This window comes from Alternaria infectoria (assembly GCF_024043175.1).
Source record: "Alternaria infectoria strain BMP 0036 chromosome Unknown scaffold_17, whole genome shotgun sequence".
NCBI classification, from domain to species: domain Eukaryota; kingdom Fungi; phylum Ascomycota; class Dothideomycetes; order Pleosporales; family Pleosporaceae; genus Alternaria; species Alternaria infectoria.
In genome coordinates, this window is record NW_026250706.1 from 138,159 (window position 1) to 196,259 (window position 58,101).

Consider the following 58,101-nt stretch of genomic DNA (forward strand, 5'->3'; position numbering starts at 1 on the left):
AGAAGTAAATCTATTAAGAAGCTTTCTAGGCATTATTTATAGATTACTTTAATCTACTTTTAGTAATAACTCTATAATTATAGAGGTCTACATACTATAATATATTTACTAGCTTAAACTAAGTAAAAGAGAAAATAGAGTATATATTATAAATAGTTTATTTTACTAAGCTAGAAATCTTAAAGTATTACTTATATAGTATCTAGGTAGAGAATAGACTTAGTATAGACTCTCTAGAGCTATAATAGAAATAACTAGTAGTTTTTTCTACCTTTTATATTAAATAGCCTATAGCTACGCTCTTTCTATTAACTCTAATAAAGCTCTACTTATATATCTAACCTATCTATAGCTATAATAGGTAATAACTCTACTTCTATACTCTAAAACTAAGGCACTAAAGTTAAAGGCGCTCTATTTACAGAGCTTAAGTATATTCTCTAGATTATTTATTTTATAGAGTTTGCGCGCGCTAATAGCGCGCTATTAGTAGATAAGTTTCTATATATCTATAAGTACGCTAATAGATTCTAGAAGTTAGAGAAGTAGATAAGATATAATATACCTAATAACTATCTATAGCTTATTCTTTTTAATATAAAGAGTAGAGATTTAAAAGAGGCTAATAAGTAGATTTATATAACTACGTTAAAATAGAGAGTATAGGTTTCTTTATTTATCTATACACGCGCTAGTAATATAAGTTTTATTAACTTAATCTCTAATTTATATATTAGATTACTATATAATAAAAAGAATAAAGACTATCTTATAGCTATAAATATCTTACGTAAATTACTTATTTTAAGTTTAGTATATAGTAATCTAAGCCTATATAATACTCTCTATATAATATCTATTATCTATCTTCTAGATATATTAACTTATATTTAGCTATATACCTATAATAGAACTAATTATATTAATCTCTAGTTAGACGTTTACTTTAGTAGTTAAAGACTATAGATAATTTAGAATAACTATAATTTAAAGCTATTAGAAACTACATCTTACTTTACAGTATATAAATATACTATAGAGATATTCTAATACGTACGTAACGCTAGAAGATAGAATTATTCTCTATCTATAAACTTTAACTTTATCTACTACTAACCTTAGCTAGCTAACTTTAAGCTTATTCTTAGAACTAAGTAAGAGAAGCTAAAGTGTTAAGTATTTATATAATATAAATATAATAGTTAGAATTACGCCTATAGAAGTAAGCTAACAAAAGTTAGTATTACTAGAACTAGAGATAATAGTAGAATTAGCTAGTATTTTAATCTCTTTAAGTAGTATATTATTTATATATATAAAACTCTTCTATATTAATTACTTTTAGGTTTAACTTTCTCTTTTACTAGTTTACCTACTAGAATTATAGTACTAGAATTTCTTTATCTAAGTTCTTTTTTATACTAGAAAAGAACATACCTACGCGCTTCTACACTATAATAAGTAAATATAACACTTTTAAAGATATTAATCTAAAATACTATCTTATAATAGATCTTTTTAGTTATTAGGTTAAAGAGGTCTTTAATATTATTATACAGAACTATTCTACTTAGAAGCTAGATTATTACTTTCTATAAGATAATTTATATTACTATAACCTACTAGTTATACTACCTAACTAAGTCTAGCTATTATACTAAAGGTAGACTTAGCTATAAGTGTAGAAGTAGATATATAGTAAATTCTTTAGAGCTATCTTATTATAGTGTACTTATACTATATCTAGACTTATTATTATACTATCTTAAGATTATTTTATAAGTAACTTTAGATTCTATTAGTATTATTAGACTAAAGATAAATAAGATATATTTTATACGTATAGATACGCGCTATACTTTCTATATAATCTACTATAAAATACGCTATTAGTACTACTCTATCTTTTTATATAAAACTAAGAAGATATATTTTATAGTCTAAGCTTTACTTTACCTAAATTCTAGTGCTTAAATACTTATTCTATTTAAAAGCTTCTCTTATTTAATATATTAGAAGATAAAAGCTATAACTTATATAGTTCTCTACTAGTAGTTCTATCTAATAATATTAGTCTAACGTATTATTAATGTAAATAGCACTAAAAGAACTTAGTAATTAATAAAAAGAAGGCGTATACTAGTAGAGTTAGCTTACTTACTAAATAACTCTATACTAGCTTTATTACGCTAGATTATACTATTCTAAGTAGTAGTTCTTCTATCTATAAGATAGGTAGTAGCTAAAACATAATATAGAAACTTCTTACTAATTTTATAAGTATAGAAGAGTTTACGTATCTACTTAATTAAAAGTATTAACTAGAGTGTTATTAGACTATAGTATAGAAGGTATACTAGGTACTTACTAATAAGTATATATATATAAACACTAAGAAATAATATATAGATAATAATAAATCTTAATCTCTACTCTTCTATATCTTATACCTATAAATAAGCGTTGTATAGATAGACTATAGTACTAAAGTAATTCTTAGCTAAGCTGTATAAGATAAGCTATAAACACTATATTCTTATTATCTTAGCTTTTATTACTTTTGTAAAGTATTTTAGCTAAGGCGTTTCTTTACTAGAGTATAGTATTCTTAAGAGCTAGAGAGAGCTATAGGCTTAATATTAATCTTACTTTATATGCCTAGTTATAGATATAGATAGCGTAGGTAATTAGGCATGTTCTAGTAAGATTATAAATAGAATACTCTTTCTATTACCTTAAAGGCAGGCTGTATCTACTAAAGAGCTTATATATCTTACTAATAAGCTTCTTAAAAGTAAGGCTAGAAGAGAGAATAATAGAAGGTCTTGCGCTAGTTGTATACGTAATAGAAATAATAGAAATAGAAGTAAAAGAAATAGGTATAATAAAGATAGGTATAATAGAAATATTAACAGGTTTAGCGTATAGCTCTAAAGTACTAGTAAAGTAGCTCTTTAGAGCGCTTATAATAGCTTTTAGTATAGTATAAATAAAGTAGTTTATAATAGCTTTTATAATAGCTTCTAGAATAATAATCTTAAGAGAACTTATAGAGGTAGTAACGCGTTTAAGAGAAAAGTAATTAATATAGTAATAATAAAGAGGCTTAATTAAGCTTTAGTAAGGTAGTAAAGTAATATAACTAGTAATAAGATTAGCTTTAGACTTACTAACGCTAGAAGAACTTATAAAGAAGTATAAGGTATAGAGAACGTAGTTAAGAGCTTATTTAGTTAGTATAGCTTTAGAGTTAGATTTAAGCTACTATTTACTTTAATAAGTCTTTAGATCTCTAATTTACTATAAGCTATAAAATAAGAATAGAAATAGAGATAGAGATAGAGAATAGAGAGTGTATATATAGTAGAAGCACAATTTTGCTAGCTAAAAATTTTAGTATTTTATTACTTTGTAATCTATAGCTTAGTTAGTTATAAGCTACTAAGAATATATAATTATATTATAATTCTCTCTACTATAGTATAGGTAAACGTTAGTGTTTATAGAATAGTTATCTTACTACTCTAAATTTTAAAAGCTTTAACTACTACGCTAAAGGCAGCAGCGCTAAGAACCTAAGTCTTAGTCTACTTAACGCCTACACCTTTAAACGTAGAATTTTAACTTTTTTAGAAATACGTCTTTTTATATACTAGTAACAGACCTTGCTCTTTTTAAACTAGCTTACTGTAGAATTGTTAGTTTACTAATAAATTCTTAGCTAAATATTATTATAACTTTTATTAGTAGTTACTTAGGTACTCTTATAAACGTTACGTAGTACTTACTATTAAAACTATACTACTATCTTAGTATTAATAGTAGAAAAGCGCGTAGAATAGAACACGTATTTTGCACTATATATGTTAAGATAAGAGGCACTTTGTACCGCTACCTTAATAACTAATTACGGAACGAGTGGAAGGTATAGAAGGATGCTACTTGAAGGCACCAGTGAATCGCAGACGCTTGACATCCAGCGCGCACATTGCGCAAATATTGTCAGCGAATGTATTCGCCGAGCGAACTTCGCCAGCTCTTTTCTCGCCAGATCCTCAAACAGCCTCTTCACACAACGATGCTACGCAGCCCTCGCTTCAATCTGAACGACGACACAGCACTGCTTCATCGTCAAGCATGCCTGTCGTCCCATCTGTGGGTCCACCACGCAAGTCAGCTCTGAAAACCCCATTCGCTGCCACTATGCCAATGAGCTGTTCCATCACCCGCAATGCGCCGTTCAGCACAGCTTGGCCAACATCTCGAACAGGTATCGGCGGAACTATGGCATCGACACCGATGACATCACCAGTCCCAGACATCGCTTCCACGTATTTGATCCCAGCTCGCACGCGTAGCCTCGCAGCTACGAGGCAGCAAGACCAGGCCACAAGTTCGCTCAGAACGCCTTCACACTCGCGCAACGTGAGTGGAAGCAGTATCCGTACCGTGATCCGTTCCTGAAAACCTGGCGAGGGGTAAGGGTAGATAGCTAGGTATGGATAACGTTTGGAGGGTGGGAGGTATTAGTATATGCAGAGCTAAAACATCGATATCTGGTCCTGGTGGTTACGCATGGTCTTGTTATGGCCCCTCAGTCTAGAGTTCATGGAGCCATCAGCTTCAAACTAGGTACTGCTGAACAATTATGGTAATTACGTTAAGAACGTGGATCTCGTTGCACATCACACACTGTATCGTGTATTCTCCATTGCCGGCGTGATGGCTGCTTCATTCGCCGCGCCGAGTGGAGCCATGTCGAATGAGGAAATGATCCGCGTGTCTCACGCGTTGCGCCTCAACGCGCTTGCGCTGCACATCTGCGCAACTGCATTCTCGAGTAAAGTCCATTCATATCCTCTTGCTCTTATTGAAATCACACGTCCGATGACGTTTTGCAGATGGAGGTACTACCTTGCCCCATGAGGAACAGCAAGGCCGATGAGCTTCACATGGGGTCGAGAGCCATGTGGAGTGTCACTAGTCATTGTGCAGAGCACCCATGGTGAACTATACATTTCTACTCAGGATCGTTGAGCTAATATAGATCAGATGATATTCTTAGGTTCTTCTCGGCTATATCACTCGTCAACGCTACCAGAGGATGTGGCCACCGGTTTTCCCTTCAACCCGACTTCAGCGATCGACCGGACACATCCAGGACGATAGGGGATACGTTCATGTCATGAAAAGTAGCGCAGTCCGCGCAGCAAGATGTGGAAATTGTTCTTGCTAAGAGCCCAGTTTGAGGGTGCTTTCCCCGACCACCGCGTCGTGCATGTAACGGGCGCCACGTTCCCAACTCACCACGGACTCAACAAATATTTTAAAGACTGACCATATGCACTTCCCGTTTCCATTACTTGGGTAAATTCTCCGCATTGTCGCACCGTGCGTCACCCTCGTTTCCTTATCCCGAGTCTGCTCAATATGACTTTGGTACCAAACGGCTGCGCCAACTTCCACGTTCACTTTCACTTTGACTACAACGCTCAATCTAGGACGTCTTAGCTCAGCTAGCGTGACGTGAAATTAATTGTGTATCCGCTCGCTAGGCTGCTCTACCTTTCGTTCCCTTCTGTGCTCCTACTCCACTGTTGCGACAATACCCAGCAACGCACGTCAGCACATCAGCTTCCCACTTTACCTAAACATCTCGGCATCTTTCAACATGGCTCGTGTCAAAGTAGCACCAAAGAAGGCGTATGAAGAGCCTCGTATCGACTCAGGCGCAGCGCTCTCAGACCCTGCCGTACCCTCCGATGGACCCGCGCCGAATGGGTAAGCGTGTGTTCACAAGATACCAGACAGACCAAGCTAAGAATATCAATAGCACTCTCGTAATGCCCATCCTCCTAAAGACGGATTGGGACCTCGGTACTCCCAAGGCTCGCCTCCGTAGAAATGATCTCCAGCTGCGCCAACCGAAGGGCTTTCCCATTAAACCACTCAAGATCACACTCGACCGCGCTCGCAAAGAGGCAGCAATGAAGGCTCTAGCTAAGGATTGTGTCGATTCAGACTTTGAAGCCTACGAGGAGTTTGAAAAGGTTGGCGAGGTCAAGAAACAAATCGAGGTTGAAGGGAAAGATGATGATGAGGAAGCGGAAGATACAGCAGATGAAGAATTAGAGGGTTCCGTGTACGACAGTGCGGACGGCAGCGCGAATGACAGCGACGATTCCTACGAGCTTCCAGCTACCAGAGTTGTCACCGAGAAGTCTGCTGCGCTTGTCGACAGTCGCGGACGGACTCGAGCAGCTACAAATCGACGCAAGGCTCAAGAGGTATCTGATGCCACCTGTCAGACGAGCGTCTAAAATGAGATGGGGAGAACGCGACAGTGGACGAGAAGGAGCGCATACGAAATGATAAGCGGGCGATGAAGAAGTCAATTTGAGGCTCGAAGTCGCGTCTTGGGAAGTTCGCTGCATTGCGCGGCAGAACACGCATGTAGGCGATGTGGCTCGGATGTATCTCGGCATGTAAGCACTGGCGGACATCTTGGATGGGCTCGGCATCTTAGTAACCAATGATGTTACAGCAGGAGCAATTACCATATCAATGTGTCTTTAGTATTGTGCGATCTGTCAAAGCATTCACTGGAATGCAATGATGAGTGTGCCTTGCAAACGCCCTGCTTGGCGCGAATAGGCCGAAATCCGGCATCAAACGCTAACCGAATGCGGATCTCAAGCTTCGCAACCACGTGTGAGCGCGTATGCGAAACCCTGGGAGAGTCCGCTGCAGCCCCTCCATTACCCACACAGCTGCCTCCCCCAACTACTTGACGAGTGCTTCGCACCCCTTCCCGCTGTTGTCTCTTACTCACTTTTAAGCCCAACCCCACCATTCCGCCAACAACCCGTGGACACTTCAAGACCATTGCGATAGGAGCGGACGGTAGCTGTATCAGCGCGCTATCTTCTGCTTCTGTCAAAATGACCGCCGAAGCCCAGAAACTGCTTCTAAAAGAATGGGCCAAGGACACCAATCATGTCGTTGATGACAACAATTCACCCAAGGCCGAGTTCGCGCGCCTGGCAAAGGTAAAGGGATGGACCGGCGGAGATTCCGAATGGTGTCATCACTGGGAAGCGTGTTTCGATGAGACATATACATGGGGAGTTCGTCGTAAGTTCAGCTCGCTCCGCATAATGCATGTTTGATGATGCTTCCTTGATGATGCGAGGAAGTCGGAAAGGCGGTGTCCAGCAAACCATTACTAATGCATGGCATCAGACAAGTCAACAACAACCGATAGCACTGCAGTCAAGAAAGTGACTGCTCAAACTGGTGGGATCGATCTCACAGACCGCATGCGAAGTCTCTCTATTGGTTCCGATACGTCGTCTTTCTCGGTCATCTCACGTACGTCGGCGAATTCTTTCGAAAGTGTGAGGTCGATCAACAGCGACCAGTCACACGAAGCCGAAGGTCTTTCCACCAGCCCACAACCTCCACCGAACCCAGAAGTCTCGGATAGCACCGACTTACAAAACAGCGTACTGTCTCTTGATACGGTCAAGTCCCTGGAGGAAATTTCTGGGGGCGTTGAGATCCCGGACACGGCTTCAGAACACAGCGATGCTGAGTCAGAGGCTTCATCGCTAGAGTTGGACGAAAACCCAGCGTGGAGTGAATACACCAACTTCGTGCACCGCCCAGATGCATCCTTTCAGTCAGAGTTCGAACGTCTAGCTCGCACCAAAGGTTGGGTGGGACGTATCAAACGCCAGCACCTAGTTGAGCTGCTCACTAGCGAGGTTGAGTTCTACTGGGGCGCGGACGACGTTGACAAGCTTGAATACTACCAGTTCCTATGTCAGGAGATGGGCGTCAAGCAGATCCCTTTGACTGTTACCCAGGCGAAGAACGTGAGCGCATCATCTACGAGCCCATACAAAAGTACGCCGCTGACAATACATAGGCGCTTCGGCCTCTCAAAGTCAACCTTTACAGCGTTATCGACCACATGCGCAATCCGGAGATCAAGGTCATCACATACAAGACTATCCGCGAGCTTCGTCAAAGCGTCCGCAAGAAGGGCACCTTTCCGAGGCAATGTGCCAAGGCTGGTGAAGGCTGCATGGCTGCTCTGCTGTCTAAATTGTAATTGCAATGATCTGTCTGGATCTGCAAGGGTAATCAGATATGCGTGTGGCTTCTTGGATCTGGGCATTTCATAATACCTCTGATTTTGGAATGGAATGCAACCTCCCGCTAGTTGGAGTGACGATCAACCGTCATGAAATCGGCACATGGTTGCCTTTCTTCTCTAACCAATCAGAATAATATCAAAACTTCATCGCGTTCTGGAGTGATAGAATGCTTTGTGTGGAAGCTTTTAGCGTTTCTATAATGCCAATTACGTGCTTTCACCATTCACCTCATCCTTCACCGCTCACACAACCTGTTGGTACGTTTTTGGTAGGTCGCTTATCCACTCTTGATAGTGTGCGACAAATTTGGCCTCTGCTACCTTACGACACAACCCGCACTCACCAACACTTGCCACTACGACAACGAATGACGCTCTTTGAAGTGTCCTGGTAAGTTCGCAGCATACCTTTATACGCAATACTAATAATCGTTAGCTATTGAAGCATTCACTGCTGTATCGCCTCCAATGTTGACTATGAGAACAATACCACTTCCGCTAGCTCCGCGGCTGATGTCGTCGCTGAGAGCGCAAGCGTTCCTGCCAGCGCCGTCTCTGACACCATCCACGAGATTGCAGCCACTCTTGCCAGTGCAGGTCCTTCTCCGTCAACTTCAAACGTTGGGCCCAAAACAAGCGACGACGCAAAAGCCTGTCTCCGTAAGGTCTTCTGTCTGGTCCCAGTTCCACGGTTTCGTGCCAAAGCCTACGGCGAGGTTCAACCACGAGTTCGAGCGCCTCTGCAAACACATGAAATGGACTCAGGAGGAACGTCGCAGCTATAGGACTGTTATCTTCAACGCCGACTGGGAGGCTCACATGGGGAGGGACTTGGAAAACCTAGCCAAGTGGCAGAAGTTTTGTCGCCTTTGCAGCATTGATCCGGTTCCTACTACGATTGCTGGCTGTATGGAAGTACGTTAGTTTCCTCTTTGTCGAGAAACTCAGATACTGACATGTATTCAGGTACTTGCTAAGGTCTTGGTCAACATCTACGATCTACTCGACTCGCAGCGGACGGGCGCCAACGTGTTGGTCTTCCAAGATTTCGAGGATTTCAGGAAGTACACCTTGAACAACCGTAGATATCCCCTTGACGAAGCGAAGGAAGACACGTTCTTGCCCATCTTTCTCAAGAAAGTACTCTGAAGGCGCAGGCATCAAGATGGATCGCTGCGGCCAAGCGAGAGTGCCTGTCTCATTACGCTGAAGTTTTAGTATGGTTTGAGCTGCCCTTGACTTCGTACAAGAGAGATCGGAAGTTTTGTTACTTCAAGCGGTATTCTGAAGGGTCTCATCTACCTATGGAAGATTGTGCTATGCCGGATAATGTTCTGGGATCTTTCTTCCTAGGTAAAAATCAGTACTGTTCACTTCAACTCGGCGCTTCTGTTTACTCTCTCTCCCTGCTATGCACATGCATACATGCGGCACAGTTGCTCCACCGTGCAGCAGGCACTCAATGCGATCGAGGCTCATTCGATGTTCAAACCCCAAAGCCACCACCCACATCATTGGAGTCTATGCAACTATGCCTGTAGAGAATACTGGCAGAATGTTCCAGCTCGTTGCCGACGTGGCGCCAGGGATCTCGGGTCTTCCACGTCCTCAATGGTCCGATTGTCTGCTCATCTCGGTTTGCTGCAGCTTCCCATATGCACCCACGTATCGATTTAAGGAGTCCTGGGTTATTTCCACCACCCTAGAACCTCACTTACCTTCCTAGACTATCCGCCATGTCCGGTCACCATACCGGCCGCGCCCGTGAGTAAAGTTTGTCGAAATCTTACGCTACACACTCTAACTGACCTGTTTAGACACCGCAGCCTCTGCTGCGAACCCAAACAGTTCAACTGCCCAGGACACAAATCAGGTCGCCGTATGGTTCCAGAAGTTTGCACCCTTCGTATACGACACAAGTGCCAGCACCAGGAGTAACTTTGATCGTCTCGCCTCACAGCGCAACTGGGGTGATAAGCTTCGAAGGAAGCAGTGGACCAGTTTGCAGGCGGTCTCAGCGGCGTCAAACCATGCTGACGCGGACGATGATGTTCATACCGACACCCCAAACCAGGGCGGCGCATGGTTCCAGCAGTTCGACAATTTCGTACACGATCCAACGGTCGGAATCAGGAGCAATTTCGAGCGTCTAGCAGCACAACGCAGCTGGGGCAACAGACTGAAACAGAGGCGTTGGGCTGAATGCCAGGAGGAGGAATTCGGCTATGCATATGGAACGAATACAACAAAGCTAGAGATCTGGCAGAGGCTATGCCGTGAGGTACACATCAGCGATCCACCAGACAGTATAACACAGTGTAGACAGGTAAGGAGAGTTGTAAGCGATGCAAAGTCTGCTGCTAACCGTGGGTAGGTGCTTGGCAGCCGAAACGTCCTGGTCAATCTGATGAACCTTATTGACCATCGTAACATCGGCGTGGAAGTGATCCGATTCAAGAACTACTCCAAGTTCCGAGCGTACACCACATTGCAGGGCAATGTGTTTCCGCTGAAGAAGGCGAAGGAAGATTGCTTCATCAGGGCGTTGTTAAGGAAGTTGTGATCGAGGCCGGAGGAATCCGCGTGGGCCGTAATTGCACTTGCAAACAGAAGCAATGTCAGGGGTTACAACACCAGATCCGTGCAACAGGGAAGGGACTAGAAGATAGTTGCTTATTTGTATGAGTCAGCAGCCGCTTGGCGACACGTAAACATTGTGTTTACACTTTCTAGCCGTTTCTTTTCTTCGTGTGCACAACAGTCCCAACGTCGCTGTTGGTTAGTGTCGCGCGAACTCCGGAAACCACCTGGGCACCATTGGCGACTGCCGCAGTTGCGCGCACTACTGACCCTGCCAGATGGTTCGCGGAAGCCGCGCTAGTGAGTAGCGTACATAAACAAGCAATAGCGATGTGCTCACATTGAACAGAGGGAGGCGTCTCCATTGTACCTGAAGCTGGGACAACTGCTTCTCCTTCCTCGAGCGACCGTAGCACTCCTCCTCCAAGCGACGACGGTTCCTCTGATGAAGTTCGTGACTATTTCTCGCAAGAAAAGTTTAATGGATTTGTCCCAGACCCTGAGGACGATCTCATAGCGAAACTCAGCAAGCTTTCGATCCACCAAGGTTGGTCCAAGAGCGAGGCGAAGCGTCGTCGCGCGGAGGTCGTTGAGTTCGAGGTGTCTCGACACTACGGCCCTGACAAGTCAAAGCTGGAAAATTGGCAGAAGCTGTGTCGTGATGTCAAGATCGAACCTGTACCGCCTTCTATAACACAGTGCAAAAAGGTTACGCTTCTTTTTCCACAGTCGCATAGCTCTGCTGACGTATCCTCGTAGGCTCTTTCACGCGTCTATGTCAACATCTTCAACATCCTGGACCACCTAGACAACCCCGAGCGCTACGATGTCATTGTCTTCAAGAACTACAAGCTCTTCCGTGCATATACGCTGAAGAGCCGCATCTTCCCTCTGGATCTGGCTAAGGAGGACGGCTTTGTCAAGGCTTTGCTTCGCCCGCTCTACATGAGGAGGAAGTAGTAGCAGCATTGGCGCTTCAGGGAACTTGGATGCATTAAGTATTTGGATTGTTGGGTGGAGTTCTTGGTGGCCTTGTAATGCTTCTTTCTTGACTCGTTTTCGTCTGCGTGGCGTGAGTGGGGATGTAAGCAAAGGCGCGGCTATCCGGCTGCGAGGGTGCAGGTGACCCGGACACCATCCTTGATGCGATTGCACGTCCACGCAGTAGTTAGAGTCGCTGATCTAAACGATGTTGGTGTAATATGTTTGGAGACGCATGTGAAGTCAGGACTAGTAGGCGAGATGTTCGGAGGCCTTGCCCGTCACAGCCGTAGTGCAGCTTAGCGAGGCCTAAACAAAGCTCACCCCGTGGTATCCCCCGCTCTGCACAACTCACCCGTATCGTCGATCTGCTGGTATATCCCTCAAGGCAAACAACCTTCACCATGCGCTGCCGGTCGCGCTTACCCCAGGCGGCGAAGGCAATGTGGCCTTGCGCGCCCCTCCATCCCCCGTAGAAGTTGCAACGAACAACTCAGCAACCCTCGCGACCAAACACGAAGCCCAACGCATACGATGCAGCAGGAGAATGAGCGCATCAAGCTCAAAGATGGCCGCACCCTCTCCTACGCCATCTACGGCAGCCCGATGCCACAGAAGACGATAGTCTTCATGCATGGCTGCCAATCGTCGCGCTACGAAGGCAAGCTATGGCACTCGGCCTGCGCCCTACACAACGTCCGCATCATCGCGCCCGACCGTCCTGGCAGCGGCCAGTCGACCTTCCAGATCAATCGTCGCATCCTCGACTGGCCTACCGACGTGCTCGCCCTGGCAGACCACCTCAAGATCCACAACTTCTACGTACTGGGCGTATCGGGAGGCGCGCCCTATGCACTGGCTTGTGTCAAGGAGGTGTCGAGGGACCGTCTACTAGGAGCCAGTATCGTCAGCGGCCTATACCCGGTTAAGTTCGGTACAGCTGGCATGTTGCTACCTTCGCGCATCGTCCTCTGGGCAGCGCCGTGGGTCAACGGGCTGACCACCACGCTGTTCGAGAGCACCATCGGTAAGCCAAGTCGCGATGACGACCCGAAAGTCCTCGAGGATATTATTGCCAAGGAAATCCGGAGCCGTCACCCCGCCGACCAAGAAGCTATCCACGATACCACCAACTGGCCCATCTATGTAGCCATGACCAGAGAATCGTTCCACCAGGGAAGTGAAGGCGCAAGCTGGGAAGCCAAATTGAGCGGCAGCGACTGGGGCTTTGAGCTTGGACATCTATACGTCGGAGAGAATGGAGTACCGCTTACCTTGTGGCATGGTCAGGACGACCAGAACTGTCCCGTCGCCATGGCTCACAAGGCCAGAGACCTGTTGCCCGGAAGCGTATTGCACTTGAAGGGTGGTGAAGGTCCCATGAGCTATATACACCGGAATGCTGACAACATCCTGGACGATCTCATGGACGAGGCGGAGAGCGAGGAGTACATGATGATCGGTGCTGCCTAACTGCGCTGGTAGATACGATGCTGGCTCTGGACTTGGTTTCTTCTTAAGTTCGTCCAACCAGGCTTTGGTCCACATGTCAGAACCACCATCAAACCCATAGTCAACAGATCACAACTTCGCATTTGATTTTCGATGACCAGCTCAAGCAATTGACGTTACGTGATAATCGTGCGTATGAAATTAATTTACTATGCGCCACGCGTGCAGCGCGGTCTAAGTGGTATCCAGCGAATGTAGTAAGAATGGTATCATGCAGTAAGAAAAAGATCCCAAAGCCATCAGTCGTAAGAAACAGCCCGCCCTTTTGCCGACGCCTATAATTTGCTGAAATTCCGCGTGATCATGACGACGACACCCGCAACAATCTTGAACGCAATCTTCAGTATGAACACCACGGCCTTGAACGCAAACGTCAACACAGTTATGACTGTACGTGCGACCAGCGGTAGTTTGCTTTCGTCATCAGCATTCGCTTTCTTCGCCTTCTTCTCCGATTTTGTGGCTTTCGCTTTCGTGTGCTTGTCTTGTCCGTACCACTCGCCCAACTCAATGTCCTTGTCGAAACTTCCCATCGCACTATCGCTACGAGTTGTTGTACTCTTCAGGCTAGAAGCAAACTTCTTCAGTCCTTTACCCGAGAGTGGCGGTCGCGACTTCCCGCCGATGCCCTGGAAGCCCTCGACAAAAGAGTCTTTGAAGGCTTTTGCTGTGTCTTCCTTCTGGTGGTTCAGGGTGAAGCTTGGTGGTGGTGGCTCGAAGTTTTCTTGGCTTCGATTGCGTGTTTTGCGGCCACGTGTAGCTTCCGCTACTGCGACTGCCAGAAGCGTTGATGTAAGAACATCAACCAAGAAGGGATTGCCAAAACGTGTCAGGGCACCAAGGTTGAGAATGAGAGCGTCGTTTGCGAAGTCAAGACGTGCGAGCATGGCATCATCGGCAGTAGCGTCGGTGGTCGTAGGAAGTTGGCCAACAGACATCTCAGAAGGTGTCATAGATACTGGTCTCGTGCCATCGAATCGCGGAGGTGGTGGTAGCGGAGAGAACGCGTTTGTCCGGGGGGTCGTTGGAGAGAGAACGTATGGGTTTAGCACAGTGATGCAGGCTGGCTTGCGTCCGGTACTTTGTGGTGTCATGGGCATGTTATGCCCGTAAAACGCCGTGATGGGTCTCGTCGAAGGAGCATTGATGACAGAACAGTCACCTTCCAGGGAGATGGGGAAGGTGCCCAATGTTGGATGATGGAGCTGATATGAACCCTCCGATGGCATATGTTGCGCCCAAGGATTTGCTTGTTGTTGAGGGTTGTCCCTCGTCCAGGCAAGAGCGCAGCACTCACGTTGCGCAGTACCAGCTAGAACATCTTCAGCCAGACGCTGTGCGGCGGGCGACTGAGCGCCCGGGTCTGAAAGCGCAATACGCGAGGCAGCAGGAGAGTTAGCAGCAGCATCAAGCGCCTGAAGAGCGGCCAGCTTTGGGTATATGCTAGTAAGAAGGGTGGTATCCTCTTGCTGTTGTGGGCTAAACGCTCCATTGTCTAGTGACGGAGGCGCGATAAGATCGAGATGAGCAATAGGTAAGACTCGCGGCTGGGTGGGGTGATGTCGTTGAATGAGCAGCTCGTTCATGATGCTGGGTACTTCGTGGTTACCTGCAAGGTTTGACTGTGCTACAGAGTAGAATGGTAACGATGGCGTTGTACCAAAGGTGACCGTCGGGTTTGAGGCTGTTGCTCGATGCATTCGCAGGGTATACATCTGCACACTGGGCTGTTCTTGTCCATTAGTGGCTAGCCAGAGATTGTCAAGAAGGTTGGATGGCGTGAAGAAGGGCTTTGGTGGTGGAGGAGCTGTCGAGCCGCTCGAGCGAACGTTGTTGTGAGGAATATACGACTCGGAAGAGTAGGTTGAACGACTGATCTGGGTTCGAGGTATCTGTGTGGGCGACGCTTGGGTTGGCTGATATGGTTGACGTCCAAGAGGGACTGTGGGATCATAAACTGGGAACATTGACCGCATCGGAATCTCTTCTTGCGGTGACATGCATCTTGTAGCAGAGCTATTTGCTCGGACCAGAGTCTGAGCCTCGGAGAAAGCTGGTGAAATCGCGCGAGCAGGATCTGGGCTGGCGGTGCGTTGCTGGTCGTCGATTTGATCATGGCCATGACGTTCTTGTACACGGTAAAAGCTTTCTTGCCGTCCAAGTTGTGGGGACGCAGTTTGCTGAGGCGGTGGTTCAAAGTATGGCCGACTCGTTGTATTTGACATTGGCGTTGTCGTAGCCTGTGGACTGGGGATATGTGCTCTTGGCGGGGCCGCGATGGCCGGCGGGGGCGCCATTGGGTTGGAAGGTGATACTGGCACAGAGTTGACTTGGATGAGAAGTCCGTGGAGATCAACAGGTGTTTTGGCGCTTACGGCACTCTCTGTTGCTAATGGTTCTTGACTGGCTGGCTTTGGGTGAGGAGATGGTCGCGGACTGGGACTCGTCTGTCTTGGAGCACGAGGAGGAGGAAATAATTGGAATGCTGGTCCAGCCATAATGAGTGCTTGCTATCCTACTCTTTTGATAAATGGTACCCCGAAATAACTGGCGGGACCAAACAACAGATACCGGCTGTGTAGAGAAGAGAACAAAGACTGAGAACAGCAACACCGGGAGTACGACGTCTCGGGTAATCTGGGGATAACGACTATAAGACGAGCATTCTGCGAGGCACTCCGAGCCATCGGAAGAGCCGTGGCATGCAGCCAGGGCAATAGCGGTACAAAGACGACTTCCCATGCAGGAAAACCCTCTTCTCAGCCAGGTGGTGGTCAGATGGGCCCAATCAAGATGTGTGTAAGGCTCGGCGCTACTCAGAATTGATGAGCGGCGGTTATATTTTGGGTGGTTGGCTGCTGGTTGCTGTAAGCGCCAACGCTGTTCACTCGCTACACTCCCCGCCGCACTAGCTTGAGATGTGAGAATGCCTGCATCTGGCGATGATTGGTAGACGGTATGTGCCTGCCCTGCGTCGGGGTAGCATATGCATGTGACAAGTGGCCAGTCCGGCGGCCCGCTGCGAGTCGTCGATCTATTTCGAGCGCTCAAAACCTTTGCCAACATGCCACTTTCGGTGTGCATCATGAATGCTGTGGGAGGGATGTCTGTTATCGTACCTGCCCTGCGACAGCACGAAGGTCAGGGCGTGGTTCTTCATTATTCCTGTAGCCGGAATTGAACTCATGAATGTGTTTCCATAGTTCCACGGGCTTTGATCATGCAGCGCTGGTGGATGAAGGTCTGTTCTGGCGTAACAGCGTTTGGTGGGGCTGGGGCTTGAAGCCACCAAGCTTTCGGCGGTAAGAGGGCTCGCACGCTGCAGAGTCGCGGTGCACGCAGCCGCCCTAGCACCAAGACAACTCTGGCTCAGGCATCGCACTGGCAGCTTATCGCACAATTTACCAGGACGCAAACTGTGCAAGATGGCCTGATTACAAGACTTGGTCGCTGGGTAATGTGCTGAGTTACCCGAACTAAGGCCGAGCTTCCAACGGAGCTGTGGCTGCCCAGCTGTGGTGGTAAGCGTCCAAGGGCTTGGTGGTCGAAAGACGATGACGGGGTCAGGTCATTCTTGTTAAGAATAGGCAGGGCAATATGCATTAGATGAAGCAATCAGCGGGTATCACGTCGCTGCAGTGGCCGGGCATGCAGCTCGCGACAACGCGCAGCGAAGATGCGGGACGCGCGCTAGGCTTATCGATAAGCGAGATGTGCAGCCGAGAAAAAGTTGGGCCTTCGTCATGGCGCACGACAGTCACGCGAAGCCAGCCATAGCCACGATGCCGTCAGAATTAGAAGAGGTAAGAAGCCAAGTACTCGAGCCTTTGGGGTTCATCGTCAGCTAATACTTCGCTTCCAGCTTGTGGAATTTCTGCACCACGGCAACACGCAGATCAGGCAGACTGGTCAGACGAGCCCCTCCACCCCACCACCGAACACAGCTCACACTATGCAGCGGCCGACCACCTTGTCGGATACTCACAGGCGAACGTCTCCCTGTGGAAGCGCAACCAACTAGAGCCTATTAGGGACCTGAAGCTACTCGTCAAGGACTATGCGCCCATAGCGAAGAACGCCCTGACCATCCTCATCAATGTCTCCGCCGACGCCGAGGTCCAGAAGGCGCTGGCAAAGGACGACGACTTCCTCGAAACGCTCTTATCGCGGATAACCGTATGTCAGTTCCCCCTGTATACAGCCAAGGACTGTCAAGGGCTGACTTGCTGCAGAACTCAAAAGAGCCCAACGCCAACGAGATCGCAATGCTCCTCGCCAACATGGCAAAGGACGACTCGCTACAGCGCGTTTTAGAGTTGAAGCGCGACATACCAAAAGAACTGTCCAAGTCAACGTGGGCTATGGATCAGCTCATGGACTGCTTCGTCAAGGGCGCAGAGGGCGCGTATAACAAGAACGCAGATTTTGACTACCTTTCGTACTTCTTCGCCGATCTAGCCAAGTTTCCCAAGGGTCGCGAATACCTCACCACACCGCAAGAGCACGACGATAACGTAATCCCCATCACCAAGATCCAGGTCTTCACAGACCACGCCTCGCACATCCGCCGCCTTGGCGTAGCTTCGGCGATTAAGAACGTCGCTTTCCACGTCCCTTCGCATCCCGTGCTACTATCGAATCTATCGCCCGACCCGAATCTCCCACCTCCATCTATCGGTGCAAACCTACTTCCATACATCCTTCTACCCCTCATGGGCCCAGAAGAGTACGCAGATGACGACACAGAGGGCATGCTGGATGAGCTACAACTCCTTGAGCCGGACAAGGAGCGCGAGAAGGATCACGAAATCATCAAGACTCATCTTGAGACGCTGCTTTTACTGAGTACAACGCAAGAAAGCAGAGAGGTGCTGAGGCGCGTCAAAGTCTACCCGATTGTCAGAGAGTGCCACATGCATGTCGATGACGAATCAGTCCAAGAAGCATGTGACCGTGTGGTCCAGGTCATCATGCGCAAAGAAGAAGGCGAAGAGGAGGATATACCAGACATGGCTAGTGCAGGTGGTAGCGGGAAGCTGATGGAATTGGAAAATGCCGAAGACGATGAAGACGAGAAGATTGTTGACATTGTCTAGACGGGAGATGCACATGCGACGCAATACCAACAATATTCTCAAGTCGCAAAACCGTAGTCATGCCCTACATCCAGATAGCGTGGTAGATCTGATTGGCGGTGATACCGGGGATAACAGCCTCGCTCAAAACTGTTCTCGGCTCCTCAATTATGGATCTTTGCCAAACTTGGTCGAAATAGGAAGGATCCCGTCATCGATTCTCAGTACCTCGATTCTTCTGCATCTTATCTGCTTTACTTCTACATCCTTATTTCTGTACTACGCTTCGCGCCGCTACTCTTTGTATCGTCATTTCTTGTTGGATAGCTTATTGGAAGTATATTATGTGTGTGACGTAAGCCGAATTATGTCAACGGTCGACTTAAAAGATGGTGGGGGCCGAGGTATGGTACCAGCCACCGACGAAAGTGCAGTGCAGACAGCAGCCTCATCACCAACGGGTCGTCCACCACGAAAAGGAATAGAGCGGAATACAGGCATAATAGAGCAGGAAGAAGAGAAGCAGTCAATATGGAGAAGAATTTACACAATCTTGACGTGGACGCCGCCGAACTGTCGCTGGGATCCGGATAAACCACCGCAATTCTCTATGAGCAGTACGTCTTTATGCGAAATTTCATGTCATAGTTCGGTTTGAACAAAGCCTACCTCACGATGCAGCTCCTCAGAGCTCTCCTCAATGAACACCATGCAGGATTCCAGCTGATTACCATCATCCCAGTGAACGTTCTATTCGCCTTTGCCGCGGGCTTTACAGTCGCAAACCTTTACTACAACCACCCCATCCTCAATCTACTAGCTGCAGACTTCGGCGTGCGCTATGAGCAAGTCGCACAGATTCCTACTGTGATGCAAGCTGGCTATGCCGCTGGACTACTCTTTCTGTGTCCGTTGGGAGACTTGTTGCCTCGACGACCTTTCGTATGTGGTTTAGTAGGATTCACTGCGACATTGTGGTATGTCACGTTGAAATCCGAGGCATGCTGAAAGAAGATTGCTGACAATGGAACAGGCTAGGACTATGTCTGACATCCGACCTCGGCACGTTCACGGCCGTATCCTTCATCGTGGCGGTAACAACAGTGACGCCACAACTCATGCTCCCGCTCGTGGGCGACCTAGCTCCTCCATCACGCCGCGCAGCAGCCCTGTCCATCGTCGTCTCCGGCCTCATGCTCGGCGTGCTCGTTGCCCGCGTCCTCTCTGGAACGATCTCAAACTTTGTTACCTGGCGCGCAGTATACTGGATGGCGTTTGCCCTCCAGTACATCATTTTCGTCCTGCTCTGGCTCTTCATGCCAGATTACCCAGCGACCAACCCCGGCATGAATTACTTCAGAATCCTACTCGACATTGTCAAAATGCTGTTCCGCCACCCTGTTCTCGTCCAGGCATGTCTAGCAGGTCTCTTCTGCTCAGCGCCATTTACATCGTTTTGGACAACGCTGACATTCCTCCTCGCCGGCGACCCATACAACTACTCATCCCTGACAATCGGTCTCTTCGGTCTGATAGGTATAGCAGGCATGCTCATCTCCCCCATCTACGCGCGTACAGTTACCGACCGCTTCGTACCACATTTCTCCGTGCTTTTTGGCCTCACATGCTCTCTCATTGGTATATGTCTCGGCACCTATACTGGAACCTTTACGGTCGCAGGTCCCGTCCTTCAAGCCCTATTGATGGATTTCGGCAACCAGACTGCGCAGATCGCGAATCGTTCTAGCATCTACTCCGTCGAGCCTAAGCGGCGCAACGGAGTGAACACTGCTTTCATGGTTGCTACGTTTTGCGGTCAACTCATCGGTACGGCGGCCGGGAACCATATTTATGCTGCTGCGGGTTGGATTGGGAGCGGGAGTGCTAGCGTAGGTTTTATCTCCGCAGCGCTTCTTGTCATCATTGCTAGGGGTCCATGGGAAGAGAGGTGGGTTGGGTGGAGGGGTGGCTGGAGCATGATCAAGAAGGACAAGGATAGTGCTGATGGCAAGACGGCGGATAAAGAAATGCATGGAAGAAATGTCGCGAGGGATGAAGAAATGGGCGTTGATGCTAATGAGAAGGTATTGGAGGAAGTTGCTGCGGAAGAGGGGCACGAGAGTCCGTTGAGAGACGGCGATGGCAATGAGAAGAGTATTGAAGAAGGTGGGGGCAGAGAGCCAAACGCATGAGTGTTGGTAGAGGATTTGAGTATATGCAGAATGATGGTAAAGCCTCAACCGCGTTTCACAAAACGCTATATGCATAGAGTAATCCATGTTCTGCGATTCATGTATTATGTACTGATAGACCCGAGCAAGTAGTGCCCGTACATCTCCCCATTACCAGCCTTTGCCCTCGTCCCCTACGCTAATGCAATTTACCAAGGGACCGACTGGACATCGCATTCACTCTCGCGCTAACCAAATGCAGTCTCAGACTACGCAGGTTTCGGTGCGTTCGACGCATTCATAAATGCGTTAATGTGCTCCTCGGAGGGCATCTTCTCCAGAGGGGTAAGCCAGCTCTTGGCCTTGTCGAAGCTAGACACCGCCTTGACGAGCTTGATGAAGACCTGCGTGTTGGTCTTGTCAACACGACCCTTGAACTTGACAATGAGATTCTGAATGTTCATGCCTTGGGGTGGCAACGATTCGTAAATCTCCTTGGCAGATGGTAGGGAAGGCCGTGATGAGGCTGCAGAGGGACTACCTGCGCGGCTGCCGCTGGCCGTAGGACTGCCTGCACGGCTAGCACCAGGAGTGCCGCTCGGAGAAGCGCCAATCATGATGCGGTTTTTGTCCTTCTTGTCCTTCCTCCGCTTCTTGCCGGCGTCAGTCATCTCGCTGTCGCTACCAGACCCTGCGCCCTTGAGATTAGCAAGGGACGACTTCCGGGATCCATCAGCCAGCTTGTCATGCTTCTTCTTGTGCTTCTTGCGCGAGGACTCGTTGCCGCTAGCTTCTGAAAGGTTGGGTGAGCCTGGCCTCTTCTTGCTCTTGCTCTCGCCAGACTTGTGGTTCCCCGAGGGGGTATTGGTGCCCTTGGTAGATGCACCAGAGGGGACGTTACCAGCTTCCGGTGCCTTGCCATTCTGCTCGGCTGCCTTCTTCTCTGCCTCTTCCTTGGCCTGTTGACGCTCCGTCTCGGAGTCGGTGTCGGACTCACTTTCGGTGATGTACGGGTTCTCTGGATCGCTGTCGAGGTAGTCATATTGCTTTTCGCGTTTGACTAGGGCTTTTCGGGTGCCCTTTTCCTGGATCCTCCTCTCCTCAGCCTCCTTCCGCTCTTGTTCTTCCTTGATCGCAATGGCCAATTCATCGGGGCGATCCCACAGAGCAGCCTGCAGTTGGTCTCGCTTGAGCTTTTCTGCGGCTTCTTTGACGTCCTGCTCTTCACCTTCAAAGAGACCATTCAGACCCTCTTCGTCGTCGGCAAAGTCTTCCTCAAGGTTAAAGTCGATATCGTCCGCGTCAGCTTCGCGCTTTACAAATCCGGTTGCGTCGTCGTCGGGGCGCTCGCGTTTGATCCTGCCTTCGTCGTCTGCGCCGCCGCCGACACGGGTACGGACTCCGCTCCACATCTTCGCATTGTTCTCTGCGTTGACGCGCTGCTTCTGACGCTCTTCGAGTTCGGCGAAAAACTTGGGTCCGCCGCCTCTCTCAACTTTGGCCAGAATCTTATCGAGATCATCGCCGCCAGTCTTGACCTTGCCCTTGACGTTGAACCGATACCAGCGCTCCATAGGGGCCATCTGAATTGCTGTACTGGGGTCGCCGGGGCGGGTGGTCGACAGCATGACATGTGTTTCTGACAGCTCCGACTCGTAGGTGCCGACCCACGTCTGTTTGTTCTCGAAGTCCTCCAAATGCCATGGCAGCGTCTCCTCGTATCGCAGAAGTTGTCGCTTCTTTGCCTCTGGAGTATCATCGGGCCGGTACTTTTGCTCCGTCTTCTTGTGGAAGGCAGGGGGCTTCTTCATGCCAGTAGGAGCGATCTTGGCTTGGTTCTCCTCGCGAACCTTGCGACGCTCCTCCTTCTGCAGCTCGATGCGCTCCCGCTCCTTCATTTCTTCCATGTCCTCCTTCGTGTCTTCCTCTTCGTACGTGGAGCCCATACCGCTTGGAGGCGCGCGGGGATCTCGGCGGTGGAGCTTGATGGGCGTCTTGAACTGGTTGTCGTCGGTGATGTCGACGTGCGTCTTGCTCTGCAGACGCATGACATGGTGTCGCAGCTCTTTCAAGTCCTTGCGGCTTACGATGAGTGGGAAGCTGCTGGCGCCTTGAGCAATGAACTCATGTCGCAACGCGTCTTTGGACTGCGTGCCATCGCTTGCGGGCCCGGCGACGGGCTTCTTGGCCTCGTTCATTTGCGACAACGAGACCATGGGCCTCGTGATGTTCTGTAGTGGGCGGCGGGGCTTGCGCAGGACATCGGCCTGCGGACGTGGGCGACGGCGACGAACAGGCGGCTGCTGGCCATTGGCGGCGACGGGCGCAGCGGGCGCGCTGGCGGGCGGCGGGTTCCCATTCATGTTGCCGTTCATGTCGGAGGCAGCGGTGGGATGGGGACACGAGCGAGAGGCGATGGGCAGACGATAGTGAGGGTGGGGAGACGCAGTCACCTTTGTCCCAGCGAGTTCCTTCAACTTCGGCCTGTGTCGCGCGCGAACGTCACAGCTCCACGCTAGTGCCTTAGCGCGCCAAGCCCGTTTCCAGCGAAGGCCGTCTCCGCCTTCCCAAACAGTGCCACCACTCAGCGACTGCCCGATCCAGTTCGTCATCGCTTCCACGGTTGCTGCGCCAGGAATGAGCCACCATAGGAATCGCGCACTTCCAGCAATTCATTGCACAAGAGCCACCGTGGACGTTTAATCCAAATCCTTCCGAGGCCTGATCGCTTTGACTAGACAAGACATTCACCCATGGTTGCCTGGTGTGAATAGTCTTCCTATAAGATCCATCAACTGGGGCCTCCAATCGCTTACTCCCATAGTAATCGCCAGAACTGCCACGCGCCACACCAACCAAAGTCATAGGAAACATCCACAACTTAAAACGCCAGAATTACTTCCTCTGAATACGAGTTTGGCCTAATAAGATCTCTTCCCTGCCCCTCTTTCACTGCCGGACTTCGTCAAACCGGATACACACTCCACTACTTGCTTATACCGCCAACGGTTTCAAACTAATCCGATATCATGGAGCAGGAAAATGCATCACAGCCCACTGGGCTCGAGAATCAATTGCGCAATATGATCCTCGGCAACGTTAGCATGGCCGGTGGACAGTCTGGTCAAGACGCCCCGTCAGCACACCGTGGACGCGGACGAGGCCAAGGAAGAGGTCGTGGCCGAGGTCGTGGAGGTTTACACGATACCGTCAACAATTTCAACAGCAACGGTCAGAACCACACAACTCCAGGTCCTACTCCAGATCAAGCTCAAGGATGGCGCGCCCACGCCTCCGCCAACACGGCGCCAGTCCGAGGGGGTGGAAGAGGGTTTGCTTCCAACCAGCGATATCAACAACCTCCGCGAAACTTCCCAGACCAGCAAGGCCCAAATGTCTCTCAAAACGGCCCACAGGTAGACAATCGACAGTATTACTCACGGGGGCGAGGGCGGCCCCATCAACAACAAAATCTGAACGCTGATGGTACACCACGCACACAGCCCCCTAGAATCATGCAACGGCCTCATGATCATTTCGCACTGCCAGGCCAAATCCCGGTAGGTCCAGCATCGACACAGCGTCCCCGTCCACAAGGTCAATATCCTCCTCGACCACCGATGAATCAACCACGAGAGAACTCCATGGCCCAAGTCAAACACTTGGACGCAATTGCAGCAGCCGAGATTCCGAAGGTGGAGATGTCCAGATCCGAGTCGGAGGCCAAAGAAGACTTCCGAAAGCACCTGGAAACCATCATGCAAGAAGCTTTTGCCAGCGGCTACTCTGGTGATATCTCGACTATCTCCTTGGTAGGCTTTGGCAGCTTAGCTTCCGGCTTTGGTATGCCCGGCTCAGACATGGATCTGGCAGTAGTGCCAACATGGAAAGATCCAGCGAGGGCTAGTGATATTGCCATTGATCGTGGCATCCCGCGTTTGCTGGAACGGGCAGTTCTCGACGCCAAGCTGGGTGGCCGTCTACTCACAAGGACAAGAGTACCAATTCTGAAGATATGCCAGACGCCAACCGAGACCTTGTATAATGCTCTCGCCGAGGAACGCCAGAAGTGGGAAGAGCTTCCGGAAGAGGAGAAGTACCCTTCAGACAAGCCACAAGAGGCTACCCCACCGCCAAAGCCGCTGGTAGATGTTGATGGAGCAAAAGCTTCCGAGCTTACTGCGCAGTCAGACAGCCCTAACTTTGGTGACGACTTCCCTACACTAGGTGCTGCGGCAACTACCAAGAAACGGCAAAAAGCTCCTGCAAAAGTTGAGACCGCCCAGGAAACCCCCATTACGTCGGCCACCAAGTCAGAAGACAGTGTCAGCAACGGAACCGATGAAAAAGCTAAGAAAGATCAGCATCACCGCCCTGAGAAACAGTGGATGCGAGAGAAGGTAGTCGGTCCCCTCGACTTTCCAAAGACGGGCTGCGGTATTCAGTGTGACATCAACTTCGAAAACCCACTCGGTATCCATAACACTCATATGCTTCGATGCTACTCCCTAACTGACCCTCGTGTACGGCCAATGGTTCTCTTCGTTAAGTCATGGGCCAAGCGACGAAAAGTCAACAGCGCATACTCTGGCACTCTCTCTTCATACGGATGGGTACTTATGGTACTGCATTATCTGGTCAATGTCGCCCAACCACCGGTGTGTCCAAATCTCCAACTCGCCGTCCCGCTCCCGAGCGACACAGTAGCTCTAGAGCAGTTCTTCAAGAACACGACTATAGCAGGTTATCAGGTCCGCTTTTGGCGCAACGAGCTGGAGATCATCCAGGCCGCGCAAGCCGGTCGCCTTTCACAGAACACACAGTCTGTCGGTGAATTGCTACGCGGATTCTTCCAGTACTACGCTTCTCTATCCGGGTACGGCTATGGACCCAAGCCCCCGCAATTCTACTGGACCAACGAAGTCCTGTCCCTTCGGACGCCTGGCGGAATCTTGTCGAAGCAAAGCAAGGGCTGGGTGAGCGCGACAACCAAAATCACGGCGGAAAAAAAGGTCACGAATCGGTATCTGTTCGCAATTGAAGATCCGTTCGAGACCGATCACAATGTCGCAAGGACCGTCACTCACCGTGGTATCGTTGCTATCAGAGACGAGTTCAGGAGGGCATGGAGGATACTAAAGGCCATTGGCCAAGGCACAGAGCCCGAAGGTGGAATATTTGACGAAGTTGTAGAGCAGCCGCCCGCCCAGTCTGAGCCAAAACCTGGAGATGCTCCAAAAGGCACCATGGAAAGTCTTGGCGTTGGTCAAGAATCGAAGACTGAACAAGGCAGCCAAGCGATTGCAGTGTAAGATTAGGTGTGCATTGGTTCGACGGATATGATGTAGGGCTCTCGAAGAGCTGGAAAAGACTAAACTATACTACTGAAGTTATGAGATAGACGATGACCGACTTTGTAATACATCAACCTCATCTCAAACCTGATGCCATCCGTCTAATTCCTGATCCATGACCAAGAATTCGTCAAAAGCTGTGCCAAGAAATTCATCCGGTATGTTGTAGGAAAGCTGGGTTTGCGAGGCATCCTGAAATTCCAGCGGATTAGAGCCAGAAGTGATGTCTGCCGAGAATGAAGAGAAAGACTCTCCATGTTCTCCACCTGCCAGATTACCTTCTTGGCTGTCTGTTTTCGGATCCCTCCCCATTTTACCCAGAACAGCATTCACCGCTCTCACGGCCGTTTGCGCTTCTTTCGAGAACTCCTGTTGCTGCTCCCACACACTCCTCGAAGTCTTGAGTGCTTCCATGCTTTTCTGCGCGACTTCTTCCCCGATGAGCCCTCTTTTCATGTCGTCATTCAGATTGAGACACAAGACTGTTGTGGCGAGCAGGAACTCGGATTGGATCAAGGAAAGGATCTTCCATCGATCAGTATGAAGCATGCGGCTTGGCTGGCACTGCTCGAATAAGTCTGCTTGCAGCCGCAACATTGTCAATGCTGCGCTTATACATGTCGAATGGGACAGCTGGTATTTGCTATTCGTCTTTGCAAGGATGATGAACTTGCGGTGGAGGGTAATCTGCGCGTGATGGTACGACATCGCTATATAGAGACGACGGGTGATGAGCTCTGCGCCGTCTAAGATAGATTGCTGCATAGGTTTCAACTGGAGTATGGGAGGCTTCTGGGCGTACGCTGTGTTAAGTAGCGTATCTAAGCGCATTGCTTCGTCGTAGTCTCGCTGCTTCGATGACGTCGTGAAGTCGCAGATCATTCCGTAGACGGAGACTATCCTGCTCTTGTATACTAGGAATTGGGACAGCGTGTGCTCGCTTTGTGGTCTAGCAGTCGGTAAGACGGTGGACGTATCGTCAAAGTCATCATCCAGGAGATTGCGCGGCTCAGCGGTGTCGCATTGAGTTTCCTTTATGATTCGCGGAAGACCGACCTCAGAAGCTGAGGCGATGTCAAATTGGGTGAGGATATACCAGGTACGCCTGCGCATTTCGGCCTCATAGACACTCATCTGCGGGAAATGCGAGCCATCGCGGTGGTAGCCCATCTTGAGCGCTACGCGTATTATGACGCCCGTCAATTGCCAACAGCCCTGTTGTGTGTCTTCGCCTTGAACGTATTCGCTCTGAAGGAAAGCCAGTAAGGCCTCGATGGTATGCGGTACGCCCTTCATGTAGTTACCTAGCCTAAGACATTGTATCATCTTCTCTCGTGAGATGATGATCAGGCTGTGATATTCGGCTGCTGTCGTCTCGTCCAATGAGGCCGCACCGCCGTTCATGAATAGCGTACAACAGGCTACTGTATACATCATGCCGTATAATATAGTCAGCCACATGGTTGACGTCGAAAGCGGATCTTCCCAAAACGCTTCGTATTGTTTGATAAAGACCTTGCGGTGAATGACAAGTGAGACGGGCATGTCCGCCCATTTGAAGTATTTCGAGATCATGCTATCGACAATTATGCGGGGCGGAATCGCAGCGACGATATCCATTTTTGTAACTGGGTATGTTTGGAGAAGAAACAGGTCGTTTCCAGGGATTGTTGGCTCAGTATGTTGTGGTTCTTCAACTTGTTCCTGTACCATGTCTTTCAGGTCACTAATCTCATCCAGGATGGCTTTCCAGTGGTCACTCTCGACGTATGAAGACTGATGGTCGTTCAGGTTTATCCGTCCAGCTTCATATACGAGAGGATCCACCGCGGCGACGGTTTCTGTAGTCTCTTGGGTCGCCAGATTCCCCGGCATCCGAGCATCAGGGAGTTTTTCTTGTTTGTCAAGCAAAGACCGGACGAGCGACTCCAGCTGATCAATTCGTTCCTCGAACGCCTTTCGCGTGGCGCTCTCTATCGGTCTGTCTTTTTGTGGAGCTCGCGGAAGTTGGGGTAGAGGGAAGCTGCACCCTGCCACTTGCCCTAGTCGAATGCAGCTCCCGCAAGGCTTGTTTCGATCACATCGAAGTCTAGACATTTCCTGTTAGGTGTCTTGGTAATAAGGTAAATCACTTCCTTACTTTCTCTTCCTGCAGAAATCACAGGATAGCTGGGCCTTCTCCCGACCTCTCATTCTCTCTAGCAGTCGTTCCGAGGAAATAGGCGAGTTTGTCATCTCTCTGGTTTGCTTCAGGCGTACTTAGGAGATGTTGAAGTGTTTAGGACCTGCTGACCATAGGTAGTGATCTTGGTGGCAACATAAGCACGATACGCACGGAGGAACTTAGGTCGGCGGCTATATACATGGGCCGTATCTTACCAGAGCTTTTACACTAAATCGCACATTCTTCCTATTGGGGTCGTGTGCGTCAGAGTAATCGAAGTAAGCCTACGGACGGCAGGTGGCTTAAATGTGGGCCCAAACGGACGTCCGCTGGCCTCTGATTGGTGCAATGCTCCGCGTCCACGAGATTGCATTGCAAGCAGGCATCAAGTCCAGGAGCTGGTAGAAGTATAAGATGGAAAGGAATCTAGATGTTGAGAATGCTGCAAGGAAAGATACTTCAAACTTTATCATCATTCAATATCTTGAGAACGCACATCTAATCACTTCTCCGAGTCCTCATCTTCTACACGATGCCTACCAATCTCGCAGCATGGATGCCAGCACCGAAGCAACGCATGGAAGTCTCGGAAGCGCCATTTCCTACTCCTGGGCCCGATGAAGTTATCGTCAAGAATCGTGCAGTGGCGATCAATCCCGTGGATTGGGTTTTGCAAGACCAGGGCACCAGTATGGCGTTCGGTTGGATCAAATATCCTTTTGTTTTCGGCTTTGATGTCGCTGGCGAAGTGGTTCAGATCGGCAGCAAAGTGGTACGGTTCAAAGTAGGAGACCGTGTTCTAGGTCAGGCGCACAGTACAGACAAGAAGATCAACAGCGCGGCATACGGAGCATTCCAGCTGTTTCCCGTTCTCCTGGAAAGGAACACATCGTCTATTCCAGACAGCTTATCATTTGAATCTGCTGCAGTGATACCTCTGGCTTTCACTACCGCTGCAGCAGGGCTGTTCGAGAAGGATCAGCTCGGTCTGCAATATCCTCAACTTCACCCGAAACCGACCAGAAAGACGGTCCTTGTCTGGGGAGGCTCGACTAGCGTAGGCTGCAACGCTATCCAACTCGCTGTTTCCGCTGGATACGAAGTCATAACAACATCTTCGCCAAAGAACTTCGATCTCATGAGATCCCTCGGTGCTAGCAAAGTCTTCGACTACAACGACCCCTCTACAGTCGACAAGATCGTCGGGGCCATGGAAGGGAAAGAATGCGCGGGAGCCATGTCTATTGGAGAGAACGCAGTTTTCCATTGTCTAGACGTCATGGGTAAATGTAAAGGCAATAAGCGTATTGCGATGGCGACCTATCCAATCCCGGCTCAACCGAAGCGATTTGTCGCACTGCAGATTGTCTGGAGCTTCACCACTTCGATGATCTCTATCATCATCAAGTCACAGTTGCGAGGTATCAAGACAAGTTTCGTGTACGGATCGGTGGCGCATTCCCCTGTCGGCGAAGCCGTGTACGCTGACTTCCTGCCTGAGGCACTCGCGACTGGCCGATTCAGAGCAGCTCCCGAACCGAGCATTGCTGGAGAGGGTCTAGAAGCCATCCAAGGAGCTTTGGAGATACAGAAGAAGGGTGTTTCGGCAAGGAAGGTGGTTGTAAGCCTGAAGTGATCCTGAGATTTGGCACATGGTCTTGAAGGTTTGCTGTCCTGGTACTTTCTCAGTAGAGAAGCACGGAGTTTACTACAGTTTTCGATCAATAAGAAGTTTCCAATGTGTGCACTTTCTCTCGACGGAAACAATTTTTCCACTTTTCCATCCACGTAGCTACCCTTTTCAATATACTGACCGGCCCGTCTTCACTCTGATCGGCAAATTTCTGGCTTCCAAGCCTTTCTGCACTAATCGGGCCAGGACGAGATCGGTTCCTTGCAGAGTCAGAGACCGGGCATGCGGACAATTTGGTGCTCTATCGATAGCTTACCTGGAGCTCCTATGATCGATGCCGCCACCGGCATAGGCTCTTCACGTTGAGTAACGGTCGAATGATACGTGATCTCGCCCACTGCAGTAGTATCAGTACATGTAACACACGTGCTCGGCGACGCATTACCTATTGCAGTGAGTTCCGGAGCGCGTAGCATAGGAGATATGTTCAACGACGAATACCCGCTGAGAATGGCGTAAGGTCTATTTGTACGTAAGTGAGTGGAGTCCTGGCAGCATATCTGTCTTACTTACGGCAGCACCGCGTCGCGATAGTTGGGTCTTCCCTCTTCGATCGGAAATACCATGATGGTGATGCAGTCTTTGTTATCTGTATCAAAGACCCTGTCTAGAAGCCACTTTCGGTAAAGCTCAGAGCGTCGCCAGTAGAAGTCTCGCTCTTCTACTGTAATCTTCTTCGACACATCCCTGTCAGTCGACGGTTAGTGTGAAGCAAAGCTATGTGTCGAATAAGATATCACCTACCATTGCCAATGCATCGCTCTGTGTACGAAAGGCGGCTTTCCGTGTTTTTCCTCGTAGAGCTTACGGAAATCGTGTAGATTGTGATACGAATCATGGTAGTACGGGTAACTTCCGGTCTGCTAATGATTTAGTAAAGCTAGTTTTGGTGTTGAGGTACGAAGAGTACGTACAAGTCGAAGATATTCCGCTAGATCGGCATTATCGTTTCCATCTGGGCACTCTAGCCTCCACTGATCTGCTAAGGAGATGATGGTCCTTGTAGTTCCCAAAGCGTACTCTAAGCCCGTGACGAAATTGTCGATAAGCGAAGATTGCGCCATGTTGGAAGTGGGAAGGTAGTCTTGGGAATACAGAATCCTGAACCTCGTCTAGCCTTGCATCAGCAAAGTATGTTTGAGTAGAAGATATGTAACTAGGACTGACATTTGAAGGTTGTCGAAGCACGGGTGAACTCCCATACCATACTGATATGAAGTCTGCGAACTTTGATACATCTCGACCAAAGAATACGGGCATATCGAACTTGCTAAAAGACAAGGACGTCTGTCAGTCGGTGCAAGCAGTCATTAGTCTTGCTAACTTACTTGAACTGTCCGATGACTCCGTTGGTACTTAGAATGCCTGTGGAGGGTCGGATCGAGAAGCATCCATTGTATGACGCTGGCTTCCGTCCACTTCCGTTTGCTACATCAATGTCAGTTTACCGATAGGGTGATAGCAGCCATATATTATAGCGGCGCGAGAAGATGTAGCGACTGCGAACCACTTACTGTCCGAACCAAGCGAAAAGTCCAGCCAGTCATATGATGCTATGCCTGCAGCGCTCCCATGACTGCTTCCGGAAGGGACTTGGTAGCCGTCGCCCCGAGGATTAAACGGTGCTGCGAACTCCACACACTCTAGTGGCTCCTCCCGCATGATCATTGCTTGCAGCTTGGTTTTCCCAACGATGATAGCCCCAGCGTCCACCAGAGTCTGGACGCAATCTGCGTGTTTGGATCTGGGTGGGTATAAATCTTCCCAGGCACGATTGCATAGGGTGGTCTTGTGGCCAGCGATATCAATGTTGTCCTTGACGCTGATTCTTGCACCATCAAGAGGGCGGGCACTGCTCGGATTGAAGTAGCATCGTGATGGTACCAGGACTCTTCCATTGAGTCCAGCCTTTGGTTCGTCGACTTTGACTAGAGTAAGCGCAGTTAGTTTTTGATGATAGAAGATGTGAGAAGCGCTTATCTTCCAGTACTCTCAGACCCTGGCTTGAATGTACACATGAATGTACCGTTAAAGTCGCTGTATACTCTCCAAGGCTGCCATGTTCGCCCATGAACGTATACGTACGGGCCGGTCCGCACAAGCCCATGGTTTGTTCCTGGAACGAAGCTCCACGTTTTGGTACCCCATGTAGCTAGTGCCTCCAAAGCATCTTCCTTAAACTCTACCTCATCCTGATTCGCGCCATAGAAGACAACAGTGTTGGTAAAAACCGGCTGAAAGACATCGTCTTTTTGGAGCCTTTCGGTTCGCAGCCTCTCGAGAGTGGATTTCGATATAACATGTCCTGGTTCGACGACACAAACGAGAACCAACGTTAGAGTGTTGTGATCGAAACTAAGGAAGTTCTGTGATGTTTAGCGCGCGATTGCGGCAAGGAAGAGAATGCTGTGATTACTTGACAATGCTCAATCAAGACGAAATCAACGTCATTGACACGAATCGCTATCTCTTCTTCGAGCCGAATGTCGGAGGTGTCGAAATGATCAAGCTCCAGCAAAGGCAGTGCTGACTGTATTGACATCGTCGTCTTGAGAGGGGCGGGGTCTCGCATAATGTAATTCCACAGAGAACGCACGTGGAGGACGGAGCAAGAAGACGGAGGAGAAAGGTTTCGAGTAAAGGAAGTCGCGAGGTCTGCCCAACGCGTTTGGTATTCGTGCCCCATGCAAACACCACCAACCACATTGCCGCTGGACCAACAAACGCACGGGCGAAACCACCGCGCCCGCAGCCTATCACGTACGTGACTTTGAATCTGACCCTGCGAGCGACCACTTCGAACGACCGAAAGAAACGCGGGGCGTTTTGACTCCGCAATTTGTGTGAAGGACGATCGCTGCATGGGGAGCGTGCAGAAGGTAGTCAAGATAGGTTACCTACGGAGAAACCGGGTTACTCCATGCATATTACGAGACCAGTTCCATGTAAAACACTGACCAGTGTAAATCTAACTGCCTGGGTATAATCTACATCTTGATATCAAAGCTCGTCCCGCACCCACAACTACTCGTCGCCCCTGGTATGCCAGTGATCTTGAACTGGCTCCCGATCAACTCCATGGTATAGTCCACCGTGCTTCCATTCAACAGCTCCAAACTCGATTCATCGATAACGATCTTCTCTCCCTTCTCTCCCTCGAATATGGTATCTTCCTCGGTCGCCGGGTTCTTGGACAGGTCGGTCAAGTCCATGAGGTACTGGAAGCCGTGGCATCCGCCGCTCTCGATGCTTACGCGCAATGCGAGGTTCGGATTGTTATCGCCCGAGGAGATCTTCTGAAGCCGGTTCGATGCACGGGGTGCTATCGAGATCAGCATGGGGTTGCCGGAATCGTCGGTGCGTGGGTTTTGGATCGCGCGGGCGGGCTTTGCGGTGGAGGCGTCGGATGATGTGGCGAGGGCTCGTCGTGGTATGTGTTGTGGTTGTGAGAATGCTAAACCTTGTACTGGGACAAGTCTTGAAGTCCCTCGTGGAGATGATGGCGCAAGAAAGTCGAGGAATAGCGATGGCGAAGTGGCGTGCGGTGCTGCTCTGCTGTACGCTCGCATTGATTGAGCTGCGGCGGCGATAGGTTGGGCCGGCCGCCGTGTCGTTGTTTGTCTTGCTATCCGCAGGCACGACGCGCACATGGTTGAAGGGGAGGCCATTATCGCGATATCGAGGATGTGGATGGCGCTGTCGCGATGAAGGACCGCGAGTCTGAGGTCATAGCTAGGAATGTCACGCCCGACGGGATCCAATCAGACGTGCCCTCACACTCGGGGTTCTAGACCCGCTGAGTCAGGCACAAACCCCACCTTGTGCCGCCGCCACCATCCATCGTACGAGCACCAGACTGTTCCAGCCTTACCCGCTCAAGCTATCTACTTATCGTCCCTGAAGCCTCAATGATAGTGCTACAGCATCTCTGCACAAGCTTTGTCTTGTCCGAATCCCGCTAACTCTTCTTTCATCACCAGCTGCCATGCCCAAACACCACAACCCTTATCTCGCTATTCCACAGGCGGAACTGTGCACCGACGACTTTGCGAAAAAGGAAGATAAGAAAGATGACCTGAGCAAGTTGAGGGACGAATTCGTGATTCCGACAAAGGGCGACCTAAGGAACAGGAAGTTCGGGTTTCAGCAGAACGGAAAACCTGCGAACACGCGCGAAGACGACGGTGAAGAGTCCATATACTTCTGCGGCAACTCCTTGGGACTGCAGCCTCGGAGGACCAAGGAATATGTGAATCGCTACCTTGATACTTGGGCATCTAAGGGCGTATTCGGTCACTTTACCGATTACGAAGGAGGCCTGCCGCCATGGCTACACATTGATGATGCGATAAAACAAGAAACCGCGAAAATAGTCGGTGCACTGCCTACCGAAGTCGTCGTAATGGAGACATTGACTGCAAACCTGCATTTGCTTATGGCAAGTTTCTATCGACCGACCAAGGACAGATACAAGATCATCATCGAGGGCAAGGCGTTTCCCAGCGATCATGTAGGTTGATGCATACATGCTATCAGCGCTTGGTAATTAATGACTTCTTGTAGTACGCAGCTCTTTCTCAGATCGCCCACCACAACCTCGATCCATCTGCGCTTGTTACCATCGACCCGCCCTCGGCCTCCTCACCCTACCTCTCCAACGAACACATCCTCTCCGTCATATCACACCACGCGCCTACAACCGCACTAGTGTTGTTACCTGGTATTCAGTTCTACTCGGGCCAGTTCTTCGATATAGAACTCATAACGCGTCACTGCCGATCACTGGGTATTACAGTGGGCTGGGATCTAGCGCATGCAGCTGGAAACGTCCCGCTGAAGCTACACGACTGGAACGTAGACTTCGCAGCGTGGTGTAACTACAAATACATGAATGGTGGTCCAGGAGTCATCGGTGGACTCTTCGTACACGAGAGGCACGGAAGGGTGGAGCAAGTGTCTACATCTCGAACAGACGGCACAAACGGCGTAGTCAGTAACGATACCGAGCTCGCCTATCGACCACGGCTGAGCGGCTGGTGGGGAAGCGATAAGAGCAGTCGATTTCGAATGGAAAACAAATTTGTTCCCATTGCTGGTGCAAGCGGATTTCAACTCAGCAATCCCAGCGCACTGGATATGACTTCCGTCATGGCATCGACAGACGTCTTTGCGTTGACAAACATGGATGCGCTACGTCAACGTAGCCTTAAACTGACCGCATACCTCGAGGCACGCCTCCTGAAGTACGATGGAGGAGAGCCACCATATAAGATAATCACACCCGCAAACCCGGCTGAACGAGGCGCGCAGCTGAGTGTACTTCTTAACCCGGGGTTATTGGATCAAGTCCAACACTACATCGAAGAGCGTGGTGTCGTTGTTGACGAAAGGAAGCCTGACGTTCTGCGCGTTGCGCCTGCCCCACTATACAACTCATTCCACGACATTCATCGATTCATTACTGTCTTCCACGAAGCTTGTCGCGAGGCCCTGAAGGGCGCTGGGCAGAAGGGTGCGCATAACGACGGAGTACCCCAAGGCATTGCCACTGTATGATCAGTACCTTTCAGTGCGTTGGTTCAAGCGACATCTGATCGTGAACGAAAAGCGATGTAATTTATAATACAAGTAATACATATACCCAAGCAATACAGCATTTTCCAGATATCATGTTCAAAAGCTACATTCAAGAACGTCAACACTATATGCAAAACACCGTCATGATCCAGAACCAGATGAACCCCACGGCGCGCCCGGACGATCATGCATCGCCTATGCTACGCCTTTGCGAAACCAAACCGCCTATGCCTTAAGCGCAAAAGAAAACAGGCTATCCATCTGCACCCACTGCCTTCCATTCCTCTCCAACCACCGCTCCACCACACCTTTCAGCGTGCCAAATCTCTCTCTGTTGACTTCAGCCAGTACCTTGATCTTCTCCTTCCTCTCCATGTCTTCCGTCTTGACACCACCATCCATTTTACCAACACGGTCGACGTCGAACAAGGATTGGTAGTATAACAGCTGGTTCCAGACGTCGCGCTCCTTGATCTCGTAGGTCATTTTGCCCAAGCAATCTCGAGCGAGTCCCTTTGGACCAAGACACCGGTGTCCATAGACGGATATACTTCGCGTCCGGTTTGAGCACTGGGGATCGTCGCATACAACGTGACCTGCGTAGTAGGAAGCGAGAACTTGGCGGATGGAGGATTCGAGCTGAGCCACTACACTGATGTTCTGTAGTATCTTCCCACAGCCTTCAGCAGGACATTGTATACCACTGTGCGAGATGGTCTGCAACGATACCGACGTTGGTGATGTCGAAGAGAGGCCTTGGAATGGGAATACTGTCGTACATCCTCGGCAGCGGAGCCAAAGCGGCGAACATGATTGGAAGCGCACAGAGTCTGGGATCTGTGACTCCAGAGGGTGGATTTCGGTGTCTTGTTGTGCGCCTCCTGAAACGGTACTCACACGGTATTTGGATGTGTCAAGGCCAAGACACGCTGCGAGGAGAGTGATGTTTGTTCCGCTGATGGGCGCGCAGAGACGCTCCACTGGTGGCAGAATTTGCTTGTGGAGGTAGTAGTCAATGTCGGGCTTCAGCTCACTGTCGGTTTTCAAAACTTCGTCAACGGGATATGCGTTCTTTGCTGCGCTCTCGGCCGAGCCAGATGATTCACCTGTGATGATGAAGCTCATGACATCTTTGGCCTTGACGTGTTTACCCTTGGCTTGAAGGCGAAGTGCGACTTGGACAGAGGGCATCGAGTTACCGTTGGGGTACTCCTTGGGGTTCTTTCCGAGCTGCGTGTAGATGGTGTACTTGCGAGCTGGAACGGCGTACTCGCGCATCTGTTTGCTCAGCTCGCGAAGGTGGTTGTGGATCTTCTCAACGACTACTTCAGGATCTTCACCACTAAGTAGGAAGTTGAGCAATTCCCTATAGCATTGTTAGTACGCCGTTATATATACCTCCGTAGGCTGGAGAACTTACGTTGATGTCTCCTTGGACAGAGCACAGTACTCCCTGCGCCTCATGTCGAGACCTTTGACTTCGAGTTTCTCGATGTACTTGCCATCGACAGGGACCATGTTAATGGCAGCATATTTCTTCTTCGCATGCAGCAGGATACGGCGGAAGACGTTGTCGATGTCGATCTCCAAAAGCTTGTAGCTGTCGTTGACCTCTTTCTTGAACTCGTTGCCCAGCTTCAGCGCATCCTGAATGTTATCGACGTTTGTGTTGATCATGACGGAATCAGTGTCACCATAGATGACGCGCAATGCCTTCTCCTCGGCCATGTCCTTGGTTTTGCGGAGAATCTCACGACCCTTGTATGTCGTGAGCATAGCGAGTGGTCGAGCGTAGAATCGAGACTTGGTGTATCCCAAACATCCGTACATAGAGTTGGCAGTGAGCTTCAGAGCCATTTGCTTGATGTCCCAAGTTGCCAACTCATCTGGAGTGGCATCCTTGGCCTTCATGAGCTTCTTCACCTCGCGACGTCGTGAGACGAGTGTAGCAATAAGGCGCGGTAGGATACCTTGGTCTTGGTTTGTGGGGACTTCGGGCACCTTGTCGTCATCTTCCGAGAGATCGGATCGTTCGACGGTGGTGAAGCAAATGTTGAACTCCTGGATGATACTGGGGTAAAGGGAGTTGAAGTCCATGACCAGAATAAACTTGTCGTAGAGACCCTTCTCGGGCTCGAAGACAAGACCACCTTTAAACTTGTCCTTCTTTTTGGCATCCGCACCTTCTTCGCCCTCGGCTGCTTCTTCCTCGGCCTTTACTTTGCTCTTGCCCCACTGTTTATCCGGGCAAATGTACTTGTTCTTGTGGAACTCGTGGAGCAAAATGTACTCGTTACGTTCGGCACGAGTTCCACTCAGTGTTCGGGCCCAGGAGTTACCCGCCAAGTTGGTGAGAACCTTGGTGAGTGGAAGCATTTGCACCTTTATCGAGATCGCAGCGATGAAGTAGGCGTCGGCTTGGCAGTGCTTGATGTAGTTGAGGAGACCCTCCTTCGTCGTCGCCCAAGTCTTGAGCGCGGCCTCGTTGTCGAGCTCTTCACGTCGCTTGTTGAGCCCAAGCTGGACCATCTCCTCAAGACTCCACGATTGACACTTGGGCATCAGAGACTTTCCGAGATCATTAGCCAGGTCACACAGCAAGCGGCCAGAAGCTAGTTGCTTCTCAGCGAAGAAACTTCCGCCGCCCTTGCCCATGCTCTTGGGCCAGTCGCTTCTCTTGAGTCGCCCAATGCGGTGCCATCCCGGTGTCTTCTTTTCACGCAGACGGCTTAGCAAAACGCTGTAATCCACGTCGTCCAAGCGATGTCCGACGAGGACGTCCGGGTCGTGCCGCTGGAACATCGCCATCAGCAGGCTCAGAAGTTCCTGCTCAGTCTTCTTCATGTACATGTTGCCCTTAACCTTCTCCACTTCTTTGTCAAAGCCTACTGGGAAAGCTGCGCCGTTCGGCCGCATAATGGTGAAGCTCTTGCACTGCATCTGGTCCACGGGTGTCGTGTCGGTCAAGGAGAAGTTGTCGTAGATCATAGCACTGGCGACCAAGATCTCTTGCTTGTTGTCCTTCGCGTTGAAAGTAGTCCGTAGGGAGAGACTCATGAGTGTCATTGGGGGTGCGTCAAGATTGTCCGACGCACTGACGACTGTTATGTTGTTGGGCTTGCTGACTGCAACTTCAAGCTTACACCAAGAAGCGTTTGCAACAGAACCAAAGTCGGGAGCATCAATCTTGAGCCAGCACGGTCCCATGACGTTCTTCCAGAGCACGAACTGCTCGAAAAGGGATGTGTTGGTTCCGAAGACGTGAGAAAATGTTTCACCCTTTAGATCAGAGGATAGTGGCATTTTGTCGTATCCATAAAGGAGCTTCAGGTAGTCGGCTTCCTTTGGTATGTCGGGCAACTCGAAGGCGTACTTCCTAGTACACGGCTTAATCTTGTGTAGATTTACGCGGTGCTTGCTCATAATAGAGTCAACCTCGTCTGATACATCGCTCAGGCCAACCTCTTCGTCGGTGGTTACCCCTCTGATGTGACGGTATTCACGGGGTAGGAAATATAGCTTTCGGAGGATGTTATCGACCTTCACAAAGCAACTGACGTAGTTGCCCGACTTCTTGTCCTTGACCTTGCCGAATAGACACAAGCTACCGTTGATTTCGGTGTAGTCAATCCAGAACATGCGTAAGCTACCATCCTCTTCCACCGCGTCCTGTGGTTGTATCTTGCCCATGCCAGTGGTCGCTGGAGCGGGGCTGCTCATAACGTTGAGCTTGCTTGTAACGTCGTTCCAGGAAGAAGCATCGACAGGTGCTGAAGAAGGTGCAACGGGCGACGAGCTGGCGGGTGTGGGATAGTCTTCTTTCTTGAGCTTTGCTATCGGTCGCCTACCCGCCATGTTGACACTGGTGATTGGCACACCAAGATGTGTCGTGGGTTGAGCAACCTCCATGAGGTCATCTTCGTCTTCTTCTTGTTTGATCGCAGGCTGTGCTCTTCGTTCTACGGCTTTGGCGACAGGTGACGATTGTAGTGGGAGGTCGCTCATAGGCTGATCATCGTCGAGTACGGGGAGGTCGTCATCGTCGACGTATGCATTCGTTGCCGGTGGTGTATCTGGCATGTGTGCGTCTGAATCATTGCTTCGCCTTGTAGTCGGAGCCGGTCGGTTCTCCGAGATAGGAGGTGAAAGTACGCGTGTTTTTCGGCGTGCCCCTGTTTTGACGGGTCGCATTCGGTTCGTGGATAAGCGGACGGGGTTTGTGTTCATCTCGCCTAACAGGTCCTCCATGAAGTCCTTGTCGGCGGCGGTGGCAACAGGCTGGGTGCATTAGCATTGAGATTGGGTGGGGTGATGTATTACAGTATTATACCTTTGCTTTAGGTGCCTTTGCAGCGTTCTTCGCACTGAAGTACTTGCTGATGCCATTGTCGATCTTTTTTCGCTTCTCCTCGTCTTCTTCGCGTTTCCGCTTGGCTATCACGCGTTAGCTGTAAGTCGTGCGTACGCTTGATGATTGACACCATACCAGCCTTGCCCTTGGCGGGCCGCTCGTCGTCTTCTTCGCTATCCGTGGCAGCATAGTGGTATTGACCCTGTCCGTCATCCCACTCTTCTCTGCCGTCATCAACGTATCCCTCGCCCTCGTCGCCGACGACGAAGTCATCTTTATCCAGTCTTCCCCGCACAATCTTCTTGTACCCCTCTTCGTCGACCTCGTCGTACAATTGCTCCTCTTCGGCGACTTCGTATGTGGACAAACGCGTCTTGCCCGCCGCGCGGTTCGCTCGCAATTCGGCTAGTAGGGCAGCGCCAGTCTTCTTCCCTACACGCGACATGATGAATTATAACGTATAGGGTATGCGAGCAAAAGGCGAAGTGAAGAAATTGGGGTATCGGGTGCTTTCGTGGGCGTGTTTGGAGGGCTGGCGGGACGACAGGTTAAAGTGCAGGAGCGACGCGCTAGTACCGTGCACGCGACGCGACGGACAGTCAATTAAGCGCGCCAAGCCACTACCCGAATTCGTACAATCTATTACTTGCCCGCTACAATGCCCCTTCAACACCCCACCATCATCATGGCGACAGTCTCTAAAGCCCCTCTGGTCTGGATAGACTGTGAGGTAGGCTTGATCGAGATTTGTTGCAGTATTTCGTTGACCCTGTTAGATGACCGGCCTGAACACTGACAATGACACCATCATGTCTCTCGCCGCATTCGTCACTGATGCAGACCTCAACATCCTTGACGAAACTGGCTATGAAGCCGTAATACATCACGACAAGGAGCAGCTCGATATTATGGGCGAATGGTGTACTAGCCATCACGGTCAGTCGGGTCTGACTCAAGCCTGCATCGATTCCACCACCACTGCCGAAGAAGCAGCAGAAGGGCTACTTGCCTACATCAAGAAATTCGTACCTGAACGCCGCACTGCTTTGCTTTCTGGGAGCTCTGTACACGCCGACAAGTCTTTCCTCGTCAAGCAGCCCTACAAGGTTGTCACCGACTACCTTCATTACCGGATCATGGACGTCAGCAGCATCAAGGAGGCTGCTCGTAGATGGGCACCCAAAGCTACTTTGAAGAAGATACCACGAAAGAAGATGTTGCATGAAGCACGTGCAGACATTCTGGAGAGCATTGAGGAGGCGAGGTACTATCGTGAAGCGTTCTTTCTGCCACCAGTGAGCACAAAAGAATCGCCACAAGAATGAAAGGGGTTCTAGTAATAGCTTCATAAGACATATTATTAAAAACACTTCGTTGTAATAAACACTCCATCATGGGTTTAAACGACTCGTAACCGTAGATATTTGGCTTCATTACTGCACATCACCTTGAGAACCTTGAGTTGATGTGCCCGTCTTCTCGCTTCAGCCAAAACAGGATCAGCTTCCGTGGTCAAGGACCAGATGTAAAGGTTGCGATTTTTCATCGCAGGGTATCATGTATTTACTGTTGTTCTATCGACACACCCTCAGTGCCATCATGTGCCTGCCAAAAGCACCCTGGATGTCTGCCTCTCCACGATGATCAGCTCACTTCTTCCCAATGCTGAACCCCCTCGTCATATAATCCGCACTATTTCCTGCCGATGCCTTGTGCTCCTTCTTGTTGAACAGACTGTTCACGTTGTCATTCTGAGCCATCTTCCTCCTTTTGTTGCGCTCTTCCTGCTCTTCAAGGACTTTTCGCGTCAATGAGGCTGTGGCAGAGTTCTTGATGCCGTCATTCGCCGTTGTTGTAGATTTTGCTGCAGCCTCCTTCTTTGACTTTTTATCTTCGTCTGATAATGTTGGTTTCGCAGTGCCGTTCTCGGCGGCAGATGCATCGCCGTGTTTCCGCTTCTTCTTGCTGCCGGGTGCTTTCTTGAGCGCATGTGTCAGGCTTTTTTCCTTCAAGGTCTTCATACGCAGGTTCAATCGTGCGATATCGGTCGCCGCGGTAGGTAGGATAGGTATGATGTCGTTCTCTGCGTACGGTTCGTTACACTGGAAGTAGGTCAGTCATCGCGCCTCAGGTTCAAAAGTCCAATTGGTACGTACTGCCAAACACGCCCTCTCAGCAACTTCCTTGACGACACTTCCCGCAAATGCATGTCCGCAAGGAACAACATAGACGGCTTTGCTCCCCGGTCCTAGCCTCTCGCCTGTGATCGGGCACTTCCACTTCTCTCCCAAAGTCTTCTGCACCTCACCACCATCTTTCTCCTCGATTTCAAACTTCACCTCCACGACATCTTTCAGCCCCTTAACTCTATCCCCGAACGTGCCCAGTTCTGAATCTTTCACACCCCCAACCTTCTTCATCTCCGCCTTCTCTGCATCCTCGTCGTCCTTCAGAAGAAACTCAATAATGGAGTCCTTGTTGTACAAAACGCCAGCTGCATCTGAAACCACAGGACGAGCGAGAGGTTTGCGCGTAAGAGGATCGGTGGACCAGGCGTATTCTTGTTGTTCGGTTTGCGCCTCCTTGATTTGAGCGGTTGTGAGCGCTTTGGCGGCTTCTTTAACGAGTTCGCTGCGCTTGGGAATCGAGCCACCGTCGTTACCCATTTTGTAGGGCTTGGCTTCAAAAGTAGGTGATCGGGTGTGGACTGGTGTGCGAGCGATGGTGGTGAGAAGCCGAGGGCGTGCGGCGAAGCGCGGAGGTTCGAGTAGTTTTGGGACGTGCACGTGCCAGCTTAATCATACCTAGGTATTGTGGGAGAGATCAATGTTAGAAGAAAGCAACTCCCTAGTACAAAAGAATGGTCCTGAAGCGATGAGAAAGCCGCAGTGTCTTAGGAGCTATGTATTTCAACTAGAGGATACAATGATACTGTACAAGAAAAGTGTAGAATGCTCTTGCTAAGAGGAAACGCCTCGTTATTGTCGTAGCCTACATATCCCGTAGCTCTCCCGTTTCATCAACCTTAAATGACCGGGGTCTCCTCTTTCGCTCGAATGGCTTTGCTGGCATGGCTGGCCGCGAAGGTCTCTCTAGTGGCCTTGTCCATTCCTTCTTCCACGACGGTCGTTCATCGCCTTGCTCGCTTTGCCCGTCTTCATTTTGCAGATATCCGTGTGGATCGGCCTCTTCAGGTGGCTCTCCACGCACTGCATTCGCCTGCCCACCCTTGAACATAACCCTCTGGATGAACGCGGAGAGCCTGGCTCTCTCTTTTTCAAACGGACTCTTTGACTCCTCAGCAATAAGTTTCGAAAACAGTAGCTTATCGTATACGCCCTGTATTTTCTTCAGCGCATCAATGGCGTCTTGTCTCGCTTCGCCCTTCAAGTATTGCGGGCCGCGACGCCCATAGTTCGTCTGTCCAGCACCAATGGTCAGTTGAAGACGGATGTTCTTCACGAGGGGGTCAAGTAGAGTGAGTGCATCGATAAAATCCGCGCCTGTAGCCAATGGAAATGAGACTGCAAGTCCAGCATACATGGTGACGGTCTTGGGATCTGCGTCTTCCAAGATCTTGGACATCATCTGCAAGATCTGACCTCCATTTTTGAGCGAGTTGTGGTTGTTCTTGTCGCGAACGCATGTACTCATTGCGATTCTGAATGTACCAGGCGGGGGCGTGATACCCTTGTCCATCATGTCTTGTTGCAAGAGCAGCACTGCAGCACTAGAGGCACGATTCTGACGGAGATTGCGCAGACGCATGTTGAGGTTGTTCACATCAGCAGTGATCTTGTACGTTGTTGGGTCGGTCAAGAGGTCCCAGTATTCCTGCGCGGCCTTGTTCGCCACAATCTTTTGGCATGCTTCTTGGACCAAGGAAAGCGTGTTGTTGCCCGGTCGAACGTAGATGAGAGGATTTGATACTGCACTGCCGACGCCTTGAGGCGTCAGAGCAAGGAACTCGTCACCACGCGTTGGGGCGTTATCTGGAGAGAGATGGTCGTCATCGATACGGTATTGTTTCGGTACGTTTGGTGCTCGCACGCGTGGAAGGCCAGCACTTTGTCGCTCGACTGAGCCTAATCGAGGAACAAGTCGAGGTATGTCCATTGTCTGCTCCACTAAGGAGAGCACGTCGTCCCAGTCTCGCGGTCGACTGCCGATCAATAGCAATCTTCCCATCGCACAGACGAGCTCTTCATCAATAGCCAGATCTGCACGTCGCCATCTCCCAACGATATCTTCCCACATGCGCCGCCCCTCCATGATGCCGCGCTCTTTCCTTGCCGCCGTCTCCTCCTCGCTCTCTCCTTTGGGCGCATCTATCAGCAGATTTTGCCGTATAGCGTTGAGTATGGTGATGTATGTGATGGCATTGGCTGCTGCTGGCCCGTTCTCTGGTATCTTCCCAGCCACACCCCACAAGGCATCCATATCTCCTGCTCTTGCACACACTCTCAGCGCAGCATTCGTGTGCATGATCGATGGCTCGACTCGGGAATTCGGTGCGGAGAGCGAGTGGTAGATGGAGAGGGCTTTGCTAAGAACGCCGGATGTATGCGCATTCCACGAGAGGCCTCTGAGAAGAATCGTGTACGTGTAGGAGTCTGGGAATTGCGCGCGCTTCTTCATCTGTGGCAAGTCAGCATTACCCCTCATGTCTTCGCGCAGGCTATGCGTACATCGTTGTAGACCTTGATCGCATCATTGACCCTCTCTTTGGCCAGGTAGTGGTCAATGATGTGGTTCCAGCTGACAATGCACTGCATGGAGTGGCTCGCCATGCGCACCAACTGCAGCATCTCTTCCACTCTGTCTTTCTTCAATTCGTTCCTCACAAACGTCGCCAGCTCCAGCGGATCCTGCAAGTGACGCAGCTCTCTTTTCCTCCTGTTCCAGTCGCTATCAGACATGGACGGGTCTCGCCGGCCGAGCCTCGCTAGATTGGGTGTCTCGTCGTCTGGCTGGCGTGCCGACGACTGTCGCAGCGCTGTAGTTTCCCTCCTCTTCCGGTTCGCCGCGAAGGCCGACTTCTTGAAGTGGTCCTCTCCATCCCGGTTGAATCCCCCTGTTTCGCGCGAAACGGTCAACCCCTCACTCTCCGCGTTGGTGGCACCGTGGGAGGATAGCAGCCGTTGCTGGTTCGGGTGGAGGAGTAAATTTCCGCTACGACGGAGGCGGTGCGCATTGGTGGCCGGGACATCGAGCGCCTGTATGCATCGCCAAAGACAGGCACGGCAGTTCAGCATCAGGTCGAGAGAGCGGTTCGTTATGGACAAATGGCGTGGCATGTTCTAGTCTGGAAAAGTTGCCCACTCGGTAGCGCCCCATCTCCGGGCCGAACACGCCAGCACGTGATGACCCGAGACCGGATCGCCCGAACCGAAGAGGAGCCTCATCTGTGTACTCGCGTGCTACTCAAGACGGCGTTAGCACATTAGCAGGTCTGGTATGCCGCTATGAACCGCGCCGCCTCCAGCACGTCCACTCCGCACGCGAAGAAGCAACCCAGCCTAGGTCAGACTTCCCGCGCCCCTCTAGCAGCAAACCATGCCTACCGCCAACAAGGCTGAACCTACACTACGCGCCTCCGAGCCTCTGGAGCCGAATCAACGCTATATCGCGGGAGCCAGAGCCAGCCAGGCGCACCACCATCATAGGGCTTACTTTGATCCTTCCCTTCCAACCCCAGCGACCTAGCAAGCAAGCAAACTAACACTGTCGCATAATGTCTGGCGTACGGCAGGGTCTGGTGCTAGCGCAATACCGCCCATTGAGTACACATGCGTCTCGGCCGATGTTTTCGCTTTGTTTACTAACACTGCTGAAATCTGGCAACATCAGACGTTCGTCGATATCATACACAAGTAATGCTCGTCCAGCATCATCATCGGTGAGATGAACATGCACACCGAGCACCAGAGAATTTGCCCTTTCACAGCAGAGCCCGACGTGGCGGGATCAGGGTTCAAAAGGGCCATCATGTAGGTAAGCCTGGTAGTCGGCTGTTTAGGTGCTACAGGGCCCGTACGTCTGGCATCTGTTGCAGGGAGGATTGCGTGATTAGTTTCGTGTGAGGCGACGCTGGCATTGTATGGACGGGAATCTGCGCCGCTGTTGCTTGTGTCCTGTACGAGGCGAGACTGCTGTGCCTGTGCTGCGTGTGAGGTGGTTGCTGTTGTTGTGGGTGCTTGGAAGCGGTGCACAAGACAGATCCGTCTGCGGCCACCGTTTATGACCTGAACGGTCTATCGTGTGTATCTGCAACCTCACGATTGGTAGACCGGCATGCTCATTTGCCTTGACGCGTTGTCTGACGAACAAAGATCCAACGGTGGCACAGCGCCAGTAGATGCACGCCCACATCCAGGACCCTCGTCCCCTCGTGGCATCGGGACCGAATCCTTCAGCCCAGGCTACTGCTGTGTAACATGTGCTACCCAGCCCTTGACACGTCCATGCCTTAACCAGCGATAGTAGCACAGCGAGCGCATGCACACCATCCTGCTAGTTTCCGCCGTCAGTCATGGACTGGCGGCGCCGTTTATGTCTGCCACGCCAGCCAGCGCCTGCCACTCCCCTGGCTAGCTTGCAAGCCCGCTACCCCAGTGCCCTTTGCAACGGCGCGCCCAGAAAGCAACCCAAGGGCCAGCGCTCGGAGCATCAGCGTAGTTTGATCGGACAACGGTCTGATGTGCCACTAGACGGCGATCGTGCAGATGTGCCTTTGCAAGATGCTAGCGTGTCGATGGTAATTCCTAGTCGGCTTCGCGTTCAATGTACGCATCTCGATGTGCATCGTCTGCGGAAGTCGCTGCGATAATCATCGACGTCGCCTATGCCCAGCTTCTTTGTTGAGTCGCTCATCCTGGCAATTTGCTGCAGAATTTTCTTTCCTTTGGCGCGGCGGTTTGCCGGTGAGGGACCCAGAAAGAGGCGTCATCACTCATGCGCATTCGGATGACATTGCCCAACACGATCACCATCGGAATCTTTGACCCAGCGTGCCGCGGCAGGAAACAGTCCATGCGCCACCGTTCTCCAAGATAGAGCTTGCTTTTTTCGTGAGTGGAGAAGAGTGTGTGGGAAACTTCGCCAGCCATTCATCGAATGCATCTCTCCTGCCCCCAGCGGACCGTTCGTCAGGGCGCGAACGCTCGCATGACCAAGCAAAAGTGATCCGAGGATTGCTTCGTGCAATCGTAATCGATGACACGGAGTAACAGGCCATACGCCCCTCCCCTCTTATTCTCGGTAATATTGAACAGCGAATATGCACTCTCGCCGTCCTATCAGCGCTCACGGCGGCTGTCTCTCGTTACACAAAATCACCCACAGGCACACTTACTGCACGCGAGACGACCACACGCATACACTTCCCATCGACACACCGAGCTTCCGCTTGTGTCGCTATTCTCGCATGCAAATGTCGAGTGCCATATCGGCATGCAATTAATATATTTTGACTATACAACCATCATGCAGCCATAATTCCTTGTGCCATTCCCACCCACATTCCGCTCCTTCCCTATTCGATACGAAGAGTGTGCCTCAGAACTCAGTCGAACCCAGGCGGTACTTTCCATTGACCCTGAATACGAGCCTGCCCTCCTCATTGTGGTATGTGTGCTATGCGTCATCACCGGCGTAATACAACCTGCCTCCAACTATGTTGCGACATGGCCATGTGCAATCGATTGGCTGCTCGCGTTCAGATTATTCTACATGACACCCCTGCCCCGGGCGAATCAGCACGCAGGTCGGAGCCAGCAGAATAAGTCGTGTACTCGAGTGAGGTGACACTTGAGATATTCGCGGTCAGTTTTTGAGCATTTGTGGTCTGATGCCTCGATGCGATCTGAATCCGAGACGGGGGGATGCTCGGGCAGTTCAGTGGTCTTGCAGTGTGTGTGCGTACGTGGCGGCAGGCATGCGAGTGATAGAGTGAGGAGCTGATCACCGCTGCGAGGGCATGGACATGCATGTGGTGCTAGAGCCTTGGAGTGTAGAGAAGCGAGGCACGTCCTGTAAGTCCCATCTATCTATGCTGAGCCTTGAAACACGCACAGACGCTGAGATGTCTTGAATACGTCCAAAACAATCTGGTCTGGCCATGGAGCGCCTTCGCATCAATCATGAACTAAACGAGACATGCAGACAGTCGGGCAAGTACGGCGACAGTGCAGTACAAGGCACGACGTGATATAGACGTACACGGCAATGTCTTGGTTGGGGAACGGTACGCTTCAGTCACAGCGTCATCTTTCCGCACCCTTTGATTAGCTTCAAGCGGAACCGTCTGATCATGCGACTATACATCGTGTGAAGTACACGATACCGGAGTTGGAGGCAAAAGCCGACGGGTAGTATCATGGTGACCCAGAGTCAACTTCACATTGGTTTGTTCCACGTTGCCTGTGCGAGGACACAAAAGCGGAAACAGAGGCTCCAATGATGCCCAGCGATGTTCCCAAGAAGATCACACGATAAGCGAAACATGAGAGCAAATGAGCGATCAGATGAAGAGTAATAGGTAGATTGTTTCTTGTTTCAAACGCCTTTTTGCATGCAATGGTTCTAGCCCCCAATATGAACAGGTCTGTCTTCGGGATTTTGGAAAGCCTCTTGAAGTGATGGAAGATGAGAGGAAAACCGATAACGCAACCTGCATAACGTATGTTCGAACAGCTATCCTCACCCTCACTTTCATGGTATCTCTCGAGACATTGTAGCAACTCCCCGACATCGATCGTTAGACCATTTTCAGACCGAGCATCGGTGCTGAAGTAACCTCCGTTGTGAACACAACCAATTAGAAACATACAGCCGCCACCAAATGGAAATGCAAGCACCGCCCCATAGGAAAGATGCTGAAACTGTTGCATAGGCTCGCAACATATAGGCAAAGAACCACCGTAAGGAAAGTCGTCAAGACTCGCTTGCTCTATGCGACGGAGCAAGCGAGTGCGCTTTTGGTATACCTGAATCTTGACCATCTTAATCGTCTTTAAACAGGTCATCGAAGGGGTCGGCTTCTGGACTGGCAGGACGTTCCTAGTGGTTCTGCTGGTACATTTGCGGGTTTTGTCCGTAGGGCGACTGGGGGTAACTGCTGTTGTTACTATTTGGACTGTTGTACGCATTGCTGTTGGGGGTGGCATACTGAGCCATGCCCTCGGGGAGACCTGGACTCTGCGTGCCGTACTGAGGAGCAGTGCTGTTGCCAGAGGCTGCAGGTTGGTACCCGATGGGAGGAAGTTGGGGATGTTGAGGAGGTTGACCAGGGACGCCGACCGCCTGTCGCATCTGTCCATAGACAGGCGCTTCAGGAGCGCCTCCTTCGTGAGCGCGCTGCTGCACGTCGGCGCGGTGTCGCTCTTCGTCGGCTTTGCGTGCAGCCTCTTCCTCCTTCTTCTTTGCTTTCCATTCTTTTCGGATTTCTTTGAACTCTGTAAGGTGAAGTTAGCATCGTATATCAGGAGTGTTAAGACGCCAAGAGAATTAGGCATGGGTCGACAGCTATTAGCTTCCGTCATGAGAAGCTACCCAGTGCAGCGGGGACACGACCATTATGGCGCTGCGCCAGCACGATCCCAAGGGCCAACCTAGCGCACTAGTTTTGCAAGGGCCACAACTACAACAGCAATTGATGTCCCATGAAATGGAAAGAACATACCTTCAGGAGTGCGCTTTGCGCCGTGCGATTGCATTGTGACGTGCGCATTCAAATGATTCAGAGTACCATATGCTTTCTCGCAACCATTCCAACCGCATTTGTACATGCGTTCAATTTCTTCATAGCGCCGACGTGGTCGTTTATGTTGTTGTGCGCCAGGAATGGGTACAAATGAGTATACTGTGGATAGCGGATGTCCGCCCTAATTGTGATGGTCAGTTTAAGGGTTCGACCACGTTGTGACAAACGAGTAGCGCGACAACACGCGCATGCGACGCGTGCCGGCTAGCTGGTTGAAATGCGAAGCTAGATTTACTTACAGTGGGTGGTCGCTGAACTGGAGAGACCATTGCAGGCGCAGGTGGCCCAGAAGTCGCAGGATGCCCGTAGTGCATACCTGGCTGAGGGTAGTGGCCTGCCCATTCAGGTCGCGAAGGGTACCCCATGGGAGTTTGGGGCTGCCCTGGGTAATGCTGCATGTCGTGGTGAGGTGTGTAAGGCGAGTACTGCTGCTGGTGGCTTGCATATGTTGGGCTCGTCTGCGCGGCGATTGATGGATCTATAGGAACATCCGAGTCAGACTTGAGTTGTTGTGGTGATTGATGGCCATTTGCTTGACCATCTGGGAGAGGCATTGACGGACTCTGTTGTTGCGCCATACCACCGGGTGCTTGCCCTTGAGCGCCGGGTTGATACGAACGTTGAATGTAATCCGGAAACGACCCTGATCGAGCCGACGAAGGATTCAGACTGTAGTCTGAATTGGGGGTGAGGTTGGAGGAGCGAGGATCTGGTCCCGGGGGAGGGTATTGCGCAGCAGATGCTTGATCTGCAGAGGTTCCCTCAGAAGCTGATTCAGGAAAGGTTGGGTAGGGCGAGCTCAAACCTGACTGCGGGTAGTCTGCTTGCCGTGCGTCCATAGACTGTGTAGATTGGCGAGGTGTCGAGGGTAGCTAGGCTCTAAGCTGAGGTTGGATGGTTGGATGCGTGCGCCCACGAGGAGGGATGGCTGCAGAGATATGTCCGTCGCAAACCGTCTTCGGATGATTTGCCGCGGTCTGTGGAAGACAGGCAGCTAGGGCGTATAAAGACGTAGCCTCAGTCGAGCCAAGAGAAGCACAGCCAGAAAACCGGAGAAGCAATGTGGTCAGGCCGTGGGTAGCGTGGAAGTTAAACGCGGATGATTTGCAGACGGTGTGGTTTCCACGACGCCCAGATGGAGGACAAGCAGTTCGGCAAATATGCACCGTCGAAAAGATAACGCACGGAAGGCGCAAGCTCGAGGACACCGGGGCAGGGGAGCAGGTTAGCGGGCAGAGATCTCTCGAATCGCGGAGCAGTTGGCGCGGTGCAGAGTGAAGTGCAACGCAAAGGTTACACAATCGGTGCTAGTGGTTGACGAGCTTGCGCTGCGGGTCTGCTGGGGCGAGAGTGAATTTGGAACACAGCTAGTGACAGCGCGACCTAAAGGCCTTTTAGACTGGGTGGCGCGCGACGTGGATTGGCCACCAATGGATCGGCCTGGAGGGACTGACGGCTTACCCAGCAGGCCTTAGCACACCAGATGAGGTAACGGACGGCCGTAGCGGCGAATACAGGGGGGCCAGTCTAGTCGGTAAAGCCGAGCCGTGACAATGGGAATGGTTACTGTTCTGGGTTGAGTGGCTAGGACAAGGTTGGGATGGCGCTCGCAGCAGAGTGTGGGACGCTGGGCGCTCGAGGGTGGGCAGGAGGGGCGTGCGGGTCCGTGTAGAAGTGGCGCTAGTGACGAAGAAACCGGGTTGGGGTGAGCTTGTTCGCCGAGGGTGAAAGGGTGCGTAGGCGGCCACAGAAAGGGCTGCGGTGGATGCGCGTCGCTGACTGGCTCCGCAGCCACTGATGGGGCAAGAAACACAGTCGGCCCGTTGGGAAATCGATGACTGAAGGTTTCGCTCAGACTCTGGTTCTCGCAGCACTCTCGATTCCCAGAAAGCTCAACTAGGCCGAGCGAGCCGAGCGATCACCTCCTGGCCGGACAGCGGGCTTCCGTGCAGGTCTACAGTCGAGGCAGCGCAGTCCCGGCACGAGAGCAGAGGTTGCTGTCGGAAGCGCGCGCACCTGCTCCACGGAAGTGGACCGTCAAGGGTGGGCGATCTGGTGCCGTCTCTTACGGGCCCAAGTGACTCGCGGCGTGGCAGGACAGGCAGGACAGGTGGTGCGTATGGGCAGCGCTGTGGGGTGCCTTAGTGACGAACGCGCCGGGAGAGCGGCGATCGTCTTGCTGGTGGCAGTTGCACGTGTAGCAGCGCTGAGGCGTGCGACTTGGTGTGCCTGGGGTCGCGAGCTATCGCCGGTGACGGCAGCGTTAGAGCCAGGTACCGGTCGCGCTGGTGATGATGGATGAGCTGGGTGAGATTCGCGATGCAGGCTAGAGTGAGGGCTAACGCAGAAGCTGGTTAGACACCAGAGTGGCAGCCACTAGTGAGAAAAATAGTCCGACAGCATGGGCACGGGCCCTCCTCCGCTGACTAACCTGACGTACTGACCGCCCTTTGCACCCGTTTGCGCGCTGCACGCCTCAGCAGCCCCGGCAGCCAGCCTCGGCTTCTGCCCATGTCGTCGCCGCCGCGCGCGTCCTCGTGGTGCTGTCGCGAGACGTGCAAAGAAGAGGCGGCCATGTCTTGAGGCTGAAAGCTAGCCCGCCGCGCTAATGGCGGCATGGTACAGTCGCGCAAGGCCTAGTACCCAAACCACGTTAGGGGAGCCTCGAGCTATACACGACACTTCACATAACACCTGCGCAGCTGCTCTCTCCAGCATCGCCGCCGCCGCCCAAAAGTTCTGCCCACGACACCCTCACCACACGGCCGGGCAATTGCGGGCCTCGGCAAGAGCGGCCTGCAAAACGTCTGTCTGCATGCGAATATTGGACACGGCACAGACCTCGAGGAGCGGCAATAATGCCCAATGCGTCAACGAGAGCGAACCCCCAACCGACGTCTCCAGTGCGGTGTGTGAGGGTGAAAAGCAACTTGCCACGATTACCCGCCGCCGACTCTTCGGTCCGTGGCCGTCATCGCTGTCTCTCGTATGGCCTGCTGCGAAAACGAGAGCTCTGCCATGCCTCTCGCAATCTTGACGAGCATCGCATCGCGGGTCCAGCAATACACGCAGCCAATCCCTGGCTTCCGTCCATCCCGCCTTTTCGCTGACGGCGAGCTGACTTGTCCGTCACGGATAGTCGTCATCAACTGACACGATTGCCCACACCAGCGGTATCAGCCCGAGAGTTTATCCTCGCGCCGCGGCTGCCATGATAGGCACGACGCTGCAGCTGTTTGAAATGCCCCCCCTCTGCTCTCGCTCTTATTTCCGCTTTCGCAGCATCAAATCTCAGCACATCAGTGCATCTGGGAGCGTGACTTTTTCCATGATGATGTTTGACCCTTGCACGTCCGTCAGCAGACCCAAGATTGCTGCGTCTACCCACGTTATCGGGCGTATATTCCGACCTTACTATTTTCTTGCGTCTGCTTGGCCTCGAGCGCACGAAAACGTCGGCTAGCACTGTATCTCGCTGCTGTCAGCTTGCGAAAAGTGGGCCCTGGCTCTTCGTGTATCTTTGCTTCTGCACGCTGCAGTGTGCGAGTCTCGGCAGCCGTGCAGCACTGTCGACTGCCGCCGTCCTCGTCATATCCATCACATCGCATTGCATCAGCGACGTGGCCTACCGCATCTCCACTACTCATCAAAAACATTCGTGCGCCCCGTGAACAACAATGAACATCTCCAAGACATGTCCTATTCAATCTTGAACGCTGTATGCCTGATCCGGTTGTCCGCATCCGATGAGCCCTGGCCCCAGCCACTTCTCGCATGCCCACGGCCCTCCCTGCAATCGCCCGCTCCGTGTGCTCGTCATCGATGTTTTCAACATGATTGTTGTGGAAATGGCGGTTACAATGCGGATTGTTTTGTGCCCCCAATAGAATATGCGCTGCTCGTCCACATTTGACGTGATTGGACATGCACAACCAAGAGTGATCGGACCCAGGATCATACGAGCAGAAGCCGCTAACTATCGCACACACGCCGTCGAACGGGAGCGGGAGGTAATCTCGATCACAGCGCGAACACCACGCCGCGAGTAGACTATGTCAACTTCAGACTCTTGGTGCTTCTACCTCCATACACAATGTTCTAGCGTGATAACTGCAGCATTAAGGCGTTTCTCGAGTCCATCCCAGCACCACCGTCAATGTGCCCCAGCCGATGCCCTTGAAACAGAACCAGGATTCGCCGTGTCAAAAGATGACGGTGAGGACACTACATGCCGCGCAGTACTCAGCCGCTTGCAAGTGTGATAGAGGACGTATTCTTAGCGACGGCTAATGTCTGGCACTCCTCGTATCCAGGAACGCTCTCATCTGCTGGTGGAAGTTGGGCGAGCGGGTGACACTACAAGGGCGCCCCTGCCCACAACACGAAGTGGGTCTGTGGCTGTTCCACGTCTTCGGTTGAATAGATCCGCCGCACTGCTCTCACGTGGCTGGAACAGTACGGAGATGTTCAAGCCAGGTGAGCGATATTTTTTCAGTCATGGCGGAGGAGGTTGGCGAAAGCACAGAGTCTACCCAAACCACAGGTCACAGTATGCGGGCGGGTACCATACTGGCCGACTTCAAGGCCGGCCAGGAATCTTGGTAACTGTCAAACCAATGTCACTGCTGCATCTTGATGCACACACATACACACATACACACACGCATCAGCTGCCCGTGTCCGAAAATCTTCGCATCTCTCGTTAACTGACACGCGGCATTGCGCGCAGCCCAGCGGGATACCTTCCGTCCATAAATTGAGGTAGCGGAGGCGACTTCCACATGCCACCTGCAGCGCTGTAGTCATGGGCCTGGATGCATGATACCCTTGTTACAGAAACCTTGGACCTCTGCAATTCTGCACAGTCTCTCCCCACTGCAACCCACCAGCAGTCTAGGGGTCGGCTTCCATGAGCTTGCACTAGCCTGATCATCAGGTGATTTCAGTCTGCCAGGTGCTAAGGTACTATGGCGAAGTAGACGTGCGTGGCCATGGTGGTGGTGGTGAAATGCACACATGCACGTCAATAGCTAGGCGTGTGTATGATGCTGTGTGCGACGTCGGTGCGAACTCCGGATCACGCTGCTCCCGGGGTCGCACAACGCCCTGTAGCGCCTTCCTTCTTCAGTAACCCGCGCTTTTGCAACTTCCTCTCATCACAACTGTAAACATGTCCCCTAATCTCCCCGATTCGCCTTGGCCTGCTCTGGACCACGTCCACTGTTCTTCGCGATGCTCCTCGTCTGCAACATCGAAACCTTGGTCATGACATAGTTCTGCATTTCCCAACCCACTTTTGTTTGGAAGGCCCATACTAAACCATTGGCCGTATTACCCGACACACCATCTACGGCATTGACAACGGCCATGCGCATGCCAGCACTCCGGTTTCTGCGGAATCATGGCCCACCCCGTTTGGTAATGTAGGTGCACCCGAATCACGATCTTCCTTGACAAATAATGCTTCTTCAACAACCCTACTTAGTTGCCCGCGGGAGCTGCACCCAGAGCCACCGAAGAATGGCCGACGTTGGAGCCCGCAGATCGTCTCTGCCTCCTTGTCTCGATGCGACATGGCGTGAGCTTGGCCTGCACGCTGTGCCTCATCCCAGTCGTCACCTGCATCTGCTCCAGGTCTCTCTTGCTCGTCTGTTCTTTCCCTACCTCCTCCGCCCATGACTACGATGCGTTAGCGGATCTGAGCGCTGCTTCGAACGGACATCTTCACTGTTCGACTGTTCCGACTTTCTCCACATTCCGCTCTCTGCAAATCTTCCCGACCCCGAGTCAAGAAAGGCATCCGACACACTTTGTGGGAGCACTGTATCCGATGGCCAGGCCACAGGGTCGGTCCTTTCCAACCCATGAAAACGCAGTCATGAGATGCATGTCTGTCGGCATCTACCCGCTACAAGTTGGCGCGAAGGTTTCTGACGACTGTCCCCAGCCCCCCGTACTTGGAACACGTCGAGTCCCCGTCGAAAATCGATAAAGCTTGTTGTGTGTTAGTTTACAAATGTGCACGATGAAACGGAGTCTAAAGCTGGGCCGCCAATTCGCCGGGCAATAGCGCGATCTAGTTCCAAGATGCGATTTTCTGGTTCAGCACAAGGCTCATGCGTTCCAGTACGTAGTTAGTGGCCGGCGACCTGTCACCCACTGCCCGAACTACAGTTCGTGCAAATGCCTTTTGCATGAAAGAACACGAAAGCGAGCTGCGTCATGGGTCTTTGGCTTTGTTGAGCCACATCTTCCCTGCTGTTGGTGTTGCCATCGTAGCAGCAGCCGTCTCTTGCGGCGCTTGAGTCTTGGTCTCGGTGGCAGGGATGCCCAACCTTTACTCCCTATGGCCTTGCTGATCTTCATGGGCCTCGATTGTGCGGAGTTCAAACGAAAAGATCAGCCATAAGACACATTCCAGATCTGGTGAACCTCGGGACAGTCCTACCTTGCGGTAATTATTGCAGGGCACATCCACAGCAATCTCGAACAATCCAACGAAACCCTCAATGGACATCGCCGTGCTCGCCTCGTGACGGTCATCTGCAGTCGGGCTACCTTCCGTGGGTAGCTGTTTCCGCGGAAAACCTGGAAGTCTTGTCACCAATACGACGACGATGATGATGTCCATACCCGGCTGCACCGGGAGACACCTGCTGGGCGAAGGCGTGTTAGTCAGATTGCTTTCTTGGCGTTGTAACATCTGGTGCGTGACGCCCCAGTGTCAGACAGCGAGTAATTTACTGCACTCTGACGTTGCAATCGATCCCGCTACTGCACGACACCGAACTTAGACCGCGACTCACAGTCAGATGTGGGGTATGGGCAACCGCTTCTCAAGATTTGCTTTCGCTTCCATGGATCATATCGATCACCTAGAAAGACGTCTACACTTGTAGTCCGTCCGTCGCGTTCCTCCCGCATGAGCGGATCATCCGCTCCTTGAAAACGATCGCGTCTTGCGCCATCGCAGCGATCACTGTCCGGTCAGCGGCTGCTCCCTGCCATCATCTTCATGCGCAATCTGCCTCGTCGCGATCTTGGGTTCTACTCTGTCTCGGCTCTATTCTTTACGACATCTCTCACTTGGGGTATCATCAGGTACGGTGCTATGGACCAGCCCATAGACGTCGAAACCACTCAAGTGTCCTGATTATTCTTTCCTCACCTAGCCCAAGGTACAAGTTGGAATAGATGTATCGTCATATCATGTATCGACACGGTTGCCTAGATAGTGCGGATCCAGTCTTTAGGTAGTCGTCATTCGGGACGCCCTGGGAAGGCGTCTATCCTACAGCGAGGAAGCACCGAGCGTTCCGTCTTTCTTTCATCCACCTGAGCGTTTCCATATTAGCTCTATATTATCTCTCGATAGTACTACCGTGGTCTCTCTTACCAAGCGACTAGTTCGGTCGATATGATTGTTGGGCAGCTCGAACCGACAGTTATGTTATGTACGTACACGCGTACTCATCATTATTTGTCCCACCGTGTTCACTCTTCCCAGAAACTTTCGTCATGTATACGTTTCAAATCTCACAACTATACTTACTATACGATCGATTGTTTTTACTGGAAAATGCGTGCGGCTCGGATCAAAGATCGCATGCGTCGCTTGAAGGCCCAGGAATGTCTATCATCAACGCCTTCCTATGGGCAATTCAGGGGGTTAAGTCTGCCCACGGGCATCCAAAATGTTGTACTTCCAGGGATTTGGTGTAATCGTCAGCGTGAGTGAGTGAGCGGTTCTGCCTTAGACCCTGCATACATATGAGTTTATGATGCAGACAGTGGCACCTCCCAGCCTCCTCAAGCTTCATTGTCTATCGTGGCTATTCTTTCCATTCGCAATATTCATTCCGGAGCGCTCAAGCAAGAGATGTTGTTCTAGCCTTCACCCTCTGACCACAAGGTGGAGTGTTGGGTGAACGGTGTTCTGGTACGTCAGTCCTGTTTTCTCGCTACCACTTTATTGTGTCTTGCTCATCGAACGACCAGATGTCCTTACTTCTACATCCTGAAGCACGACATATGCGTCCAAAAACTTTTTGTAGCTCCACAATAAAGTGATACGTACCAGACACCGACAACTAATGAGTAGAGGTATCAGGCAGTCGCAGTGGGGCTAAGGCCACGTTGAGGCTGTGCATCGCTGTTCACGACCCCGTATCCGAAGGCAACCCCGAGCCGAAGATAATGACCAGTGTCCCAAGGGAATAGTGAGGAGTGCGCATGGATTTCACCATGAACCTCATTCCCGCAGCTATTGCCGCGTCATGAACCGTAGACGCAATTCCAAATCTTTTCGAGCGCAGTCGAAGGGTTCACGGTGATGGCTTAAAGAGGGCAACGGGTCTGCTCGTGTTCCGGGTAGACACTGCTTATCGGCATAAAGAGCCGGTGAGAGTACAGTCCCCAGGCGAAAGATCGCACTGTGGAAAAGGACATGTATAACATGAATAACTCCTTAAGAGTACTGCGAGCAAACATAATTTTGACAGATTCTGAAGTAGTTGATGATGCGAACATTTGATTTCATACCGTATACAAAATCAAGCCTCGATATCATGTCAAGGTGACAGACATATGTCGCCTCTCTAGATGAAGATTTCATGTTCTTTCTTCATGAAGGATGATACAGAATGAGATGCCGCTGCATACATACCCGTCTTCTTGGATACTCTTAAGCATATTCATGCCTGTAAGGCACAAGCTTCTG

General features: G+C 51.0%; 21 protein-coding genes across 21 annotated transcripts; 11 read left to right on the top strand and 10 right to left on the bottom strand.

The window, feature by feature from the left end:
* Nucleotides 1-5,671: 5,671 nt before the first annotated feature.
* On the top strand, nucleotides 5,672-6,320 carry J4E92_008483 (uncharacterized protein; the record flags this gene model as incomplete). Its single annotated transcript, XM_051499835.1, has 2 exons — nucleotides 5,672-5,781; nucleotides 5,834-6,320. The coding sequence occupies 2 exons, from the start codon at nucleotides 5,672-5,674 to the stop codon at nucleotides 6,318-6,320; spliced, it is 597 nt and encodes a 198-aa protein (XP_051349848.1).
* A 621-nt stretch (nucleotides 6,321-6,941) lies between these two features.
* On the top strand, nucleotides 6,942-8,116 carry J4E92_008484 (uncharacterized protein; the record flags this gene model as incomplete). The annotated part of the gene is made up of 3 exons (XM_051499836.1): nucleotides 6,942-7,081; nucleotides 7,265-7,877; nucleotides 7,931-8,116. 3 exons carry the CDS (start codon nucleotides 6,942-6,944, stop codon nucleotides 8,114-8,116), a joined length of 939 nt encoding a protein of 312 aa, XP_051349849.1.
* Nucleotides 8,117-8,674: 558 nt separating this feature from the next.
* J4E92_008485 (uncharacterized protein) lies at nucleotides 8,675-9,310 on the top strand (the record flags this gene model as incomplete). Its single annotated transcript, XM_051499837.1, has 2 exons — nucleotides 8,675-9,076; nucleotides 9,128-9,310. 2 exons carry the CDS (start codon nucleotides 8,675-8,677, stop codon nucleotides 9,308-9,310), a joined length of 585 nt encoding a protein of 194 aa, XP_051349850.1.
* A 587-nt stretch (nucleotides 9,311-9,897) lies between these two features.
* Nucleotides 9,898-11,701, top strand: J4E92_008486 (uncharacterized protein; the record flags this gene model as incomplete). Its single annotated transcript, XM_051499838.1, has 5 exons — nucleotides 9,898-9,925; nucleotides 9,979-10,487; nucleotides 10,536-10,639; nucleotides 11,146-11,419; nucleotides 11,501-11,701. 5 exons carry the CDS (start codon nucleotides 9,898-9,900, stop codon nucleotides 11,699-11,701), a joined length of 1,116 nt encoding a protein of 371 aa, XP_051349851.1.
* A 555-nt stretch (nucleotides 11,702-12,256) lies between these two features.
* J4E92_008487 (uncharacterized protein) lies at nucleotides 12,257-13,195 on the top strand (the record flags this gene model as incomplete). Its single annotated transcript, XM_051499839.1, has 1 exon — nucleotides 12,257-13,195. One exon carries the CDS (start codon nucleotides 12,257-12,259, stop codon nucleotides 13,193-13,195), a length of 939 nt encoding a protein of 312 aa, XP_051349852.1.
* A 314-nt stretch (nucleotides 13,196-13,509) lies between these two features.
* On the bottom strand, nucleotides 13,510-15,459 carry J4E92_008488 (uncharacterized protein; the record flags this gene model as incomplete). Its single annotated transcript, XM_051499840.1, has 1 exon — nucleotides 13,510-15,459. The coding sequence occupies one exon, from the start codon at nucleotides 15,457-15,459 to the stop codon at nucleotides 13,510-13,512; it is 1,950 nt and encodes a 649-aa protein (XP_051349853.1).
* Nucleotides 15,460-17,016: 1,557 nt separating this feature from the next.
* Nucleotides 17,017-18,330, top strand: J4E92_008489 (uncharacterized protein; the record flags this gene model as incomplete). The annotated part of the gene is made up of 4 exons (XM_051499841.1): nucleotides 17,017-17,037; nucleotides 17,097-17,142; nucleotides 17,193-17,410; nucleotides 17,467-18,330. 4 exons carry the CDS (start codon nucleotides 17,017-17,019, stop codon nucleotides 18,328-18,330), a joined length of 1,149 nt encoding a protein of 382 aa, XP_051349854.1.
* A 654-nt stretch (nucleotides 18,331-18,984) lies between these two features.
* Nucleotides 18,985-20,501, top strand: J4E92_008490 (uncharacterized protein; the record flags this gene model as incomplete). The annotated part of the gene is made up of 2 exons (XM_051499842.1): nucleotides 18,985-19,286; nucleotides 19,343-20,501. The coding sequence occupies 2 exons, from the start codon at nucleotides 18,985-18,987 to the stop codon at nucleotides 20,499-20,501; spliced, it is 1,461 nt and encodes a 486-aa protein (XP_051349855.1).
* Nucleotides 20,502-20,749: 248 nt separating this feature from the next.
* Nucleotides 20,750-22,855, bottom strand: J4E92_008491 (uncharacterized protein; the record flags this gene model as incomplete). The annotated part of the gene is made up of 1 exon (XM_051499843.1): nucleotides 20,750-22,855. The coding sequence occupies one exon, from the start codon at nucleotides 22,853-22,855 to the stop codon at nucleotides 20,750-20,752; it is 2,106 nt and encodes a 701-aa protein (XP_051349856.1).
* Nucleotides 22,856-24,100: 1,245 nt separating this feature from the next.
* On the top strand, nucleotides 24,101-25,792 carry J4E92_008492 (uncharacterized protein; the record flags this gene model as incomplete). Its single annotated transcript, XM_051499844.1, has 1 exon — nucleotides 24,101-25,792. The coding sequence occupies one exon, from the start codon at nucleotides 24,101-24,103 to the stop codon at nucleotides 25,790-25,792; it is 1,692 nt and encodes a 563-aa protein (XP_051349857.1).
* Nucleotides 25,793-25,915: 123 nt separating this feature from the next.
* Nucleotides 25,916-27,931, bottom strand: J4E92_008493 (uncharacterized protein; the record flags this gene model as incomplete). The annotated part of the gene is made up of 1 exon (XM_051499845.1): nucleotides 25,916-27,931. The coding sequence occupies one exon, from the start codon at nucleotides 27,929-27,931 to the stop codon at nucleotides 25,916-25,918; it is 2,016 nt and encodes a 671-aa protein (XP_051349858.1).
* A 599-nt stretch (nucleotides 27,932-28,530) lies between these two features.
* Nucleotides 28,531-29,634, top strand: J4E92_008494 (uncharacterized protein; the record flags this gene model as incomplete). Its single annotated transcript, XM_051499846.1, has 1 exon — nucleotides 28,531-29,634. The coding sequence occupies one exon, from the start codon at nucleotides 28,531-28,533 to the stop codon at nucleotides 29,632-29,634; it is 1,104 nt and encodes a 367-aa protein (XP_051349859.1).
* A 664-nt stretch (nucleotides 29,635-30,298) lies between these two features.
* J4E92_008495 (uncharacterized protein) lies at nucleotides 30,299-30,755 on the bottom strand (the record flags this gene model as incomplete). The annotated part of the gene is made up of 2 exons (XM_051499847.1): nucleotides 30,299-30,352; nucleotides 30,606-30,755. The coding sequence occupies 2 exons, from the start codon at nucleotides 30,753-30,755 to the stop codon at nucleotides 30,299-30,301; spliced, it is 204 nt and encodes a 67-aa protein (XP_051349860.1).
* A 260-nt stretch (nucleotides 30,756-31,015) lies between these two features.
* Nucleotides 31,016-31,798, bottom strand: J4E92_008496 (uncharacterized protein; the record flags this gene model as incomplete). Its single annotated transcript, XM_051499848.1, has 3 exons — nucleotides 31,016-31,119; nucleotides 31,206-31,619; nucleotides 31,777-31,798. 3 exons carry the CDS (start codon nucleotides 31,796-31,798, stop codon nucleotides 31,016-31,018), a joined length of 540 nt encoding a protein of 179 aa, XP_051349861.1.
* An 880-nt stretch (nucleotides 31,799-32,678) lies between these two features.
* Nucleotides 32,679-33,359, bottom strand: J4E92_008497 (uncharacterized protein; the record flags this gene model as incomplete). Its single annotated transcript, XM_051499849.1, has 1 exon — nucleotides 32,679-33,359. One exon carries the CDS (start codon nucleotides 33,357-33,359, stop codon nucleotides 32,679-32,681), a length of 681 nt encoding a protein of 226 aa, XP_051349862.1.
* Nucleotides 33,360-33,676: 317 nt separating this feature from the next.
* BNA51 (Kynureninase 1) lies at nucleotides 33,677-35,247 on the top strand (the record flags this gene model as incomplete). Its single annotated transcript, XM_051499850.1, has 2 exons — nucleotides 33,677-34,201; nucleotides 34,255-35,247. 2 exons carry the CDS (start codon nucleotides 33,677-33,679, stop codon nucleotides 35,245-35,247), a joined length of 1,518 nt encoding a protein of 505 aa, XP_051349863.1.
* Nucleotides 35,248-35,493: 246 nt separating this feature from the next.
* Nucleotides 35,494-40,064, bottom strand: J4E92_008499 (uncharacterized protein; the record flags this gene model as incomplete). Its single annotated transcript, XM_051499851.1, has 4 exons — nucleotides 35,494-36,634; nucleotides 36,689-39,546; nucleotides 39,599-39,702; nucleotides 39,755-40,064. The coding sequence occupies 4 exons, from the start codon at nucleotides 40,062-40,064 to the stop codon at nucleotides 35,494-35,496; spliced, it is 4,413 nt and encodes a 1,470-aa protein (XP_051349864.1).
* Nucleotides 40,065-40,304: 240 nt separating this feature from the next.
* J4E92_008500 (uncharacterized protein) lies at nucleotides 40,305-40,944 on the top strand (the record flags this gene model as incomplete). Its single annotated transcript, XM_051499852.1, has 2 exons — nucleotides 40,305-40,349; nucleotides 40,396-40,944. The coding sequence occupies 2 exons, from the start codon at nucleotides 40,305-40,307 to the stop codon at nucleotides 40,942-40,944; spliced, it is 594 nt and encodes a 197-aa protein (XP_051349865.1).
* Nucleotides 40,945-41,268: 324 nt separating this feature from the next.
* Nucleotides 41,269-42,285, bottom strand: J4E92_008501 (uncharacterized protein; the record flags this gene model as incomplete). Its single annotated transcript, XM_051499853.1, has 2 exons — nucleotides 41,269-41,721; nucleotides 41,776-42,285. 2 exons carry the CDS (start codon nucleotides 42,283-42,285, stop codon nucleotides 41,269-41,271), a joined length of 963 nt encoding a protein of 320 aa, XP_051349866.1.
* Nucleotides 42,286-42,610: 325 nt separating this feature from the next.
* Nucleotides 42,611-44,916, bottom strand: J4E92_008502 (uncharacterized protein; the record flags this gene model as incomplete). Its single annotated transcript, XM_051499854.1, has 2 exons — nucleotides 42,611-44,257; nucleotides 44,308-44,916. 2 exons carry the CDS (start codon nucleotides 44,914-44,916, stop codon nucleotides 42,611-42,613), a joined length of 2,256 nt encoding a protein of 751 aa, XP_051349867.1.
* Nucleotides 44,917-48,679: 3,763 nt separating this feature from the next.
* On the bottom strand, nucleotides 48,680-50,221 carry J4E92_008503 (uncharacterized protein; the record flags this gene model as incomplete). The annotated part of the gene is made up of 3 exons (XM_051499855.1): nucleotides 48,680-49,074; nucleotides 49,302-49,503; nucleotides 49,622-50,221. The coding sequence occupies 3 exons, from the start codon at nucleotides 50,219-50,221 to the stop codon at nucleotides 48,680-48,682; spliced, it is 1,197 nt and encodes a 398-aa protein (XP_051349868.1).
* Between the last annotated feature and the right edge of the window lie 7,880 nt (nucleotides 50,222-58,101).